This window comes from Salvelinus sp. IW2-2015, linkage group LG9 (genome assembly GCF_002910315.2).
Source record: "Salvelinus sp. IW2-2015 linkage group LG9, ASM291031v2, whole genome shotgun sequence".
Classification (NCBI taxonomy): Eukaryota; Metazoa; Chordata; class Actinopteri; order Salmoniformes; family Salmonidae; genus Salvelinus; species Salvelinus sp. IW2-2015.
The window spans coordinates 17,784,243-17,852,492 of record NC_036849.1 but is presented as its reverse complement, the minus strand read 5'-3'; the positions used below and the strand labels follow the sequence as shown (position 1 = coordinate 17,852,492).

Below are 68,250 nucleotides of genomic sequence, written 5' to 3'. Positions count from 1 at the left end.
TCCTGGATGACAGCACCTCTCTGCAACTGGATCTGATTCGAGGTGCCCCAGGTGGTGAGGGTAAGTAGTAAACAGTGCCAAGCTGATTCCTCAATGCTGGAGCCCAGGGGTCATGCTTCAGCTCCCCTCTGTACTCCTGTTCACACGAGAACTGCATTGCAGCGACGAGTCCAATACCATCACTTACGTTGCAGCACGAACAAAGAGTGGTGGCTGTATCACTTGAATGACGAGACAGCACACTCTCTGTTTATCATATATGCATAGTCACTTTAACCATATCTACATGTACATACTACCTCAGTTGGCCCGACTAACCGGTGCCTGTATGTGGCCTCACTACTGTTATAGCCTCGCTACTGTATATAGCCTCGCTACTGTTAATTTTCACTGTCTTTTTACTGTTGTTTTATTTCTTTACTTACCTATTGTTCACCTAATACCTTTTTTGGACTGTTGGTTAGAGCCTGTAAGTAAGCATTTTACTGTAAGGTCTACACCTGTTGTATTCGGCGCACGTGACAAATAAACTTTGATTTGATTTGATTGGAAGAGCCAACTCAACACTACATAAAGAGAGACCTAAGACAAAAACATAGCAAGGCAGCAACACATGACAACACAACATGGTTGCAACACAACGTAACAACAACATGGTAGCAACACAACATGATAGCAGCACATAACATGTTACGAACATTATTGGGCACAGACAACAGCAAAAGGGCAAGAAGGTAGAGACAACAATACATCACACAAAGCTGCCACAACTGTCAGTAAGAGTATCCATGATTGAGTTAGACACCTTGAGGGCATGACCATTTATAGGCCCTGGGCTCCAACCAGGATCACAGGGTGTTACTGTCCAACCTGCCACGCAGATCCAGGAAAAAAAGAGTCCCAACAGTAGTGAGACTGCAGCTGCCATCTCTACAAAATGCTTCCATCAGCTTCTAAGTCCCTCATCATGTTCTATCTATAGTTTCCTACATAGAGAGAGAGAGAAAGAGAAAAAGGTATGTGTTATACTGTAGCAAAAATTGTGAGAAAGAGAATGATAGGTTACAAAGACAAAAAGAGAGGGAAAGGGAAAGAAAGTGACAGGCAGAGAACAAGAGAATGAGACAGAAGATATGAGGAGCGACAGCGAGCAACAAAAGAATGAGACAGAAGATAGTGAGGAAAAGACAGGCAGAGAACAAGAGAATGAGACAGAAGATAGTGAGGGAGAGACAGGCGAGAAACAAGAGAATGAACAGAAGATAGTGAGGAGACAGGCAGAAAACAGAGAATGAGACAGAAGATAGTGAGGGAGCGACAGGCAGAGACAAGAGAATGAGACAGAAGATAGTGAGGGAGACAGGCAGAACAAGAGAATGAAACAGAAAATAGTGAGGAGAGACAGGCAGAGAACAAAATGAGACAGAAGATAGTGAGGGAGCGACAGGCAGAGAACAAGAGAATGAGACAGAAGATAGTGAGGAGCGACAGGCAGAGAACAAAGAATGAGACGAAAGATATGAGAGAGACAGGCAAAACAAGAGAATGAGACAGAGGATAGTGAGGAGACGACAGGCAGAGAATGAGACAGAAGATAGTGAGGGAGAGACAGGCAGAAACAAGAGAATGAGACAGAAGATAGTGAGGGAGAGACAGGCAGAGAACAAGAGAATGAGACAGAAGATAGTGAGGGAGAGACAGGCAGAGAACAAGAGAATGAGACAGAAGATAGTGAGGGACGACAGGCAGAGAACAGAGAATGAGACAGAAGATATGGAGACGACAGCAGATACAAGAGAAAGAAACAGAAGATAGTGAGGAGAAGACAGGCAGAGAACAAGAGAATGAGACAGAGATAGTGAGGGGAGGACAGGCAGAGAACAGAATGAGACAGAAATAATGAGGAGAGACAGGCAGAGAACAAGAGAATGAGACAAAGATAGTGAGGGAGCGACAGGCAGAAACAAGAGAATGAGACAGAAGATAGTGAGGAGGACACAAATGAACAAAGATATGAGAGAACAGGCAGGACAAGAGAATGAGACAAGATAGTGAGGAGAGACAGGCAGAGAACAAGAGAATGAGACAGAAATAGTGAGGAGAGACAGCAGAGAACAAGAGAATGAGACAGAAGAAGTGAGGAGAGACAGCAGAGAACAAGAGAATGAGACAGAAATATGAGGAGAGACGCAGAGAAGAGACAGAAGATAGTGAGGAGAGACAGGCAGAAACAAGAGAATGAGACAAAAGATAGTGAGGAAGACAGCAGAGACAAATGAGACAGAAGATAGTGAGGAGAGACAGCAGAGAACAAAGAATAATAGACAGAAGGATAGGGAAAGAAGAAGAACAGGCAGAGAATGAGACAGAGATAGTAGGAGAACAGCAGAGAACAAGAGAATGAGACAGAAGATAGTGAGGAGAGACAGGCAGAGAAAGAAAGAGATAAGTGGAGGGAGAGACAGGCAGAGAACAAGAGAATGAGACAGAAGATAGATGAGGGAGAGACAGCAGAAAACAAGAGAATGAGACAGAAGATAGTGAGGAGAGACAGGCAGAGAACAAGAGAATGAGACAGAGAAGTAGAGGAGAGACAGCAGAGACAGAGGTAGCTCCACGAAGCAGGCAAGCAGGCCGGCCCCAGCCCGTAATGAGTGTTGGTTATTGATTGTATTGTCAGGGTGTTACCCAGTCCGTGTGCTATGGGCCCCAGTCCATCTGTGGACAATGCAGTCAGTTACAGCTCACTGCCCCGTCTAATAAAGAACAGGCAGATTGATGTCACGAGTATGGGTGAACTCTGCCTAACACTCACCAGCCCAGCACCCCTCAGCACATTCAGCCAACCAGGGAGGGGTGAGTGGGTGAAATCATCTTATTCCTTATCTTTACTGCTCCCCTATAGGGGCTGCTTGTCTGCGACTGAGGATCCCTCCAATCGAGGGCATTTCTATGATGATAGCAGGATTAGAAAGTGATTCTTTGTGTGTTCTATTTTATTTCCTTTATTCATGCTGGGTCAATCAATTTCATACCAATGCCATGCAACTCTGCTCACGTACTGCTTTCAGTACACATTTTAATTGACCTTTTGGGCATTGTAGCTGCATCTAAGAATTTACATTAATCTGTTTACCATTTGGACATTGTAGCTGCATCTGAGAATTTGCATGAACCTGTTTCCCAGAACAGAAAGTCACAGATGCCGAAGTAAACACACACAAACACACACACACAAGTAATGTACAACCTGTTTGTGTCAAGCACAGCCTGAAGATGCCGTCTGTCAGAGACCTCAATGTGTCCCTGAGGGAGAACTCCCCTCTATCAGTCAAGCACAAGAACAACAGACCGTCTACACCAGCTCCCAACAAGGCTCCACACGTCTATACACATATCTATCTCTAAAGATGCCTGTCATAAAAAATATATAAATACAGTACACAAAGATGCTGGTCCTGTTGACTGCAATGCTTCCCACAGTAGTGTCAAGTTGGCTGGATGTCCTTTGGGTGGTGGACCATTCTTGATACACACAGGAAACTGTTGAGCATGAAAAACCTAGCAGCATTGCAGTTCTTGTCACAAACCGGTGCGCCTGGCACCTACTAACATATCCCGTTCAAAGGCACTTAAGTATTTTGCCTTGCCCATTCACCCTCTGAATGGCACACATACATAATCCATGTCTCAATTGTCTCAAGGATTAAAAATCATTCTTTAACATGTCTCTTCCCCTTCATATATTCTGATTGAGATTGAAGTAGATTTAACAAGTGACATCAAGAAGGGATCATAGCTTTCACCTGGTCAGTCTATGTCATAGATAGAGCATGTGTCCTTAATGTTTTATACACTCAGTGTATGTTTTATTGTCTCATACACTGAATAGGGGCAGTGAAATGTGTTGTTTTACAGGGTCAGCCATAGTAGTACAGTGACCATGGAGCAAATTAGGGTTATATGCCTTGCTCAAGGGCACATTGACAGATTTGCACCTTGTCGGTTCAGGTATTTGAACCAGCGACCTTCAGTTACCTGCCCAACACTAACCGCCCTACAACATTACCCTATTAGTGAAGGTGTTGTATTGTGGTCAGTAGGACAAGGCTAAATGGGCTAAAGTCAGTATGAGATGGGGATGACTACAGTCATATTGCGTTATCATGGTTTAAGTATCTCACTTTGGGTGGAAGTCTCAGTCCAGGGTCCCACCTTACGATTGGCTGTACCCCAGCCCCGGGCCGGCCGGTAGCTCCAGTGGCAGCAACAGCCCAAACGATTACTCCGGCGCAGCCAGCCAAAACACACAAATCAATAAACAATCTCAACGTTTCTGAGGGCCTTTCGTCTGACCTAATAAATGTCTCAATTCACTGTTATGACTTCATTTCACTTTAACGTCTTCTTCATGTGCATCTTTTGCCGATCAATTAGAGAATGGAGTGCCCCCTGTCACGACACCTGCCCTCGCTCTGCTACCAACACACACACACACACACACACACACACACAGACAATATTCCACTCTTGTGAGCACATTAAACATATATTTATATATATATATAACATATATATATAAGATACTATTGGCAATCTTTTCTCCAAAATGACACAAGATAGAAGCTGTTTATATGAAAAAATAAATACTCTGAATGACATTCTATACATTTTCCTTTTTTGGAAATGTTTTTGAGAAATGATTGCCAATGTGATTTTAGAGTAGACAGTAGAGCTAGTAAATGCTTGTAAATCAAGCATTTGTTTCGTGCTTGATTCTTGCCTCGTAAGAAGACGTGTAAGTGTACCGGATATGCTCGATTTCTATGCTGTCAGTGACAATGGCAAGTACACAGCCTCTCTTCAGCCCCGTCCCCCTGTCACAGGCCCTAATCCGTGGAGGTGCAGGTATGACAGGTGAGCCGTGCCAGAGCCCCTGGTCTGTGACTGGGAGCTCGGGGAGAATCTCATACATGGGCCCCTCTCTTGTCTCCACTCGATTCTGCCAGTTCCCATTATTGTCAATCAGAGCAGCGGTGTCTCCACAGGCAGAGAGGAGAGCAGCAGCAGGCAGGGAGGGAGGCATGCGGGCAGGCAGGCAAGCAGGTAAGCAGCAGGGCAGTGGGGTGCGGAGGAGTGGAGGCCAGGGGGAGAGACGATGCTCCACCCCTGCCAGGCACCACAGCGCCATGGGGCCACCAGGGGCCTCACTCTAGGGGCCACACTGGGCAGGATGCCACCACTAAGACGGGACCTTTTGCTCCACAACACACAACACACACTCGTAGAAGTCAGCGGGGTGAAACCTCTGGAGCTGACTTTATGCTTTCCACCGTGGCAATAAGAGCAGCTGAGACTGTGCTGCAAACATAGTTTCACAGGGGCTGTCAGCAGGAAAACATTACTGCTCTCTCAGACGTGACTAGCTTGTTAGAAAAATGACATAATAACAATGACAGGAGTGATGGAACAGAAGTGAGCCGCTGTTGTGCAGGATGGAGTGGGGTGGGAGGTGTGCCCTCTGGGTCCAGGTCCATCAGAGGAGCCCAGATGGGTCCTGAGTGGGCCGCTCCCCTGGCGCCCCCTGACCCTGTGTGGGCCGGTAGTGTGCACAGCGAGCCGGTGTTCTAGTTGGGTAATGCAACCATGCAGCGGCCATAAACCCTGGAGATTGATGGGAGAGGCGCTCTCCCGCCCTGCGCTGTAAAAGATTATCCGCTCACCCGGTGGAAACAAAGCTGTGATGGAAATTCGTCTCGCATCATCAGCAACAAAATATCTACACGCCGAAGCGGTAGTCTTTCATTTTTCATGGGCAATATATTAAATAAAAAAGGGCATTAAAGAAAAAGAGAAGGGGGTGGCCTGAGTGATAGCGCTAGTTAGTGTTTTTTTTTTTAAATGGCCCACTTGAATCGGGGAGATTATAAGGTTTTTACTGGCTGTCAGGAAACACAACTTTCTGCGTACTTCACCCGCTGGAGCTCGTAATGCTCTGATTAGAATGCCAGGAGAAATGAAAAGCAATGGTGCTGTTGTAAGGCAGCAGAGAGGGAGGCACACGGAGCCAGCAGATGTGCTGGGATCTGCTCAGATACACACAGCCATAGCACAACAGGAATGAATGGCCCAGTCACTGTCTGGAGGCACAGGATAAATAAAAGGAGGTTCAAAATAACTCTGCTCTGGAAGCACAGGAGGCAGGATGCGTTTACATTTTAAGAGACTGAACCCTAGTAATGCTAAGAGAGATACAGTGACAAGTATCAGTTCAAATACTATCTCTGTAAGCAAACATATGGTCAATTTACAGGAATCTTCCATTATGGGAACCCCAAAGTGAAAAATGCCACTGATGTTTATTTTACACAACCACTGTGTAGAAAGCTCCCCTGTTCCAGAGGTAAAGGAGTATTGATACGGATGGACTGATGGAAGCTACAGCTGCTGTGTGGGTGGCTATTCTAGTGCAGGAAAACTGACTGCTGTTAGCCGAAGGGTCACCTCAGAGGTGATGCCATGACTGTTTGCCAACCCTCTAAATCAACCTTTACCAGCCTCCTACACACCTTGCTCCCTGGGGCATACCACTCATGACCCACCATCATTACAGGGATACTCATCAAACAAATTGGAGTGAGAGAGAAAATGCAAGATAAAAATGGGTAATTAGAGAGAATGGCGAGAATCTACTTAGTTCCTGTCAGTGTGTTCAAACACTACTTTCACGCCGAGAGCCGGGAGGAGAAAGCAGCAGGTTAGGGAAAACTCTGGAGCAGTGCACATCAAACTCCTAAACATGACAGAGCTGGTTCTTTCTGATGAGCAAACCATTGATTTTTCCTCCATTTGGCCATCAATCTGCTGGAGAAGAGGTGGTTGTGGGTGCTCAGACAGCTGATGATGTGATTTGTAACGCTGGACCACTGGTGAGCAGTAGAGAGAATTGTTCGACTCTCAACAGATGGAAAAGTGACTGCTGCTGACTCCTTCACCATCCAGACACAATAATAACAGTGGGGGGCATATTTCTAAGCTCCACAACATTCCTACAGAGCATTTCCTCTGTCACAGCAATCTAGGAGGCACTTGTTCAATTAACAGTGACTCGAGCAATGGGCAGACTGAAGGTTTCACAAATAGTTACTGCTTCCTGTTGTGACAAATATGTCAGAGATCAATTATAAGGACAGAAACGTGTGTAAAGATGTTCTCAGAACCAACCCATACCGGATTTAAAAATATATATATATTTAACTTCACGTAAAATGTATTTCAAATACAGTTACAGACATTTGCATCTTTGCTAAAATGCATGTAATGCCTGATAATTCCAGAAATGCATGGCTATGACCACTAGTCTACAAGGTAGACAAAGCGGTTCCTAATTCGACATATGACATACAGTAGTTTGGCCTTTCAGAGGATTCTTAAATGACTCTTTACATATTGATCAATAGAGATATTTTTTGGGCCATCAAGTAAACTTTGGCAAAATAATTTAATAGTATTATGAGTACAACAAAAAACTTTTAACATTCTTTCATAAATGTTGATTCATGTTCAACTTTATAAAAAACAAGTTTCCATTCTCAAGAGGTATTTTTTTCATGATTATTAATGTAGTAAGTTCCTCTCTTCAGCTTAATTAAATAAATAAAACATCTAGTGCCCGAGAAGTGAAAGACATGGAGTAACTACATGACCGATAACGCATAATGTTTGTAGTCATTTCATTGCATTTAAATGCATTTGAGTGCTTTTGGTATGACTTTGGTATGTGTCAAGTAGAGGTCTTCAGGGTACCCGAACCTGTACCCGAATACCCGAGACCCAGATCCAGAATTCGAAATAATGTCACGGGTCAGATCTGATATGATTGTCGGGGGTTTGGGGAATGCATAATTTTAACTGACTTGTCCAGCAGGGCCTGTACAGATCTGAACACCAGAAATGATATAATTTATGCTGCTGCCCTTGCTTTTTATGAGAGTGATGCATTGCGCGTGTAGCTTGTTGTTGGCCAATCATAAGTCATCAAAGCGACAATAGGCTACAGTCATAAAGCCTCTGTGTGTGGCAAAAGTTAGGAGATATCTAATCAATGGAAGATGGAATTTAAAGTTAAAGTTGAAGCTCGCATCCGCTACAAGACCATGGTGCTTGCCTACGGAGCTGTGAGGGGAACGGCACCTCCGTACCTTCAGGCTCTGATCAGGCCCTACACCCAAACAAGGGCACTGCGTTCATCCACCTCTGGCCTGCTCGCCTCCCTACCTCTGAGGAAGTACAGTTCCCGCTCAGCCCAGTCAAAACTGTTCGCTGCTCTGGCACCCCAATGGTGGAACAAACTCCCTCACGACGCCAGGTCAGCGGAGTCAATCACCACCTTCCGGAGACACCTGAAACCCCACCTCTTTAAGGAATACCTAGGATAGGATAAAGTAATCCTTCTAACCCCCCCCCCCCCCCCCTTAAAAGAGTTAGATGCACTATTGTAAAGTGGTTGTTCCACTGGATATCATAAGGTGAATGCACCAATTTGTAAGTCGCTCTGGATAAGAGCGTCTGCTAAATGACTTAAATGTAAATGTAAAGGAAAAGGCTACAACAACCAAGAGCCAACAGTTAGGCTACTACTTAATATTTTATTAAGTTTTATTTGTTTTATTTGTAACTGTAGGATGAGAAAGCACCCAACTAGCATTAGCTAGCTTAACTAGCTTCTCCGGTTTGATGCAGTCAAGACAGGTACTACAATACACAATCACATTTGATGATAAATAACCTAGCTATGGCAGCTTTTAGTCTACGATAGCACGAGTCGGCTCGGTTGGTTGCTGTCTCTCATCTCTCCCTCCCTCCTCCATGCTCCCTGTGCCACTCGCTCACAGAAAGGTCCCTCCCCCACCTGCTAGAGCCACCTCTCACTCTTTATCAGCTCCGGTTAAAAAAGTAGCTTAAAAAATGACTTTTCTACTGCTTCCCTCACTCGGATGATCGGATTGGACCGGGTCTGGATCCAACCAGGTCTATACAGAACGGGTCTAATTGTCTTTGGGTCTGTTCGAAAAGGGTCTCTATATTTAAAAAAGGTATTTATGCATATTGGGACTGGGTGGGAAAGCCCTAGGTGTCAAGTACAATAAAAATACATTGTGACCAAATATATTGTAGCTGCCGCAGCCTATTAAAGGATCTGGAGGTGTAGCTTGTTGGAGGCGTTGCCTTGGGTTAGCTCTATTTAGGCCACCCATGGGATAAAGTATCATGCCAGTTCATGAGTTATAGGTGGTGGGCCATAGCAAGCAACTGGCTTTCGTTTTTGAGATGATAAATCTCTGTCGAGGGAGGAGCTTGTTTTTACATATGTATTTATTCTGAACACAATTCCGTTTGTAAGCAATGTCAATTCTTGACTTTTTTTGCGAAATACTTTCTTTCATGTTCGCTAGCTGTACAGCTAAATGCCACCAAGTACTAAACTGTAAACCAATCAACACTTGTGTACTATCCATGGCACTATCTCAGCTGATCACTTCTGCCAATCACGTTATCCGTATCTAAGGTAGTGGACAGCGTTGTCTGACGAACTGCTATCAGGTATAGTATTTTAATTTTTTTTGTAATTTGTAACTATTTAGCTATGGAAACATGATACCATCAATGCAAGCTGTAAATTACTCACAACTTTAAACACAGCAACCTTAGTAAAGCTAGCTTGCTAGTAACAATAATTACATCTGTTACCAGCCAGTAGGAGCAGATATCTTTAACACTAGCTACAATGTAATCAGAAAGTTTTCATACCCCTTCACTTATTCCACATGTTGTTGTGTTACAGTCTGATTTCAAAATGGATTAAAAAAAATCTCACTCATCTACACACAATACCCAATAATGACAAAGTAAAAACATGTTTTTAGACAGTTTTGCAAATGTATTACAAATGAAATACAGAAATATCTAAGTTACATACACTACCGTTCAAAAGTTCACTTAGAAATGTCCTTGTTTTTGAAAGAAAATCACATTTTTTGTCCATTTAAAATAACATCAAATTGATCAGAAATACAGTGTAGACATTGTTAATGTTCTAGCTGGAAACGGCAGATTTTTTATGGAATATCTACATAGGCGTACAGAGGCCCATTATCAGCAACCATCACTCCTGTGTTCCAATGGCACGTTGTGTTAGCTAATCCAAGTTTTTCATTTTAAAAGGCTAATTGATCATTGGAAAACCCTTTTGCAATTATGTTAGCACAGCTGAAAACTGTTGTGCTGATTTAAAGAAGCAATAAAACGGTCCTTCTTTAGACTAGTTGAGTATCTGGGACATCAGCATTTGTGGGTTTGATTACAGGCTCAAAAAGGCCAGAAACAAAGATCTTTCTTCTGAAACTCGTCAGTCTATTCTTGTTCTGAGAAATGAAGGCTATTCCATGTGAGAAATTGCCAAGAAACTGAAGATCTTGTACAACTGTTTACCACTCCCTTCACAGTACAGTGCAAACTGGCTCTAACCAGAATAGAAAGAGGAATGGGAGGCCCCAGTGCACAACTGAGGACAAGTACATTAGTGTCTAGTTTGAGAAACAGACGCCTCACAAGTCCTCAACTGGCAGCTTCATTAAATAGTACCCGCAAAACACCAGTCTCAACGTCAACAGTGAAGAGGCGCATCCGGGATGCTGGCCTTCTAGGCAGAGTTGCAAAGAGAAAGTCATATCTCAGACTGGCCAATAAAAATAAAAGATTAAGATGGGCAAAATAACACAGACCCTGGACAGAGGAACTCTGCCTGGGAGGCCAGCATCCCGGAGTCGCCTCTTCACTGTTGACGTTGAGACTGGTGTTTTGCGGCGGGTAATATTTAATGAAGCTGCCAGTTGAGGACTTGTGAGGTGTCTGTTTCTCAAACTAGACACTCTAATGTACTTGTGTTCTTGCTCAGTTGTGCCTCACTAATGCTTTTGTGGCTGAATGGAGTCCTCGTTGCAATGTTTCAACAGCTAGTGGAAAGCCTTCCAAGAAGAGTGGAGGCTGTTATAGCAGGAAGGGGGAACCAACTCCATATGAATACCCATGATTTTGGAATGAGATGTTCGATGAGCAGGTGTCCACATACTTTTGTATGTAGTGTATGTCTGTATCAGCTTTGCACATCTGGATTTGGGGATTTTACCATTTTTCTTTGATGATTTTCTCTAGCTCTATAAAGTTAGATGGGAAGTGGGGGTGAACAGCAATCTTCAAGTATTTCCACAGATGGGAAATGGGATTCAAGTCTGGGCTTTCGTTGGGCCACTCAAGGACTTTCACATTCTTGTTCTGAAGCCATTACAGCATTGCTTTTGCTTTATGCTTGGGGTCATTGTCCTGTTGGTACATACATCTTTGCCCCAGTCTAAGGTCGTTTGCACTCTGAAGCAGGTTCTCGTCAAGGATGTGCCTGTATTTGGCTCCATTCATTGTTCCCTCTATACTTACCAGTCATCCAGTCCCTGCCGCTGAAAAGCAACCCCATAGCATGATGCTGCCACCACCATGCTTCATAGTAGGGATGGTGGTAGACGGGTGATAAGCTGTGCCTGGTTTTCTCCAGACTTATCAAATAAAATGTTATTTGTCACATACACATGGTTAGCAGATGTTCATGTGAGTGTAGTGAAATGCTTGTGCTTCTAGATCCGACAGTGCAGTAATATCTAACATGTAATCTAACAATTCCCCAACAACTACCTAATACACACAAATCTAAAGGGGCGAATGAGAATATGTACATGTAAGTATATGGATGAGCGATGGCCGAGCGGAAGAGGCAAGGTGCAATAGATGGTATAAAATACAGTGTATACATATGATATGAGTAATGTAAGATATGTAAACATTATTAAGTGGCATTATTTAGAGTGCATTGAATAAAGTGACAAGTGATCCATGTATTAAAGTGGCCAGTGATTGGGTCTCAATGTAGGCAGCAGTAGCAGCCTCTCTGAGTTAGTGATTGCTGTTTAGCAGTCTAATGGCGTTGAGATAGAAGCTGTTTTTCAGTCTCTCGGTCCCAGCTTTGATGCACCTGTACTGACCTCGCCTTCTGGATGGCAGCAGTTTGAACAGGCAGTGGCTCGGGTGGTTGATGTCCTTGATGACCTTGTTGGCCTTTCTGTGACATCGGGTCCTGTAGGTGTCATTTAGGGCAGGTAGTTTGCCCCCAGTGATGCGTCGTGCAGACGCATCACCCTCTGCAGAACCTTGCGGTTGAGGGCGGTGCAGTTACTTTGTGGTTGAGGGCGGTGCAGTACTGTATCACAGTACCAGACTGTGATACAGCCCGACAGGATGCTCTCGATTGTGCATCTGTAAAAGTTTGTTAGGGTTTTGGGTGACCAAATTTCTTCAGCCTCCTGAGGTTGACGAGGCGCTGTTGCGCCTTCTTCACCACACTGTCTGTGTGAGTGGACCATTTCAGTTTGTCTGTGATGTGTATGCCAAGGAATTTAAAACTTTCCACCTTCTGTCCCTCGATGTGGATAGGGGGGTGCACCCTCTGCTGTTTCCTGTAGTCCACGATCATCTCCTTTGTTTTGTTGACGTTGAGTGAGAGGTTGTTTTCCTGACACCACACTCCGAGTGCCCTCACCTCCTCCCTGTAGGCTGTCTCGTCATTGTTGGTAATCAAGCCCACTACAGTTGTGTCGTCTGCGAACTTGATGATTGAGTTGGAGACATGCATGGCCACGCAGTCATCGGTGAACAGGGAGTACAGGAGGGGGCTGAGCATGCACCCTTGTGGGGCCTCAGTGTTGAGGGTCAGCAACATGGAGATGTTGTTGCCTACCTTCACCACCTGGGGGCGGCCCGTCAGAAAGTCCAGGACCCAATTGCACAGGGTTGGGGTTGAGACCCAGGGCCTCCAGCTTGATGATGAGCTTGGAGGGTACTATGGTGTTGAATGCTGAGCTGTAGTCAATGAACAGCATTCTTAAATAGGTAATCCTTTAGTCCAGATTGGATAGGGCAGTGTGCAGTGTGATGGCGATTGCGTCGTCTGTGGACCTGTTGGGGCTGTATGCAAACTGAAGTGGGTCTAGGGTGGCCGGTAAGGTGGAGGTGATATGATCCTTGACTAGTCTTTCAAAGCACTTAATGATGACAGAAGTGAGTGCTATGGGGCGGTAGTCATTCAGTTCAGTTATCTTTGCCTTCTTGGGTACAGGAACAATGGTAGCCATCATGAAGCATATGGGGACAACAGACTGGGATAGGGAGCGATTGAATATGTCTGTAAACACACCAGCCAGTTGGTCTACGCAAGCATTGAGGACACGGCTAGGGAGGCCGTCTGGGCCAGCAGCCTTGTGAGGGTTAACACGTTTAAATGTTTTACTCACGTCAGCCACGGAGAAGGAGGGGGGGGGGCAGTCCTTGTTAGCGGGCCGTGACGGTGGCACTGTATTATCCTCAAAGTGGGCAAAGAAGGTGTTTAGTTTGTCTGGAAGCGTGACGTCGGTGTCCGTGACGAGGCTGGATTTCTTTTTGTAGTCCGTGATTTCCTGTAGACCGTGCCACATACGTCTCGTGTCTGAGTCGTTGAATTGCGACTCCACCTTGTCCCTGTACTAGCATTTCACTTGTTTGACTGCCTTGCGGAGGGAATAGCTACACTGTTAATATTCAGACATATTCCCAGACCTTTTTCCATCTTTAAAATCGGTGGATAGTGCTTTCAGTTTGCGCGAATGCCGCCATCCATCCACGGTTTTTGGTTAGGGCAGGTTTTAATAGTCACAGTGGATACAACATCTCCAATGCACTTCTTTATAAACACACTCACCAAGTCAGCGTTTAGGTCGATGTTGTTCTCTGAGGCTGATCGGAACATATTCCAGTCCGAAGCATGGCTTCCGATTGGTCGGACCAGCGTTGAATGGTTCTCATCACTGGTACATCCTGTTTGAGTTTCTGCCTATAAGACGGAAGGAGCAAGATAGCGTCGTGGTCGGATTTGCCGAAGGGAGGGCGGGGGAGGGCTTTGTTTGCATCGCGGAAGTTAGAGTAGCAGTGGTCGAGGGTATTGCGCATCCACATGGCGCAATCAATATGCTGTAAGAATTTAGGTAGACTTTGCATTGTTAAAATCCACAGCTACAATAAATGCAGCCTCAGGATGCATGGTTTCCAGTTTGCATATAGTCCAGTGAAGTTCCTTGATTGCCGTCTTGGTGTCTCCTTGAGGGGGAATGTACACCGCTGTGACTATAACTGATGAGAATTCTCTTAGTGCTTTACATTCATACCAAAGAGTTTTTGCAAACTCCAGGCGTGCTGTCATGTGCCTTTTTTGTGGCATCCGTCTGGTCTTGCATAAAACCCAGATTGGTGAAGAGTTGTAGAGACTGTTGTCCTTCTGGAATGTTCTCCCATCTCAGCCAAGGAACTCTGTAGTTCTGTCAGAGCGGTCATTGGGTCCTTCTTGCCAGTTATCTTTATAATTTGTGCTCACTCAGCTATGCCTCACAAGTAACACATCATCTGATCTATTACCGGTGTGATCATATAGCCTACATCAAATTTTTAAATATATATTTTATGCTGATAATGCTTGATAATGTCCGAACAACATTGAGTGGTAGATCTCGGCTTGCATTTTGACTCAGAAAGTGGTCTTGATTCAAAAAGGTTGGCAACCACTGCTCTAGGCTAGCATAGTCTAGCATAGTCCCTCAAGTGAAATAGAACAAAGGTCACTCACGTTACCACGGTTCTATGAGCTAGGGACTATGCTAATCTAACTGTCAGTTCCCTTGTAGCCTTGGGAAGAGTCTCGAGGAAGTGATACTATGCGCCCAGGTATTTATAGGGGGTGGGGGGCACACGCATCACACCTGTGGCATGGAATTACTCTGAAATTAATATCTCGACTCATCCCTGCCGCAAGGCAGAAGGATATCCCATTGAGTGACTAGCATAGTTCCTAGCTCCTAAAACCGTGGTTACAAGAGTAACCTTAGTTTATTTAAGCCTGCAGCTAGTTACTTGAAATAAGACATATGATCATGACAAAACATGATTCAACAATTTAATTCACTGACAGAGAGATGGCTAATGAAACACAGATTGACATTTACAGTAGCTGGCTAGGCTAGTCTGTAACATTGGCTAGCTTTCAATATATTGGCTAAATGTTTAGCGGAGTTCATATGATCAAGACAATTTGTATTGCATGCTGCATATTTCAAGTGCACTCGAAAACAGATATTTCTCTTATTTCAGTCTGGGAGCTAGCTAACTAGCTAACTTCCTCTTCATCAGACAGCAGCTCGCGTTTTCACAAAAGGCTGTGTTTACATTGTAGATAGAAGCAGGCCATTGGCTGCCGTCATCACGAGGTGTATGTACTTGAGTTCTGATTGGTTCCAAGTTCAGTAGTTCGGAAAATTTGCCTGAGCGGCCGAGTGTTGAAATGTTCTTTTTTTATGAGAAAATGTGCAAGAATTGAAGGTTTTCAACAAATGTTATAGTCAAGTCATCAACACAATCTTTTACTGCCATATAGAAAAAATCTGCTCCTTCCTCGACGGGGATCGATCAACTTCATGTTTAAAGGCTTCAGCCCAGCACCTATTATGTTGTACTCTGTTATTAAAGGTTGAGCTTGTACACTGCCAGTTCTGCAGTCTTAATGAGACTGACATAAGTGTATGTGACACTAAGAGCTCCATTGTTAAGACAGTCACCATTGCAATATGATTGGCCAATTTTTTATATTTGCCATACATTTTAAATACATTTGATGTATTTCTTACAAAAACAATCAAATCTAATATTTTTCACAAGACATTTACAAATACATTTGAAAATATATTTATCAAATATATTGATAAATACATGTGAAAATATTTTGAAATACATGAAATACATTTTCCGATGCATTTAACATATATTGTGTTATACATTCTACATACATTTATATAAACATTATAAATACATTCCGTAATATGTGTTGGAATGTATTAAAAATACATTATTTGGCCAATTTTTTATATTTCACATGTATCATAAGAAATGTTTGTTTTTTTTCGTATGGGAAGTGAGTCAATTTGTTTCTTGTGAACATTAATTCCAGATCACAAACATTAAAATGCATTTATTAAACACAAACTAAGTTAATGCATGGACATTGAGTACTGAAGACACACATGATAACAATATACTTGGATATATGAGTATACATGGTTTTATAATATTATTAATGTGTTTAAGATTCCTAATGTTAATTGAACATTAAATTAATCATGGTATGGAAAGTTGGGCATAAATACAGTATACTCCCGAGTGGCGTAGCGGTCTAAGGCACTGCATATCAGTGCTAGAGGCTTCACTACAGACCCTTGTTCGGTTCCAGGCTGTATCACAACCGCCCGTGATTGGGAGTCCAATAGGGCAGCGCACAGAATTGGAACAGCGCCATCTGGGGTTAGGGTTTGCCTGGGTAGGCTGTCATTGTAAATACGAATTTGTTCATAACTGACTTGCCTAGTTACAGTGGCAAGAAAAACTATGTGAACCCTTTGGAATTACCTAAATTTGACATAAAATTTGATCTAATCTTCATCTAAGTCACAACAATAGACAAATGCAGTGTGCTGAAATTAATTACACACAAATTATTGTATTTTTCTTATCTATATTGAATACATAATTTAAACATTCAGTGTAGGTTGGAAATGTGAACCCCTAGGTTAATGACTTTTCCAAAAGCTAATTGGAGCCAGGAGTCAACTACCCTGGAGTCGAATCAATGAGACGAGAATGGAGATTTTGGTTCGAGCTGCCCTGCCCCATAAAAACAAAATTTGAGCTTGCTATTCACAAGAAGCATTACCTGATGTGAACCATGCCTCGAACAAAAGAGATCTCAGAAGACCTAAGATTGAGAATTGTTGCCTTGCATGAAGCTGGAAAGGATTACAAAAGTATCTCTAAAAGTCAGTCCATGGTAAGACAAATTGTCTGTAAATGGAGAAATTTCAGCACTGTAGCTACTCTCCCTAGGAGTGGCCGTCCTACAAAGATGACTGCAAGAGCACAGTGCAGAATGCTCAATGAGGTTAAGAAGAATCCTAGAGAGTCAGCTAAAGACTTACAGAAATCTCTGGAACATGCTAAAATCTCTGTTGACGAGTCTATGATACGTAAAACACTAAAGAAGAATTTTTATTTATTTATTTTTATTTAACCTTTATTTAACCAGGTAGGCAAATTGAGAACACGTTCTCATTTACAATTGCGACCTGGCCAAGATAAAGCAAAGCAGTTCGACACATACAACAACACATAGTTACACATGGAGTAAAACAAACATATAGTCAATAATACAGTGAAAAAAAAAATAAGTCTATATACAATGTGAGCAAGTGAGGTGAGATAAGGGAGGTGAAGGCAAACAAATATATGTATAAATAAATAAAATAAATTAAAAATATAAAAGGCCATGGAGGTGAAGTGAATAAACACAGCAAGTAAAATAAAACTAAAAAAAAACCTGGAATGGTTGGTTTGCAGCGGAAGAAAGTGCAAAGTAGAGACAGAAAAAAATGGGGTGCAAAGGAGCAAAATAAATTAATAAAATAAATACAGTAGGTAAAGAGGTAGTTGTGTGGCTAAATTGTAGATGGGTTATGTACAGGTGCACAGTAATCTATGGACTGCTCTGACAGCTGGTGCTTAAAGCTAGTAGGGAGATAGTGTTGTCCAATTTCAGAGATTTTTGTAGTTCGTTCCAGTCATTGGCAGCAGAGAACTGAAGGAGAGGCGTCCAAAGGAAAGAATTGGTTTTGGGGGTGACTAGAGAGATATACCTGCTGGACGCGTGCTACAGATAGGTGCTGCTATGGTGACCAGCGAGCAGAGATAAGGGGGGACTTTACCTAGCAGGGTCTTGTAGATGACCTGGAACCAGTGGGTTTGGCGACGAGTATATGAAGCGAGGCCAGCCAACGAGAGTGTACAGGTCGCATGGTGGGTATATATGGGCTTTGTGACAAAACATGGCACTGTGATAGACTGCATCCAATTTATGTAGTAGGGTTTTGGAGGCTATTTTGTAAATACATCACCGAAGTCGAGGATTGGTAGGATGGTCAGTTTTACAAGGTATGTTTGGCAGCATGAGTAAAGGATGCTTTGTTGCGGAATAGGAAACCAATTCTAGATTTGACTTTGGATTGGAGATGTTTGATGTGAGTCTGGAAGGAGAGTTTACAGTCTAACCAGACACCTAGGTATTTGTAGTTGTCCACATATTCTAAGTCAGAACCGTCCAAAGTAGTGATGTTGGACAGGCGGGCAGGGGCAGGCAGCGATCGGTTGAAAGAGCAGCATTTGGTTTTACTTGTATTTAAGAGCAGTTGGAGGCCACGAAGAAGAGTATGGCATTGAAGCTCGCCTGGAGAGTGTTAACACAGTGTCAAAAGAAGGGCCAGAAGTATACAGAATAGTGTCGTCTGCGTAGATGTGATCAGAGAATCACCAGCAGCAAGAGCGACATCATTGATGATACAGAGAAGAGAGATCGGTCCAAGAATTGAACCCTGTGCACCCCCATAGAGACTGCCAGAGGCCCGGACAACAGACCCTCCGATTTGACACACTGAACTCGATCAGAGAAGTAGTTGGTGAACCAGGCGAGGCAATCATTAGAGAAACCAAGCTGTCGAGTCTGCCAATGAAGGTGGTGATTGACAGAGTCAAAAGCCTTGGCCAGGTCAATGAATACGGCTGCACAGTATTGTTTCCTATCGATGGCGGTTACGATGTCGTTTATGACCTTGAGCGTGGCTGAGTCACCCATGACCAGCTCTGAAACCAGATTGCATAGCGGAGAAGGTTGTGGGGATTCGAAATGGTCGGTAATCTGTTTGTGACTTGGCTTTCGAAGCCTTAGAAAGCAGGGTAGGATAGATATAGGTCTGTACATGAGGGTCAAGTTGGCCCCCCTTTGAAGAGGGGGATAACCGCAGCTGCTTTCCAATCTTGGGGATCTCGGACGACACGAAAAGAGAGGTTTAAGAGGCTAGTAATAGGGGTGGCAACAATTTCAGCAGATAGTTTTAGAAAAAGGTCCAGATTATCTAGCCCGGCTGAATTGTAAGGGTCCAGATTTTGCAGCTCATTTAGGACATCAGCTGACTGTATTTGGGAGAAAGAGAAATGGGGGAAGCGGGCGAGTAGCAGAGGGGAGGGCAGTGCTGTTGTCCGGGGTAGGGGCAGCCAGATGGAAAGCATGGCCAGCCGTGGAAAAATGCTTATTGAAATTCTCAATTATAGTGGATTTGTCGGTGGTGACAGTGTTTCCTATCTTCAGAGCGGTTGGAAGCTGGGAGGAGGTGTTCTTATTCTCCATGGACTTTACGGTGTCCCAGAACTTTTTTGAATTTGTGTTGCAGGAAGCAAATTTCTGCTTGAAAGCTAGCCTTGGCTGTTCTAACTGCCTGTGTATATTGGTTTCTGGCTTCCCTGAAAAGTTGCATATCACGGGGGCTGTTCGATGCTAATGCAGAACGCCATAGGATGTTTTTCTGTTGGTTAAGGGCAGTCAGGTCAGGAGAGAACCAAGGGCTATATCTGTTCCTGGTTCTAAATTTCTTGAATGGGGCATGCTTATTCAAGATGGTGAGGAAGGCATTTTTAAAAAATGACCAGGCATCCTCACTGACGGGATGAGATCGATATCCTTCCAGGATACCCCGGCCAGGTCGATTAGAAAGGCCTGCTCGCTGAAGTGTTTCAGGGAGCGTTTGACAGTGATGAGTGGAGAGTCGTTTGACCGCTGACCCATTACGGATACAGGCAATGAGGCATGTATCGCTGAGATCTTGGTTGAAAACAGCAGAGGTGTATTTGGAGGGCAAGTTTGTTAGGATGATATCTATGAGGGTACCCGAGTTTACGGAATTGGGGTGGTACCTGGTAGGTTCATTGATAATTTGTGTGAGATTGAGGGCATCAAGCTTAGATTGTAGGGTGGCTGGGGTTTTGAGCATTGCAAATTTAGGTCGCCTAGCAGCACGAACTCTGAAGATAGATGGGGGGCAATCAGTTCACATATAGTGTCCAGAGCACAGCTGGGGGCAGAGGGTGTCTATAGCAGGCCCAACGGTGAGAGACTTGTTTTTAGAGAGGTGGATTTTTAAAAGTAGAAGTCAAATTGTTTGGGAACAGACCTGGATAGTAAGACAGAACTCTGCAGGCAGTTCTTTGCAGTAGATTGCAACACCGCCCCCTTTGGCCGTTCTATCTTGTCTGAAAATCTTGTAATTGGGGATGAAAATATCTGAATTTTTGGTGGTCTTTCTAAGCCAGGATCAGACACGGCTAAAACATCCGGGTTGGCAGAGTGTGCTAAAGCAGTGAACAAAACAAACTTAGGGAGGAGGCTTCTAATGTTAACATGCATGAAGCCAAGGCTATTACGGTTACAGAAGTCATCAAAAGAGAGCGCCTGGGGAATAGGAGTGGAGCCAGGTACTGCAGGGCCTGGATTCACCTCTACATCACCAGAGGAACGAGGAGGAGTAGGATAAGGGTACGGCTAAAAGCTATGAGAATTGGTCGCCTAGAGCTACTGGAGCAGAGAGTAAGAGGAGGTTTCTGGGGGCGATAAATAGTTAAAGGAATAAGTACAGACAAAGGTATGGTAGGATGTGAATACAGTGGAGGTAGACCTAGGTATTGAGTGATGATGAGAGAGATATTGTCTCTAGAAACATCATTGAAACCAGTTGATTCATCGCATATGTGGGTGGTGGAACTGAGAGGTTGGATATGGTATAGTGAACAGGGCTAGAATCTCTACAGTGAAATAAGCCAATAAACATTAACCAGAACAGCAATGGACAAGGCATATTTACATTAAGGAGAGGCATGCTTAATCGGGTGATCAATAAGGGTCCAGTGAGTAGAGGTTGGTTGGGGTCGTGGCGATCCAGACAGCTGGCCGGGTATGTGGCTGTCGGTAGCAGCATGGGATGGAGGTCTGTTTGTAGATACCTCGTGCGTTTCCGTCGGTAAGTTAGTGGTATTCATGGGAGGTCACCACGGAAGAAGCCACTGCTGTCTAAAAAAAACATTGCTGCACGTCTGAGGTTCGCAAAAGAGCACCTGGATGTTCCACAGCACTACTGGCAAAATATTCTGTGGACAGAGGAAACTAAAATTGTGTTGTTTGGAAGGATATCACAACACTGTGTGGAGAAAAAAAGGCATAGCACACCAACATCAAAACCTCATCCCAACTGTAAAGTATGGTGAAGGAAGCATCATGGTTTGGGGCTGCTTTGCTGCCTCGAGGCCTGGGCAGCTTGATATCATCGATGGAAAAGTGAATTCCCAAGTTTATCAATGTAACGATCGTCTAATTCCTCCTCCTCGGATGAGGAGGAGGAGTAAGGGTCGGACCAAAATGCAGCATGAAATGTTGACATAACGATATTTATTAAAGTAAAGACGTAACACGAAAACACTTTAACAAACTACAAAACAAATAAACGATGTAGACAGACCTGGACTTGAGAACTTACAATAAACAAAGAACGCACGAACAGGAACAGACTACATACACGAACGACAAACGAAACAGTCCCGTGTGGTAAACATACAGACACGGAAGACAACCACCCACAACAAACAATGTGAAACAACCTACCTATATATGGTTCTCAATCAGAGGAAACGTCAAACACCTGCCTCTGATTGAGAACCATACAAGGTCAATTAACAATGACACTTAACATAGAACAAACAACACAGACTGCCCACCCAGCTCACGTCCTGACCCACTAAACACAACTATACTAAAGGAAAACAAGGTCAGGAACGTGACAATCAAGACATTTTGCAGGAGAATGTAAGGCTATCTGTCCTCAAATTGAAGTTCAAAAGAAGTTAGGCGATGCAACAGGACAACAACCCAAAAGACAGAGGTAAATCAACAACAGAATGGCTTGAACAGAAGAAAATACGCCTTCTGGAGTGGCCCAGTCAGTCCTGACCTCAATCCGATTGAGATGCTGTGGCATGACCTCAAGAGAGCGGTTCACACCAGACATCCCAAGAATATTGTGGAACTGAAACAGTTTTGTAAAGAGGAATGGTCCAAAATTCCTCCTGACCGTTGTGCAGGTCTGATTTGCAACTACTGAAAACGTTTGTTTGAAGTTATTGCGGCCAAAGGAGGGTCAAACTGTTATTAAATCCAAGGGTTCACATATTTTTTCCAACCTGCACTGTGAATGTTTACACGGTGTGTTCAATAGACATGACAAATTATAATTGCTTGTGTGTTATTAGTTTAAGCAGACGGTGTTTGTCTATTGTTGTGACTTAGATGAAGATCAGATAACACTTTATGACCAATTTATGTAGAAATCCAGGTAATTCTAAAGGGTACACATACTTTTTCTTCCCACTGTAAATAAATGCTAAATATATATATTTTAATACTATATAGGGTATCTAGCAACTACATAACTACTGTAATGTGTATCTAACATCAACAGACAGACACACAGTGCAGGCTTTCGAAGGATGGAATAATAATCCTCCTCAGGTCATTTGCAAAGCAGTTGAGCATGCATAGAAATATAAAGACAACAGCTTAGAAGATAAGATGCTGCTAGTGCTGTTTGTCATGTGGAAAAACGTTTATGGTTTATGGTATATGGCCGATATACCAGGCACTCCTCGTTCCTTCGTACATAAGAACTGCCCTTAGCCGTGGTATGTTGGCCATATGCAGTACCACACCCCATTGTGCCTTATTGCTTAAATATACCATGATCTATCTATGGATGAACCTTTCATATTTCATACCATACTATATGAGTGCAATGTAATCAACACTATATTTATGTTTAAGGTTTCATGGAGATCAACATTCTGACAATCCATGCAAAAATATAAATATTTTCAAGCTGCCAAGAAACACAGAATGGATAATGTACAATAATATTGATCCTTGATAGTGCAGTGGCGTAATCACTGACTCAGGACATCCTGTGACCAGAGTGATTGGATCCTATGGATAAAATATCACCTCTGAATATTACACTTCTTAATGACTGGATCATTGATGTCATTGACAGAGGCTATTTCACCAGAGCTAACCACTGTGACTCACAAAATCTACATTTGTTAACAGGGACTGATCTGTTAGCTATCAACACATGCAATGATCTGTGTTTCAGACATCAATGAATACAATATGTAACAAAAATAGAATTGATAAAAAAGCGTTCACAAGACCTCTGACCTACAGAGATGGAGGAATGAGCCTGCCCTGCTTGTTCAGAGAGCAGGTTCATGCAGAGTTTGACTACATTATCTCTCCTCTCCTCATCCCCCCCATCCCATTCCCTGTTCAGTGGACACTGCACGGAAGCCCCCCACTGGAGGAGACAGACTGGGCATCACTCATTCACTCGCCTCCTAGGTGTGTTTGTCAGGTGATTGCTGCCGGAAAAAGGCAAACAGATCAATACATCTCCCATGGGCCTGACAGGTAATCTTTACCCAGGATGAAATATGAGTGGTACCAGCCCGCTGGATTCCTTAACTGTAACAGGGCAATTGACGGGCTGCACATAACCCTCTCTCGCCCCACTTCCTGACTGCCTGGCCATTGGAAATTCATTTTGGAGGCTGGCTGATACATCGCCATGATGACCACTAATTACTATAGAGGTATGCAGGTAAGGAATTCTCCCTGCGATTGACAAGACTTGATCTGAACATTCCTTCTTATCTGTCAATTCCTTTGGTATCAAAACACAGAGTGACGGATAAAGCATTAGGGACAGGGACCTCTCCAGGAAAGACCAAGTAATATTCTTATCCAACAATGATGGGGTTCCCTGAGAAGCTGAGTAGCCTCTGTGTTCAGGGACCCACTGTTGTGTTCACTCCAGGATGGAGCTGGCGGCCTGGGGGCGGGGTTATGTCGGTCGGTCTATCGGCAGACTTTGACTGATTCCTGTGGTAGGATGACTTGTGAGAGACATCCATTTAGATGAGTGTGCACACAGCATTTATAAATATCAGCTAGCACCGACATGATCACATAAAGCCTTCTCAAAAGGATGATTGGAGATCTATATCTCACACTAATTTATGAAACTGTGACTATTTCACACACATTGTATTCAGAAAGTATTCAGACCGTTCATCTTTTTCCACCTTTTGTTACGTTACAGCCTTATTCTAAAATTGCTTAAATTGTTTTTTTCCCTCATCAATCAACACATAATAACCCATACTGACAAAGCAAAAAAAAAAAAAGCTAATTTATTACAAATAAAACACTGAAATATCACATTTACATAAGTACTCAGACCATTTACTCAGTAAGTTGTTCGAAGCAACTTTGGCAGCGATTACAGCTTCGAGTCTTCTTGGGTATGACGCTACAAGCTTGGCACACCTGTCTTTGGGGAGTTTATCCCATTATTCTCTGCAGATCCTCTCAAGCTCTGTCAGGTTGGATGGGGAGCGTTGCTGCACAGCTATTTTCAGGTCTCTCCAAAGATGTTCGATCGTGTTCAAGTCCGGGCTCTGGTTGGGCAATTCAAGGACATTCAGAGACTTATCCTGAAGCCGCTCCTGCATTGTCTTGGCTGTGTGCTTGTTGGAAGGGGAACCTTCGCCCAAGTCTGAGGTCCTGAGCACTCTGGAGCAGGTTTTTATCAAGGATCTCTCTCTACTTGCTTCTCTCTACTTTGCTCCGTTCATCTTTCCCTCGATCCTGACTAGTCTCCCAGTCGTTGATGCTGCCACCACCATGCTTCACCTTAGGGATGTTGCCAGGTTTCCTCCAGACGTGACGCTTAGCATTCAGGCCAAAGAGTTCAATCTTGGTTTCATCAGACCAGATAATCTTGTTTCTCATGGTCTGAGAGTCCTTTAGGTGCCTTTAGGCAAACTGCAAGTGGGCTTTCATGTGTCTTACTGAGGAGTGGTTCCATCTGGCCACTCTACCATAAAGGCCTGATTGGTAGAGTGCTGGTTGTCCTTCTGGAAGGTCTCCCATCTCCACGAGGAACTCTGGAGCTTTGTCAGAGTGACAATTGGGTTCTTGGTCAACTCCCTGACCAAGGCCCCTTTCTCCCGATTGCTCAGTTTGGCTAGGAAGAGGAAGTGTCTTTACAATTACATTTACATTTAAGTCATTAGCAGACGCTCTTATCCAGAGCGACTTACAAATTGGTGCATTCACCTTATGACATCCAGTGGACAGCCACTTTTACAATAGTGCATCTAAATCTTTTAAGGGGGGGGGGGGGTCAGAAGGATTACTTTATCCTATCCTAGGTATTCCTTAAAGAGGTGGGTTTCAGGTGTCTCCGGAAGGTGGTGATTGACTCCGCTTGCCTGGCGTCGTGAGGGAGTTTGTTCCACCATTGGGGGCCAGAGCAGCGAACAGTTTTGACTGGGCTGCGCGGGAACTGTACTTCCTCAGTGGTAGGGAGGCGAGCAGGCCAGAGGTGGATGAACGCAGTGCCCTAGTTGGGTGTAGGGCCTGATCAGAGCCTGAAGGTACTGAGGTGCCGTTCCCCTCACAGCTCCGTAGGCAAGCACCATGGTCTTGTAGCGGATGCGAGCTTCAACTGGAAGCCAGTGGAGGAGCGGAGGGCGGTGACGTGAGAGAACTTGGGAAGGTTGAACACCAGACGGGCTGCGGCGTTCTGGATGAGTTGTAGGGTTAATGGCACAGGCAGGGAGCCCAGCCAACAGCGAGTTGCAGTAATCCAGACGGGAGATGACAAGTGCCTGGATTAGGACCTGCGCCGCTTCCTGTGTGAGGCAGGGTCGTACTCTGCGGATGTTGAGTAGCATGAGCCTACAGGAACGGGCCACCGCCTTGATGTTAGTTGAGAACGACAGGTGTTGTCCAGGATCACGCCAAGGTTCTTAGCGCTCTGGGAGGAGGACACAATGGAGTTGTCGACCGTGATGGCGAGATCATGGAACGGGCAGTCCTTCCCCGGAGGAAGAGCAGCTCCGTCTTGCCGAGGGTCAGCTTGAAGTGGTGATCCGTCATCCACACTGATATGTCTGCCAGACATGCAGAGATGCGATTCGCCACCTGGTCATCAGAAGGGGAAAGGAGAAGATTAATTGTGTGTCGTCTGCATAGCAATGATAGGAGAGACCATGTGAGTTATGACAGAGCCAAGTGACTTGGTGTATAGCGAGAACAGGAGAGGGCCCAGAACAGAGCCCTGGGGGACACCAGTGGTGAGAACGCGTGGTGAGGAGACAGATTCTCGCCACGCCACCTGGTAGGAGCGACCTGTCAGGTAGGACGCAATCCAAGCGTGGGCCGCGCCGGAGATGCCCAACTCGAGAGGGTGGAGAGGAGGATCTGATGGTCACAGTATCGAAGGCAGCCGATAGGTCTAGAAGGATGAGAGCAGAGGAGAGAGAGTTAGCTTTAGCAGTGCGGACGCCTCCGTGATACAGAGAAGAGCAGTCTCAGTTGAATGACTAGTCTTGAAACCTGACTGATTTGGATCAAGAAGGTCATTCTGAGAGAGATAGCAGGAGAGCTGGCCAAGGACGCACGTTCAAGAGTTTTGGAGAGAAAAGAAAGAAGGGATACTGGTCTGTAGTTGTTGACATCGGAGATCGAGTGTAGGTTTCTTCAGAAGGGGTGCAACTCTCGCTCTCTTGAAGACGGAAGGGACGTAGCCAGAGTCAGGGATGAGTTGATGAGCGAGGTGAGGTAAGGGAGAAGGTCTCCGGAAATAGTCTGGAGAAGAGGAGGGGATAGGGTCAAGCGGGCAGTTGTTGGGCGGCCGGCCGTCACAAGACGCGAGATTTCATCTGGAGAGAGAGAGGGAGAAAGAGGTCAGAGCACAGGGTAGGGCAGTGTGAGCAGAACCAGCGGTGTCGTTTGACTTAGCAACGAGGATCGGATGTCGTCGACCTTCTTTTCAAAATGGTTGACGAAGTCATCTGCAGAGAAGGAGGAGGGGGGGGAGGGGAGGAGGATTCAGGAGGGAGGGAAGGTGGCAAAGAGCTTCCTAGGGTTAGAGGCAGATGCTTGGAATTTAGAGTGGTAGAAAGTGGCTTTGGCAGCAGAGACAGAGGAGGAAAATGTAGAGAGAGGGAGTGAAAGGATGCCAGTCCGCAGGGACGAGTTTTCCTCCATTTCCGCTCGGCTGCCCGGAGCCCTGTTCTGTGAGCTCGCAATGGTCGTCGAGCCACGGAGCGGGAGGGGAGGACCGAGCCGGCCTGGAGGATAGGACATAGAGAGTCAAAGGATGCAGAAAGGAGGAGAGGAGGTTGAGGAGGCAGAGTCAGGAGATAGGTTGTAGAGTTTGAGCAGAGGGAAGAGATGATAGGATGGAAGAGGAGAGAGTAGCGGGGGAGAGAGAGCGYAGGTTGGGACGGCGCGATACCATCCGAGTAGGGGCAGTGTGGGAAGTGTTGGATGAGAGCGAGAGGGAAAAGGATACAAGGTAGTGGTCGGAGACTCTCTCCTCTTAAGCTTGAAAGGGCTGGTAACTGTGACAGCATGGAATTCAAAGGAGGCGATAGACAGATGGGTAAGGGGAGAAAGAGAGAATGACCACTTGGGAGAGATGAGGATCCCGGTGCCACCACCACGCTGACCAGAAGCTCTCGGGGTGTGGGAGAACACGTGGGCGGACGAAGAGAGAGCAGTAGGAGTAGCAGTGTTATCTGTGGTGATCCATGTTTCCGTCAGTGCCAAGAAGTCGAGGGACTGGAGGGAAGCGTAGGCTGAGATGAACTCTGCCTTGTTGGCCYCAGATCGGCAGTTCCAGAGGCTACCGGAGACCAGGAACTCCACGTGGGTCGTGCGCGCTGGGACCACCAGGCTGGGGTGGCCACGGCCACGCGGTGTGAAGCGGTTGTATGGTCTGTGCAGAGAGGAGAGAACAGGGATAGACAAACACATAGTTGACAGGCTGTCTTGGTGGTTCCAAGCTTCTTCCATTTAAGAATGATGGAGGCCACTGTGTTCTTGGGGACTTTCAATGCTGTAGACATTTTTTGGTACACTTCCCCAGATCTGTGCCTCAACACAATCCTGTTTCGGAGCTCTACGAACAATTCCTTCGACTTCATGGCTTGGTTTTTGCTCTGACATGCACTGTCAACTGTGGGGCCTTATATAGACAGGTGTGTGCCATTCCAAATCATGTCCAATCAATTGAATTTACCACAGGTAGAAACATCTCAAGGATGATCAATGGAAACAGGAAGCACCTGAGCTCAATTTCGTGTCTCATAGCAAAAGGTCTGAATACTTACTTAAATATATTTATTTTTTTTGTTGCAAAAATGTCTAAAAAAACTGTTTTCGCTTTGGCATTATGGGGTATTGTGTAGATTGATGAGGATTTAAAAAAAACTATTTTAGAATAAGGCTGTAACTTAACAAAATGTGGTAAAAAGTCAAGGGGTCTGAATACTTTCCCGAATGCACTGTAAGTGTTATCTGCACCTAATCTTTATCAAATATTGTTTATATATTATTGAAAAATGTATATGTATTAACTGGGCACCATGGCCAGTAAAAAAGATCCCATATTATAATTATACTGCATTAGTAACATAGTTATCTAGCCCAATATAGTTCATAAAGAGTGGGTCTTCTATGATGAAACAGCCCTCAGTTTCCCAAATCATACCACTGATAAATCAATGTATCATTTGATTCATTTGCATAAAAATCCAGATTGGTCCACATAACTACCGTGTTTGATCTACTGTATGAAGAGCTCTCACAACGTTGGATAGAGTGAGTGTGAGTGGGCTCATATGACTGGGCTGTGTGATATAAAACCACTGACAGAGCGTCAGCAAGGAAAGCGGTCCTCTCACATTCTCATTCTCTCACAGCTATTCATTATCAGTGGTCCTGTTGTTTCCAGGAGTGAACCCTCTGCTCTCTAATGCAGGGACTTCTGATCCCTGTTCTGGATGGTGAGTGGATACCAGGGCAGCCACATATCACGCTGATCTCTCTGTGCCCCTGGAATGCCAGGGCAGCCAGTCACAGATCAGCGTCACAGCTAGCTCGAGCCACCAGGGCTCCCCTCTGTGTGCCACTTCAAACACTGGTGAGATTACTGTTAATTACCCTCTTCTCTCCTCCACTGTCTCCACCCCATCTACCTCACTCTGAACACACTCTCTACTCTCAACATTAGCCCAGTCAGTCACAAAACAATGGCTTTTCCACTAAAAAACAGGGTTTTGAAAACGGATTGTGCGGCTTGCCTTGACCTTGAATGTGTTGTGAAGGTTGTGAAGGTGAGCTGAAGAGAACAGAGGCCCCTCCAAGGAACGTGACCACAGCCCCTCTTTGCAGCCAGTGTAGGAACCAATCAACCCTCCCTGACCATCATTTCAGTGTCCCTGCTGAAAAATGTTGGGCAACTCAAAGATGACATCATTGTTAGGCCTGAGTAAAGGGCAGGTGGCCTAGAGACTGTGTAGTGTAGAGACAGGAGGAGCTGCCTGGCTGGTGCTGCAGTCTGAAGTAGCAAGACCAGGAGGCTCTTCAAACTGCCTTCCTCTTCAAGGAAATTGCTGGCTGGCTACGGAGTGATTAACAGCGCTTGATTGCATTAACATTTTTCATCCTTAAATGCTAGATGGAAAGACTTGATCCAGCAGCACAATACTGATTCAGAGAGCAATGACGAGTTTCTGTTCCTCACAAAGTAATTTCAGCAGGAGGAGTTAAAGCCCCTTCTCTTGCTCTCTCTCTCACACACACACCACTCTGTGCTGCTACTGTAGGCCTCCCATACTATGCTGCCTCTCTCCAGCTAGGCAGAGCGTGTGGGAGCACCCCAGTCCTCCTCCTGCTCCCTCTGGGGGCTAGGTCTAAATAAAGTCCCAGGCTTGATGAAGTCATGCTTGTCAGATGTGGAGGACCCAGGGCCAGCAGACTCAATGCTCAGAGAGGTGGAGGTGTCCTTGCTGGATCCTTCTGCCTCTCCCCAGTCATCCTTATGGAAGGGGATGCATGCTGTAGAGTAGAAGGACACACAAATAAATGCGATTTTAACTTGTCTTTTGATTTTCCCTTGTAACATTTTAGAACTGTTTCTTCATTTTATGATGGTTCTTCATTTTTTCTACATGAGTGCATACTCATTATAAATCATATGCCCTAATAGAATAAGTATTAATTATGTTATGGTCAAGTGATCTCAATCCAATTTGGTACTATATGCCTAGTGTCCACGGTTGTTAGAAGGGAAATCTGATGCTCCTAGGCTAAAACTCCCCTTTTGAATATTATCTAGCTCAGTGATACCTTGTGTGGCTGATATTCTACAGTACCTACATCACTAGTATATAGTACCATCTTACTGAAAACTTAAACTGAAAACATCTTCATTTTCACTATATTCATCCTCCTCACTTTTTAAGCCATTTTGTCTCAATATAAGAGTTGGAAGGGAAATATCTGAAACACTTCCTGGTCCAATTTACACCGAAGAAAAAATAGCTCTAAAACAATTGCAATTTCTAATATCTCTCCTATCCTACTTTCCGTTAATAAATCAATCTGTGTTGGTCTCTCCCGAAGTTAGCGGTGGTCACACAGACGTTGTGAAAGGCAATGCAGTTGCAGAGGACACAGAAAGTAAAAGTGGCATTGTGGCTCTGGGCTGTCTCAAAGGATTAGGCATTACAGCATTCACTGGCATGTGCTTTTGCTCGTTCCCATTATATTTGCTTGTGCCTCTTTCCAGATGACTTCCTCCCCAAACTGATCCAGCAGGCTAGGTAATTGATTAATATTTCTGGAGGGAATGATGACTAACTGTTGCTGTGGTTGGGCATCTCAGGTTAAACACAGTCAAAATGATGAATACAAATTCAGGGGGGGTTATTACTTGATACTGCCTGGGGAACAGATGACAGTGAGTCCAGTGAAACACTGAGAATGCTGAATACAAGAGTATATAATTGTAACTTTTGTCAAGAGTGACTTTTCATCAATCTATATTTTAAGTGTTGTTTGTTTCACTAATCAATTTTTTAGTGACTTTCCATTAATCCATTTAAATATATACTGTGAAATATGTTACCTACTGTACCTACACCATCTAATATGACATGTTAAACTGCGATACTGTGGAGGTCAATAAAGATGATGTAAAGCAAAGATTTAGTGTCAATGGGAGAATTACGTGCATTTGATTTGCGCAATAATGGGTGGAGTGAATGAAACCATCTTAGCATCTTAACAACGTCTCTTGTGAGGCTGTTTAAAAACAATAATTTCAACACTTCCTGGAACCATCTCCTCCCCTCCCTATGTTTATTAATCAGCTAATTACACATTGACAGTAATGGGCCTGCTGATTCCCACAGTTAAATGAACAGCACTGAATGGGCCTTTAATCATTAGCCTCTGTGTGTTTCTCCCATACACTCCAGATTCCATCCATTTCACTGGACCACAGGAGGACATTCAAATCAAAACACTCAGAAGAGGGCTGGATCACTTAAACACTACTAGCACCTGACTGGTAGGGCTGTTCCACCAGCTACTCTGTAATAGTGCAGTATGGTCCTGTAATGCAGAACTGAACATAGAAGAACCAGTAAAGAGGATGACAGCTCAATGAAGAAAACAATCATCATATGATTTATAAATAAATGGGATCCATGTGAAGTATCAGAAACCTGCTTAAAAATCATGCCTCCCACCAAAATACTTTTGACCATACAGTGTGTACTCATGCATGTTCAGCCCATCTCAACAGCGACTCCAGACTAAACTTTTGGTGGAGCAGTGGTGGTAGCAGGGGCAAGTGGGTGGAGATGGGTTTTTTGAAGGACGCAAGAGGGGAGTGGAGTGGAGCGGGAGAGGGCAAAATAGTGCGGTGGGCTGCATTTCTGTCAGCAGAAGTGATGGCTGAGTGGTGGCGTTATTTGTCTTGTGCTGCCATACAGCCCTCGCACCAGCCTGGGCATTAATGAGAAAGGGCCGGACCGGCGTGCAGGAACACGCAGGGCCTCAGACGCAGGTGATCTGTCACACAACACCCCTGCTCTGACTTCACCAAGGAGGCACACAAAGATGGAGAGTCAGGGGGACAGGTGGAGGCTGTGAGCTGAACCCACCATGGGCATCCACTTGGGTCCCATGATAGAATGTAAAGCTGCTACGTTACATGCAAAGCGGTTACTTAATATCAATTGGGCGGGATATCCACAAATGAAAGTTGCCGTCCAATTATGCAATAAATGGTTTGAGTAAACCAATCATTTACTTAACCCACTGGTCCCACTCACACAGACCTTACGCCCTGACCTTTTTCTCCCCTCTCTCCAGATCAAATCCTGCGACTAGTGATGTCCGGCTGTCCAACAACCTGCCCACTAGACCCCCTCCCTTCCTCCCTTCTCCAGACCATCTCTGGAGACCTTCTCCCATTCCTCACTTTCCTGACCTGGCTGTGTCACCCCTGACTTCAAGATGGCCAGAGTTGTTCCCCTCCTCAAGAAACCAACACTCGACCCCTCTGACGTCAACAACTAGAGACCGGTATCCCTTCTTTCTTTTCTTTCCAAAACACTTGAGCGTGCTGTCTCTGACCAACTCTGTCATTGTCTCTCTCAGAACGATCTTCTTGACCTGTACCAGTCAGGCTTCAAGGCTGCTCACTCAACTGAGACCGCTCTCCTCTCTGTCACAGAGGCTCTAGGCTCTGCCAAAGCTGACTCTCTCTCTGTTCTCATCCTTCTAGATCTATCCTCTGCCTTTGACACTGTGAAGCATCAGATCCTCCTTTCCACCCTCTCAGGGTTAGGCGTCTCAGGCTATGCACACTCCTGAATTGCATCCTACCTGGCAGGTCGCTACTACCAGGTGGTGTGGAGAGGATCTGTGTCTGCACCACATGCTCTCACTACTCTTTTCACCAAGTCACTCGGCTCTGGATATATTGGAACTAGTGGATATATGGAGGCTTAAATATCCTGACCAAGTGAGATATACTGTACATGGCGGAAGCTCAGTCAAGATAGTCGTCTTGACTACTTTCTTATGTCATTCTCGTTGTCACCCAAAGCTTAAAAAGTGTTTATAGGGAAGAAAATGCGGTCGGACCATCAATTAATTGGCATATACTTTACTCTTACAGAATTTCCACGTAGGCAAGAATATTGAAAATGTAATCAAAGCATATTCAAAGCATATCTCAGCTCGCTGGTCACCATAGCAGCACCCACCTGTAGCACGCGCTCCAGCAGGTATATCTCTCTGGTCACCCCCAAAACCAATTCTTCCTTTGACCGCCTCTCCTTCCAGTTCTCTGCTGCCAATGACTGGAACGAACTACAAAAATCTCTGAAACTGGAAACACTTATCTCCCTCACTAGCTTTAAGCACCAGCTGTCAGAGCAGCTCACAGATTACTGCACCTGTACATAGCCCATCTATAATTTAGCCCAAACAACTACCTCTTTCCCTACTGTATTTATTTATTTATTTATTTAGCTCCTTTGCACCCCATTATTTCTATCTCTAGTTTGCACATTGTTCCACTGCAAATCTACCATTCCAGTGTTTTACTTGCTATATTGTATTTACTTCGCCACCATGGCCTTTTTTTGCCTTCACCTCCCTTATCTCACCTCACTTGCTCACATTGTATATAGACTTATTTTTCTACTGTATTATTGAGTGTATGTTTGTTTTACTCCATGTGTAACTCTGTGTTGTTGTATGTGTCGAACTGCTTTGCTTTATCTTGGCCAGGTCGCAATTGTAAATGAGAACTTGTTCTCAACTTGCCTACCTGGTTAAATAAAGGTGAAATAAAATAAAAATAAATAAAATATTGGATGATAACTTGTTTTTAACTAGAACAGAATCATTTATAACTGACTTTTTCCCGACATAACATAGGTACAACAGATCCCCTTATTGTATGAGACACTTTTAAAGGTGCCTTTAGAGGCCATGCAATTAAATACTCATCTCTAAAACAGAGTCCATATTAACAAAGGAAATAGAAGGACTAGCAGAACAGATAGATAGCAATAAAACTGTACCATAGAGGCACAGAATAAGTCAGAGGAAAAACAAAAAGAAATGGGGGAACTTATTCAAGAAAGATCAAGTGTAACATATTATAAAAAATAAAGCGAACTGAAAGGAATATAGGGAAAAATGCACCAAATTAAATTTGAATCTTCAACATAGAAATGCTACCAAAAATAATGTACTGAAACTTGTTACAAATGACAGTCACCCATGATTCACCAAACAATATTTTGAAAGAGAAAGCAAGGTATTTTAAGCATATGTTTTCGTTTCAGTCTCCTCCATCTCCACTAACCGAAGTTAATTATATGGATATTTTTCTATGAATAAGACAAGACAAGTACTGGAAACAATAGACCAATATGAAAAATCTGGGAAACCAGGCCTGGTATTCATAGCTGACTTTGAAAAGGCTTTTGATAAAGTACGACTGGAATTTATATATAATTGCCTGGAATATTTTAATTTTGGAGAATCTCTTACACAATGGGTTAAAGTTCTGTATAGTAATCCTAGGTGTAAAATAGTTAATAATGGCTACTTCTCAGCAAGTATTAAACTGTCAAGAGGAGTAAAACAAGGTTGTCCACTATCAGCATATCTATTTATTATGGCCATTGAAATGCTTGCTATTAAATTCAGATCCAACAATATTATCAAGGGGCTGGAAATCCAGGGCTTAAAAAACAAAGGTGTCATTATACGCTGATGATTCATGTTTTATTTTAAATCTGAAATGTGGATCCCTCCACAGCCTCCTAGAGAATCTATATACTTTTTCTAACCTTTCTGCATTACAACCAAATTATGATAAGATATTACGTATTGGATCACAAAAAAATGCCACTTTTACATTACCGTGTAGTATACCAATAAAATGGTCTGACGGTGATGTGGACATACTCGGTATTCATATCCCTAAATAAAGAAATGATCTCACTACAATACATTTTAATAGAAAATTTGCAAAAATAGATAAGATCTTGCTACCATGGAAAGGAAAATACCTGTATATGTGTGGAAAAATCACCCTGACTAACTCTTTAGTCATATCCCAGTTTACCTCTTTGCTTATGGCCTTGCCTACAACCCTAGTGACCTGTTTGATAAATTATATGAGCAAAATAGATTCCATTTTATTTGGAATGGCAAGCCAGACAAAATTAAACGGTCCTACTTATATAATGAATATGAATTAGGAGGGCAGAAATGATTAAATATTAAAGCATTAGACGTCTCGTTAAAGGCTTCAGTCATACAAAAGTTATACTTAAATACGAACTGGTTCTCTAGCAGCTTAGTAAGAATGTTTAACCCCATGTTACAGAATGGCCTTGTTTACCTTTATTCAGATTACAACCTCTCACTTTCGTTTATTTGAAAATGAAATAATATCCAAAATATCGCTATTTTTAAACTGAGCCATAGGAAGGTTGCAATTTCTGTTTCATCCACCAGAAAATGCAGAACAAATAATACAACAAATATTATGGTTAAACTCAAATATACTAATTGATAAAATATATATGTACTGTATATATCTTTGAGGGAAAAAAGGGTATAATCTTTGTAAATAATATCATAAATAGGATTGGTGGAGTTATGTCACACATGAAGCTAACAAAAATATATGGAAATGTCTGCTCTACCCAAAATTACAACCAACTAATTGCAGCATTACCGCAAAAATGAGAGTCAAGTGGAAGGGGGCAAAAGTAAGAAACGTATCTGTCAGCCCTGCATTAAAGACCAAAATTGGTTAAAGAAAATTGTGATGAATAAAAAAGTATAGCAGTTTAATTTAAGGACCCAAAAATGTACAGCTGTGTTCATATAGATTGCAAAATAGTAGGGAAGAGATTTCTATGGCACATGGTTTATGAACTGATATGTAAAACAATGCCGGATTCAAAACTTTGAATTGTTATTTTAAATTATAATACAAAATTCTTGCAACCATTAGAAGGTTATATATATACAGTATATATATATGGGGGATACAACCATCCCAGCTCTGCAGATTTTGCTGCAAAGAGACAGAATAATTAGATAATTTGTTTTGGTACTGTCCATTTGTAGCTTGTTTTTGGTTGCAGGTCTAGGAATGGCTGAAGAATTGCAACATTTACCTGGAATTAACTCTGCAAATAACACTGATGGGTGATTTGAAAAGTCATAGTCAATCGATCAATAAGATAATACTTTTAGCAAAAATGTTCATCTTTCATTTACAATCTGTAGAAACTATGAGAATAGAAAGGTTCAGAACTTTTGTGAAACATCACAGCACTGTTGAAAAATAACAAATATAAATTATAAATGGATGGTGTTAAGAGATAGATGGATGGGGTTGAGTGGAGCTGAAGGGTGGGACTAAAAACTACAAGATAACTAATGAAAAATATACTGTGTCCGTAAAATATATATGGGTTCAGAACTTTTGTGAAACAGCACAATTCAAAATATATGGCAAATAGAATAGAAACTGGATGGTCTTCAGAGATAAATGGGAGGGGTTGCTGGAGGATGGGATTAAAAACAGACAAAAGATAACTGTTGTGATGTGCACAGTGTCTGTAAAATGTATATAGTATGTATAAGTTGGAAGTAGAAGCCTAAGTGTTGTTGTCCATTTGTTACCTTCAATTAGGGGAGGGGTGGTAGGGTTAGGAGAAAATAATAAAGGAAAAATATATATTTTAAACAAGAAAAATAAAGAAAAAGAAAAGTATGGAATTAACTGGATTTCTGCATAAATTGGTCATAAAATTTAATCTGATCATCTAAATCACAACAATAGAGAAACACAGTCTGCTTAAACTAATAACACACAAACAATTATATGTTTTCATTTCTTTATTGAACACAGCGTAAACATTCACAGTGCAGGTTGGAAAAGTATGTGAACCCTTGGATTTAATAACTGGTTGACCCTCCTTTGGCAGCAATAACTTCAAACAAACGTTTTCAGTAGTTGCAAATCAGACCTGCACAACGGTCAGGAGGAATTTTGGACCATTCCTCTTTACAAAACTGTTTCAGTTCCACAATATTCTTGGGATGTCTGGTGTGAACCGCTCTCTTGAGGTCAGGCCACAGCATCTCAATCTGGTTGAGGTCAGGACTCTGACTGGGCCACTCCAGAAGGCGTATTTCTTTCTGTTCAAGCCATTCTGTTGATTTGCTTCTGTGTTTTGGGTCATTGTCCTGCTGCATCACCCAACTTCTTTTGAGCTTCAATTGACGGACAGATAGCCTTACATTCTTCTGCAAAATGTCTTGATAAACTTGTGAATTCATTTTTCAATTGATGATTGCAAGGTGTCCAGGCCCAGAGGCCCGCAAAGCAGCACCAAACCATGATGCTCCCCCCACCATACTTTACAGTTGGGATGAGGTTTTGATGTTGGTGTGCTGTGCCTTTTTTCCTCCATGCATAGTGTTGTGTGTTCCTTCCAAACAACACAACTTTAGTTTCATCTGTCCACAGAATATTTTGCCAGTAGCGCTGTGGAACATCCAGGTTCTCTTCAGCGAACCTCAGACGTGCAGCAATGTTTTTTTTTAGACAGCAGTGGCTTCTTCCGTGGTGTCCTCCCATGAATAGCATTCTTCTTAAGTGTTTTACGTATCATAGACTCGTCAACAGAGATTTTAGCATGTTCCAGAGATTTCTGTAAGTCTTTAGCTGACTCTCTAGGATTCTTCTTAACCTTATTGAGCATTCTGCACTGTGCTCTTGCAGTCATCTGCAGAGGGTAACCTGTTTGGGCTAGGGGGCAGCATTTTCACGTTTGGATGAAAAGCGTGCCCAGAGTAAACTGCCTGCTACTCAGTCCCAGTTGCTAATATATGCATATTATTAGTACATTTGGATAGAAAACACTCTGAAAACGTTTCTAAAACTGTTTGAATGATGTCTGTAAGTATAACATAACTCATATAGCAGGCGAAAACCTGAGAAAAATCCAACCAGGAATTGGGAAATCTGAGGTTTGTAGTTTTTCAACTCTTGGCCTATTGAATCCACAGTGTCTATGGGGTCATATTGCACTTCCTAAGACTTATTTTTGTGATGTCAACAGTCTTTAGAACCTTGTTTGATGCTTCTACTGTGAAGTGGGGGCGAATGAGAGGGGATTGAGTAAGGTCTCTCCCAGAGTGCCACGAGCTGACCATGCGCGTTCACGTGATAGTTAGCTTGCGTTCCATTGCATTTCGGAAGACAAAGGAATTCTCCGGTTGGAACATTATTGAAGATTTATGTTAAAAACATCCTAAAGATTGATTCTATACTTCGTTTCACATGTTTCTACAGACTGTAATGGAACTTTTTGACTTTTTGTCTGCTCCTATTGATCGCGCGTCATGAATTTGGAATACTGGGCTAAACGCACTAACAAAAAGGAGGTGTTTGGACATAAATTATGAACTTTATCGAACAAATCAAACACTTATTGTTGAACTGGGATTCCTGGGAGTGCATTCCGCTAGCGGAACCCCGGTCCTAGACAGGTTAAAGGACAGCCACTCCTAGGAAGAGAAGCAACAGTGCTGAACTTTCTCCATTTACAGACAATTTGTCTTACCGTGGACTGATGAACATCAAGGCCTTTAGAGATACCCTTTCCAGTGCTATTTGATTAAGAAGGAGAGTGATGTAGTGGTGCATCAGATGACCTGGCCTCCACAATCACCTGACCTCAAACCAATTGAGATGAGATGCTCAGCATAAGTGGGAACTCCTTCAAGACTGTTGGAAAAGCATTCCAGGTGAAGTTGGTTGAGAGAATGCCAGGAGTGTGCAAAACTGTCATCAAGGCAAAGGGTGGCTACTTTGAAGACTCTCAAACATAACATATATTTTGATTTGTTTAACACTTTTTTGGTTACTACATGATTCCATATGTGTTATTTCATAGTCTTGATGTCTTCCCTTTTATTCTACAATGTAGAAAACAGTAAAAAGTAAACAAAAACCCTTGATTGAGTAGGTGTGTCCAAACTTTTGACTGGTACTGTATATATATTTACCCAAAATATATGGGGGACTGGAAATTATGACACCCAGGTGGCGACACGCATCTCTGCGTGCCTGGCAGACGTCTAAGCTTGGATGTCGGCCCAATATCTCAAGCTCAACATCAAGAAAACGTAGCTGCTCTTCCTCCCAGAAAAGGCCTGCCCACGCCAAGACCTCTCCATCACAGTTGATAACTTCACAGTGTCCCCCTCCTAGAGTGCAAAGAATCTTGGCGTGACCCTGGACAACACCCTGTCATACTCTGCAAACATCAAAGCAGTTTCTCGCTCCTGCAGGTTCATGCCAGGTATTCCCAAACTGGCACGCCAAATACAAATGTGATTCACATTAAAAAAAAATCTAATTCAAATTAAAATATTTTCAAACAGTACATTTATATTTTCCAACGGGGCTATACATTTGGGTGAATTTGTTTACTCGTCTCAGTAGCCTTGTTTCACTGCCAGAAATACAATTTAACGATCTAGTGTTCAGCGAAATAACAACACAATGTCAAATACAGGTAGCCTAGTCAAATAATTAACATCCAATCACATTAACCGTTACTCTCTCGCGGGAAACCTTCACTCTTGCGCATTTAGAAACGAAACATGCCAATTTGAAAAATAAGCAACGAATTTAGACAACTTTCGAGTAGTAAGACATGTATAAAAGCAACAGATACCATTAATAAAAGGGGCTAGAAGCTTCTTATATGGTGAGCTTATATGGTGAGCTACCGAGTGGCTAGGACAGGCAAGCCCCATACCAATGCTAGGGGAAAAGGCAAAAAAAACTACAGACAATGCCTTCATCAAACAACACTGTTTCACGACACATCAGTGACATGGCAGGAGATGTTTTGAAACAATTACTGCTTCGCATACAAGCCAGTGAATTATATGCATTACAGCTGGATGAGTCAACAGACGTGACAGGCCTGCCACAGTTCCTGGTATATGTCCGTTACGTTTATGGGGGTCAATTCTTCTGCAAACCACTGGAAACCAGGACAACAGGAGAGGATATTTTTTCATTACTGGAGAGCTTTGTGACATCAAATGGACTTTGGTGGTCAAGATGTGTTGGTATCTGTACTGATGGAGCAAAAACCATGACAGGGAGACATAGTGGAGTGGTAACGCTCCACTTGGGTACACAGCAGCATCCACTGAGAGGCTCTTGCTGCCAAGGGAATGCCTGACAGCTTGAAAGACCTTTTGGACATGGCTGTGAAAATGGTTAACTTTGTTAAAGCAAGGCCCCTGAACTCTCGTGTGTTTTCTGCATTATGCAATGATATGGGCAGCGACCATGTAATGCTTTTAAAACATAAAGAAGTGTGCTGGTTATTAAGGGGCAAAGTATTCACACGTTTTTTTTAACTGAGAGACGAGCTTCAAGTTTTCTTTACTGACCATAATTTTAACTTGTCTGACAACTTGCATGATGACCAGTTTCTCACACAACTGGCCTATCTGGGTGATGTTTTTTCTCGCCTGAATGATCTGAATCTAGGATTACTGGGACTCTCCGCAACTAGATTCAATGCGCGGGACAAAATTGAGGCTATGTCTGCATTAACAAGGACAACACACAAGTCTTTCCATCATTGTAGGATTTTTTGTGTACAACTGAACTCAAGCTTACGGACAATGTCAAATGTGATATAGCTAAGCACCTGAGTGAGCTGGGTACACAATTACGCAGGTACTTTCCCGAAACAGACGACACAAACAACTGGATTCGTTATCCCTTTTATGCCCTGCCTCCAGTCCACTTACCGATATCTGAACAAGAGAGCCTCATAGAAATTGCAACCAGCGGTTCTGTGAAAATTGAATTTAAATCAGAAGCCACTGCCAGATTTCTGGATAGGGCTGCGCTCAGAGTATCCCGCCTTGGCAAATTGCGCTGTTAAGACACTGATGCCCTTTGCAACCACATACCTATGTGAGAGTGGATTCTCGACCCTCACTAGCATGAAAACTAAATACAGGCACAGACTGTGTGTGGAAAATGATTTAAGACTGAGACTCCAATAAAACCCAACATTGCAGAGGTATGTGCATCCTTTCAAGCACACCCTTCTCATTAACCTGTGGTGAGTTATTCAACATTTCTGATGAACAAGTAAGATTTTATATGTAAGATGGATTAAGGATCAAAATGATTTATCATTACTATATTATTATTTGTGCCCTGGTCCTATAAGAGCTCTTTGTCACTTCCCACGAGCCGGGTTGTTACAAAAACTCACACTCATTCTTATGTTTAATAAATGTATCATATAGTGTGTGTGTGACAGGCTTACAATGATGGAAAAAAGCAACATTTGAGAGTGTGCTGACCCTGGTGCTAGAGGGGTACGCAGCTGGAGGTTGAATGTTTGAAGGGGTACATGACTACAAAAAGTTTGAGAACCACTGCTCTACAACATCCGCGGAGTACGACAACCTTTCCTCACACAGGAATCAGCACAGGTCCTAATCCAGGCACTTTTCCTCTTCAGTCTAGACTACTGCAATTCTCTGTTGGCTGGGTTCCCCGCTTGTGCCATCAAACCCTTGCAACTTATCCTGCATGCTGCAGCCCGCCTGGTGTTCAACCTTCCTAAGTTCTCCCATGCCACCCCGCTCCACCGCACACTCCACTGTGCGGTGGAGCGGGGTGGCACACTCCACTGTACTCCACAAACCCTACCTCTTTGAAGAGTATCTTAAATAACTCTCACAGCGCTGATAAATAATTTGTTGAGGGAAAATGTACATGATACGATTGTGATGAGTTGTTCTCAACTAGCTATCTTAAGATGAATGCACAAATTGTATGTCGCTCTGGATAAGAGCGTTGGCTAAATGACTAAAATGTAAAAGTATAAAATGTACACAGATGCAAAATGGATAGAAAACAAAAAACTAAACCCACCCACTGATATGTCTATCACCTAAAAGAAAACTTTGACGTACCCAAGCTTCTTGAAAAAGGTTCAGTGTATGAGTGTGTAAGTTAGTGAGTTGGTGCTTATTATCATCCTCGTATTTCATATTTCAAATGAAGATGAAGGGCATTGTGCAAGACAGCGGGGGAGGGGGGAATTAGAATAATTAATTAGTCTGCATGTGAAACAAGCCGAGGGTATTAAAATCCATCAGGATCTTTACACTCACTGATTTATCCCTGCCAATGCCATACAATTAATTATCTTTTATGCTAAATGTAGATGAACCAAATGAAACATGCCCAACTTAGGTCTGTTTTTATGGAATAGTGTACAATGAAACCTTTTTTCATTTTATTTTCAACCCTTTAAAACTTCAATAAATCTCCCTCAATAATCCACTTTTTGTTAAAGAATTGTATGTTTTAAAAACGTAGAATTGAAGTCAAGATCTGAACACAGTATGCAACTTAAAGGGACAGTGTCTACATAACATGACTGGCACTTTTCTATGTTCTGAAGTCCAAAAAATAAGAATGAAAGGACCCTAAGAAAATGACTCCTGTTGATGTCGTAAGTCACACAGGAGACCGCCAACCATGGCATTTTCTGTTTTAAAGGATGTTGTTGCCTTTTTTTATTGATGGTAGTGAGAAGTGTACAGAATGGCCAATTTGAGCCTGAGAAGTGGAGTGGTCATCCAATACAAACAGATTCCTGGGTTGATAAGTTATTTCACAGCCACCTTCAACACTCAAGCTGGTATGCGCTAAAAGTATAAAGATGGAAGACACAGCAACACCTGGGTTCCGTCTCAGAAATCCCCTCAGGAATCCTGGAGACACCTCCCACTACAGGCCATTCTCAATCCTTATTACAGAGATTAAATCAACCACAATACAAAAAAATTCACATCCCAAATTCATATATTGTCTTTCAATACTCATCAGACAATCTGCACGTGTATGTCTAAAGGAATTCTCTATCTCTCAGAAATTCCCTTGCAAATTCAATCCGACAAAGTTGTTTATAAGGAAAACAACCCATTTAAATGTGAAACAACTAAAGAAAATAAATGTGTGTGAAGAATTGGTCATTCCAGCAATAATGAGAATGCCTATTATTTACTATTTCTACAAATAAACTGCAAATGCATTTAGGAGCCATTGTGCTCCTGGGTTCTGTGATATGACCAAGCAGAGGCATGGAATACTGAAGCAGGGCGCCAAAGTAAAGATGGGTGCCAAAGTAAAGATTTATACAGAGCAGTAGCAGCCGCAGAAACTGACATTGGATGACATCCCCTGCATGATAAATCCCTCTGGACAGACTCCAAAACAAGGAAAAGAACGGCTCAGAACAGTGGCATTGGGAAAGGAGGAAAATACTGTAAGCTTAAGCATTTCACTTCAAAAGGGTTGGGAATATGTTAATAACTTTAATGAGGCCTATTAAGAACGTTAAAAAGCTCCCTCTTAATAGCCGTTATTATTTATTGAGAATGTTTTATTAATTCCTCACCAAGTTGTCTGTTTGTACATTGTCTACTTATTGAGTGTGGCATATTTTTCTTTGGAACACATAAAAATGACCCAAATATAATGTTAAGGTTTAATACAATATTTACTTCAGTTCAACAAACCCAATGTGTCAGTTCCAGCAGATGTGATGGTAACTGAATGTCTCTCCTGGGGGGGATGTTGAGGGATCCACCATCCCTGCCTCTGCATGGAGAATAACATGGTGAATATCAGGGGTCTTTAAGGGCCAGGGGTGAATCTTTTTTAGTTTTATGGGAAGTGGGTGAGCGCCGGGGAGGTGAAGCACAGAGTCTCTGGCCGTTCCATCACTCAGTGCAATAAATGGATGCAGTCTGCATCCCAGTTAAGCATTGGCTGTTTTTAAATTCTACCTCTTTTATCCAAATGAATGATGGACCCCGGTACAGTGCACTGTGCAGCAATATTAATATACATCAAGGGCCAGTGCCCCTCACTAAATCAAGGAACCACCGGCATTTGTTATTTAAATGACAAACAGAGGCTGCAGAAGCGGAGCAGGGAGAGGGGACTTTGGAGAAGAGGTGGACAAACCAATTCAAATTTCAATCCGGCAAAGACGCCAGGTCCGGAGCCATCAGTCTAATGAAAAAAGGCAGCTCTATGAGCCTAAACGGACGAGGGGGCTACTGCAGGGTGCCACCTCTAATACGGCCTACTTCCAATGATTTATATACACACTAGATGACTACCCGGGTGTACTGTTTTGAAGCAACCGTGCCTCCATCTTGGCACTCCCCCACTGTTGTCATTTTTTGTGAGGGAAGCTATAAATTGCATTTATTAATAATGTCTACATTTGTTTTTTCCATGTTTATTCTATTACAGACACCTTAATGCATACTTTTAAATTATACTATGTGAGCTAAACATAAAAATACGAAACATATAAAAACATTTTCCTTAAAGTATAATTTTTGGAAAGTACTATGTTACTGTACCCATTAAAACAAAAAGAGACTTAAAAACATGTAATTTGTAGTTGAAAATGTAAATGAAATACTGTAGAAATCCATGAATTCCTATGGAGGACTGCTTTTTCTGAGTAGTGCCAATATGGCTGACCGGTGGCTTCAAAATCTCTCATTGGCCAATACATAGCATAAGCAATCCAAGGTTTATATACACATCATTGCCTGCTTCCCATCACACTTTCACCAGACTCATTCAGACCACTTCCACATGGGAGGACAGGCAGGATGCTCACAGAGCCCTTCTCTATCAATAACACAGCACACTAGTCAAGTCTGAATTTTTCCCTCCGCTAATAAAAAGTAAATAGACTCACAAATATTGGAGACACTATTTGCAATGAAATTCACGAATTCACATATATCCTATATTCCTATGTTAATGGATGTGATTCACATGTATCCTATATTTTTGGTTATAAAGGATCATCTAAAGTAGGATAAAGGATAATCTATTGCCCCATAGCACTCACTTCTGTCATCATGAAGTGCTTTGAGAGGCTAGTTAGGGATTCATTTGTATGTCGCCCCAACTGATCCACGGATTAAGCAATCGCCATCGCACTGCACACTGACCTATCCCATCTGGACAAGAGGTATATCTATGTAAGAACGATGTTCATCGACTACAGATCAGCCTTCAACACCATAGTGCCCTCCAAGCTCATCATTAAGCTCGGGGCACTGGGTCTGAACCCTGCCCTTTGCAACTGGGTCCTGGATTTCCTGACAGGCCGACCCCAGGTGGTGAAGGTAGGCAACAACACCTCCACTTTGTTGATCCTCAACACAAGGGTGCATGCTCAGCCCCCTTCTGTACTCCCTGTTCACCCATGACTGTGTGGCGATGCACGTCTCCAACTCAATCATTAAGTTAGCTGATTACTCAACAGTGGTAGGCTTGATTACCAACAATGACGAGACAGCCTACAGGGAGGAGGTGAGGGCCCTGGCGGAGTGGTGCCAGGAAAATAACCTCTCACTCAACGTCAACAAAACAAAGGAGCTGATAGTAGACTTCAGGAGACAGCAGAGATCCACATCGACGGGGCCACAATGGAGAGGGTAAAAAGCTTCAAGTTCCTCGACGTGCACATCACTGACAACCTGAAATGGTACATCCACACAGACAGTGTGGTAAAGAAGGCGCAACAGCACCTCTTCAACCTCAGGAAGCTGAAGAAATTCAGACCCTCACAAACTTCTACAGATGCACCACTGAGAGTATCCTATCGGTCTGTATCACCACCTGGTACCTGGTACGGTAATTCCACCGCCCGCAACCGCAGGGGGCCAAGGCCTGTTCACCCCGCTAGCATCTAGGCGGAGACAGTACAGGTGCAACAGAGTTGCCATCAGACTGTTAAACAGTCACCACTAGCCGGCCTCCGCCCAGTACCCTGCCCTGAACTTAGCAACTGTTACTAGCCGGCTACCACCCGGTACTTTACCCTGCACTTTAAAGACTGCTGCCCTATGTACATAGTCATGGAACACTGGTCACTTTAATGTTGACATACTGTTTTACCCACTTCATATGTATATACTGTATTCTAGCCAAGGCTCATTCTATATTCAGTGCATTTGGAAAGTATTGACCCCTTGACATTTTACACATTTTGTTACGTTATATTCTAAAATTGACATACATTTTTTTTTTACTCATCAATCTACACACAATACCTCATAATAACAAAGCAAAAGCAGGTTTTTAGAAATGTTTGCAAATGTATAAAAAAACTGATATCATACTCGTACTTGTCCTCTTATTCAGCCCCCTTTCTATTCTGGTTAGAGACAGTTTACGCTGTTCTGTGAAGGGAGTAGTACACAGCGGTGTACGAGATCTTCAGTTTCTTGGCAATTTCTCACATAGAATAGCCTTAATTTCTCAGAACAAGAATAGACTGATGAGTTTCAGAGGGAAGATCTTTGTTTCTGGCCATTTTGAGCCTGTAATCGAACCCACAAATGCTGATGCTCCAGATACTCAACTAGTCGAAAGAAGGACAGTTGTATTGCTTCTTTAATCAGAACGACAGTTTTCAGCTGTGCTAAAATAATTGCAAAAGGGTTTTCTAATGATCAATTAGCCTTTTAAAATTATAAACTTGGATTAGCTAACACAACGTGCCGTTGGAACACAGGAGTGATGGTTGCTGATAATGGGCCTCTGTACGCCTATGTAGGTATTCCATTAAAAAAATCTGCCGTTTCCAGCTCCAATAGTCATTTACAACATTAACAATGTCTACACTGTATTTCTGATCAATTTGATGTTATTTTAATGGACAAAAAAATTGCTTTTCTTTCAAAAACAAGGACATTTCTAAGTGACCCCAAACTTTTGTACAGTAGTGTATATATATGTATACACACACTACCAGTCAAAGTTTTAGAACACCTACTAATTTGTCTTTATTTTTACTATTTTCTACATTGTAGAATAATAGTGAAGACATCAAAACTATGAAATAACACATATGGAATCATGTAGTAACCAAAAAAAGTGTTACACAAATCTAAATATATTTTATATTTGAGATTCTTCAAATAGCCACCCTTTGCCTTGATGATAGCTTTGCACACTCTTGGCATTCTCTCAACAAGCTTCATGAGGTAGTCATCTGGAATGCATTTCAATTAACAGGTTAGCCTTGTTTTAAAAGTTAATTTGTGTAATTTCTTTCCTTCTTATTGGGTTTGAGCCAGTCAGTTGTGTTGTGACAAGGTAGGGGTGGTATACAGAAGATAGCCCTATTTGGTAAAAAACCAAGTCCATATTATGGCAAGAACAGCTTAAATAAGCAAAGAGAAACCACAGTCCATAATTACTTTAAGACATGAAAGTCAGTCAATACGGAAAACTTCAAGAACTTTGAAAGTTTCTTCAAGTTCAGTCGCAAAAACCATGAAGCGCTATGATGAAACTGGCTCTCATGAGGACCGCCACTGTCAATGTTCTAGGTGAATGGAATAAGGCGGAGTCAGGCGCAGGACACAGGTATGAGTAAAGCCACGATATTTACTCAAATTCAACAATAATCCAACAAGGATAAACATAAACAATCCAGAACACGTACACGGAACCACTTAACAAAAACAATCCCGCACAAAACAACAGGGGAAGCCAGAGGGTTAAATAAGGAACACTGATTATGGAATGGAAACCAGGTGAGTATAATGAAGACAAAACAAAACGAAAATGAAACATGGATCGATGGTGACTAGAAAACCGGTGACGTCGACCGCCGAACGCCGCCCGAACAAGGAGAGGGACCAACTTCGGCGGAGGTCGTGACAGCCACAGGAAAGGAAGACCCAGAGTTACCTCTGCTGCAGAGGATAAGTTCATTAGAGTTACGAGCATCAGAAATTGCAGCCCAAATGAATGATTCACAGAGTTCAAGTAACAGCCACTTCTCAACATCAACTGTTCAGATGAGACTGTGTGAATCAGGCCTTCATGGTCGAATTGCTGCAAAGAAACCACTACCAAAAGGACACCAATAAGAAGAAGAGACTTGCTTGGGCCAAGAAACACGAGTAATGGACATTAGACCATTGAGAATTTGTCCTTGGTTCTGGTGTCCAAATTTGAGATGTTTGGTTCCAACCGCCGTGTCTTTATGAGACACAGTGTAGGTGAACGGATGATCTCCGCATGTGTATTTCCAACCGTGAAGCATGGAGGAGGAGATATTATGGTGTGGGTGTGCTTTGCAGGTGACACTGTCTGTGATCTATTTAGAGTTCAAGGCACACTTAGCCAGCATTGCTACCACAGCATTCTGCAACGATACGCCATGCCATCTGGTTTGGGCTTAGTGGGACTATATTTTGTTTTTCAACAGAACAATGAACCAACACACCTCCAGACTGTGTAAGGGCTATTTGACCAAGAAAGAGAATGATGGAGTGCTGCATCAGATGACCTGGTTTGTGATAAGTTGGACCGCAGAGTAAAGGAAAAGCAGCCAACAAGTGCTCAGCATATGTGGGAACTACTTCAAGACTGTTGGAAAAGCATTCCAGGGGAAGCTGCTTGAGAGAATGCCAAGAGTGTGCAAAGTTGTCATCAAGGCAAAGGATGGCTATTTGAAGAATCTAAAAAGTAAAATATTTTTTGATTTGATTAAAACTTTTTTGGTTACTACATGATTCCATATGTGTTATTTCATAGTTCTGATGTCTTTACTATTATTCTACAATGTAGAAATAGTACAAATAAAGAAAAACCTTTGAATGAGTAGGTGTGTCCAAACTTTTGACTGGAACTGTATTTATTTAGGTGCTTTTAATCAAAGAACACAGTTTTTGTCAAAGTGGACACAGTGTTGTGAAACTAAATGTGAGATGGTGATATCATGCACTTGCACACATACGAGTGCACGCACGCACGCACGCACGCACGCACGCACGCACGCACACACACACACACACACACACACACACACAACACACACACACACACACACACACACACACACACACACACACAACACACACACAAAAAACTCAGAGTCAAACCATCACATCCATCTGCTCATGGAAACTTCAATCACTCCCCCAGCCATGGCGGGGACCTTGACCTTAAACTTACATCGCAGTAATCAGGGCTAGGAGCGGCCATGGGGCCCTTCCCGTTTGGGGGCTCCTGACAATGACACAGGAGGTCCACAGCAGGGTAATTTGTTATCTGGACCTGGCAGTGACAGAGACACACAACCCCCACACCTCCTTCTTTATCCGCTGATCTTTCTGTTATCGTTTCAACAAAACAGAACAAAACGGAACAAAATTTGTGTGATTCTCTCCAGTACACAAAAACTGTTGTAGTATTTTTAACTCCTTTGGGTCCATGGTTGGATATTCCCTTGCAGCACTTTTTTGGTTATTACATGATTCCATGTCTTATTTCATAGTTTTGATGTCTTCACTATTATTCTACAATGTAGAAAATAGTAAAAATAAAGAATAACCCTGGAATGAGTAGGTGTGTCCAACAACTTTTGACTGGTACTGTAGGTGTGTCCAAACGTTGACTGGTACTGTAGGTGTGTCCAAACTGTTGACTGGTACTGCTATGGCTGTGTCCAAACTGTGACCTGGTTACTGTAGGTGTGTCCAAACTGTTGACTGGTACTGTAGGTGTGTCCAAACTGTTGACTGGTACTGTAGGTGTGTCCAAACTGTTGACTGGTACTGTATATGTGTCCAGACTGTTGACTGGTACTGTAGGTGTGTCCAAACTGTTGACTGGTACTGTATGTGTGTCCAAACTGTTGACTGGTACTGTATATATTACACTTGTGTGTGTGTGTAAGGTAGTAGTTGTGGAATTGTTAGGTTAGATTACTGTTGGTTATTACTGCATTGTCGGAACTAGAAGCACAAGCATTTCGCTACACTCGCATTAACATCTGCTAACCATGTGTATGTGACTAATAAAATTTGATTTGATTTGATTTGATTTGATATATGTGTCCAGACTGTTGACTGGTACTGTAGGTGTGTCCTAACTGTTGACTGGTACTGTATATGTGTAAAAAAAGGAATGTCTGTAGTGCAAAACAACAAAGGAGGACCATAATACAGCAGACCCGTTAACGGCGGTGTCTCATCCTGAGCGGACAGCTATATAAACCTCACTGGCCAAACGTGTGCTAAGATAGGATAGGGGCCTGTCACGGCAGCCTTTTAACAGCCTGCGTGTTCCATCCATGACCTCAACACCCATCAATCACATGATGGCGCAGCAGCAGGGTTGTGCAGAGTGCTATGTGGGGAACGCTTTGAGCCAAGTCTCTATGTTGTATAATCAATAGGTATAAAAATAAATGGCTTGACTGTTATTCTCTCCCTGCTACCCCTCTCTAATAAAATCCTAGTAATGCATATTTCATTTACTTTTATACTTATTGATTACCTGTACTCCAGTTAGTAAATCACGCGGCTATCGATCCCTCAATCGTACCTCTGTCGGATAGAACATAACCAGCCATTTGCGCCCCTTATAAAAAGCTCAGACATTAAACTCTCCACAGTAAATCTTTGCAAACTAAGTTTTTAATTCAAAAATCGATCCGCTCTTCAACGTCACATTATGTCTTGAGGCACACCCGCAGTATTAAAAGTAATACCCTGATGCATTATGGTCTTAATGCATGGAGGTCCATCCTTCCATCTCTACCCTCATTACAAGGAGCCCTGATCGGGCAGGCGCTCTGGGGCCTAGACTGAAGCCTGGAGGGAGAGATCATGTGGAGGGTGGCTGCCTGCCTGGCCCCTCCCCTGCTGTTGCTCCAGGATCCAGGCTCCAGGCTGAGGAGCAGGGAACACTCAGGGGCCACAGGGAGCCCACAGAGACACCGAGCCACATGCTAATCAAACAGTAGAATACCATCAGCTGGCTCATTAGGCTAAATGTAACAACTCGTTTAAAAAATGGAACCAAAAGGCCTCTGGCAACAGGCTTGTTATGCATGCTTTGTAGCTGTTTCAGTAACTCGCTGCTGGATAACACAGCTAAAATTGAACTTAAAGGTGTAATAATTTGGAAATTGGTTTGCAATAGAGTTGGCCTTAAGATGTGTTCAAGAGAAGCAGTTAACAGATACAATATACAATACATGAGATTAATCTTCTTGAAGATTTACATGGCAACATTACAAAATAAGTGGCAAAAAATGCAGGTGAAAAGTTGTTTCCTTGCACATGGGAACATTTAACATTTGAATGTAATGTAATGGTGAACTAGAAAGAAAGGAACGTCATAGAATTGGGGATTGAAAATGTATCTTCAGTTAAGAATAGCAGAGCTGTATTAAGCAATGGAAAAATAACCAAATATCCAATAAAGCAGATGAACTACCTCTTCCCAAAGACATGTCGAGGACATTCAAGAAAATGTCTGAGCAGTAGATTTTACAGGTCATATGAGTCATACAAAGACAGTCCTAAATGCAGCGTGGTCCCTTAGGCAGGGAATAAAACAACAGTGACACAGGGTCAATTGTAATTCAGGCGCACACATTCAAAAGCAGATCTATCAATGAAAAATAATACATCAGAAGAAGCCAGAGGAGCAGCAGTAACAAAATGTCCATTTACATTAGGCTACATGGCGCTTCAGGTGTGAGCAGGATCACAAGATGAATAGAGGTATTCAAATGAATCAGAAAGGATTAGGGTCTCCTGGGAAGCCGATCAATAGCCCCAAATCAATAATCAATAGGCCACTCACACCAATATACTAACTGCTGACACCGAGATCTCACAATTAAAATGAAAACTGGGAGAGGAATGGCGTAAGACTATGATTTATCTTGCGGCGCAAATGTCATTTAGAAATAAATAAGTCAATATATATAACCTGAGTGTGGCCGGCACAGGTGGGAGGCAGTTATGCATTTTAACATGGCCAACATCCCAGAATCTTAGAGCTAAATTCCACTGTGCATAGTGCCCATTCACACGACCACACAGTACAAGGACAAATAACACGGAACCACATAGAGCCTTTTAGCACTTCATATCAAATCCCTGATTGTTGCCATCAACTCTCCCAAAACAAGAGATGACAGGTTTTATTAATCCAGTATCATTTCAACCTCTGCAAGGTACAAGATTAATGTTTATACTTTCCTTACAGACCAAAACACTTTTCTTTCAAGGGTATTTTGAAACAAAGAAAATGTATAGACACATGAGAGCTCATTGATAAAAATGGATCATTCAAAAATCAAAATAAACATACTGAAGGCAATTCAGGTAAGTATAAAATTTGCAATGAGCAAGGTGTTATATAATACAGTTACTGACATTGAGTATCGATGCTCTCTGCTGGAGAGACACAGCACTATATATCTCCACCCTTTTAGTACCAATGCTGATGCACTATATAAGAATATTGATGACGTTTATGTAAGTGAATGTGTGTGTGCCTGCGTGCATCTGCATTGGTAAGCGTGTGTAATGTATGTGTTGGGTGACTTGGTTAGGGGTGCGGAGAGGGGGTAAGTCTGGACAGTTTGGGGGCCGGAGAGCAGTAGGACAGAGACGCCATCTCACTGGAGGATGGATTTGAGCAGCTTGGGGAGATGGATTCAGGCTTGTGCCATCCGACGGGACACATCAGAAGCTCCACTCGTCAATCCCCCTCTCTCCCTCGTTCATTTGGGAGTATGATTTATACTTTTTGAAGTGAAGGGTCTTCAATCCCTCTATAAAGGAATTAAGAGGGTTCCCCTGAGACTGCATTTAAATGAGAGCATGCCAGGGATATGAGGGCTTTTTAATAGATAGAAATTAGTATTCACAATGCCTCAAACTGGAATCTGAAGGAACCTTTCAGGTGGAGAAGAAAGGGCCAGTTAAGAAAAGAAAGCTCTAAGAAGTTTAGCCTTTTCATAGCAGTCGTGTTTTTGCCCCTCATCAAGGAATGGTGGAGGGCTTTCTGAAATAGCCCAGGAGAGAGAGAGAGAGAGAGAGAGAGAGGCTTGAAACAGAATTAAAAATGCTCTGTAAATAGGCACTGTGGAACTGGAAACAATGCAAGGAAGAGTCCCAGGCTGAGGGCTGTTCAGCTCCTCAACAATCCCCATGCAGATCCAACCGTACAGCAACTGACTTGGAGGCTTTGAGAAAAACTCTTTAGAAAAACTTCTGCATTTATTTATATTTTTTGCATTTTCAGAAACACTTGAATTCAAAGATTCTACATGAATATATTCTATGTTTGAGAAAGACAACCTTGAAAAATACAGCAGTTATTATTCATTGGAGTCATATATCCCACTGCAGAGTTGTCTGTAGTATAAAGCACAGGTCAAGCTTGCCCCATATACCTGACTGTGCTAGCTAGTCTTTCACAGGAGGCTGTGATGGGGACGTGGCTAATATCACAAAAGTCAGATAAGCGTTTCTACAGCCTTACCCATGTCCTCATCCTAACATGACCTTCTCTGTGGGACCATTCCCTCTCATACACTAAAGACCAGGAGAGCCCACACCAACAGCAACAAAGCAGAACGCACAACTTTACGCTGTTTGATGTGATGTCATCTACATGAACACCCAAGTCTGGAGGTCACAAGGTCTCGCTTTGAGATCCTGTCTCTGAGAAGTTGGTCAATGTTCTAAACCTCACAGACATTGAACACACGTCTCTGAGGTACAAACTTTGATGTAGTATGCATTGGTTATAACACGACCTGTGTTTAGTGACTGGTTCATTTAGGAGAGTTAACCATGTCTGTCAATATATTGAGCTTCAGAAGGGAATGGGCTCAATGGCTCCAATTGGCCCAGGAGAGGCGGAGTCTAACCATGCCGCCAATAATGAGTGCTGTGTGGTGCTCCTAACTGGTTTTGCAGATGGAAGAGAAGCATCTCCGATGGGAGCTGTCTGGCTGTCACGAACCTCGTAAGAACGTTCGGACCAAAGCGCAGAGTGATATGGGTTCCACATATTTATTGAAGAGAAACGCACAAAACAATAAAGAACAAACGAAACGTGATGTCAAAGAAGTGCTCACAGGCAACTACATATAAACAAGATCCCACAAAACACAGTGGGGAAATGGCTGCCTAAATATGATCCCCAATCAGAGACAACGACAAACAGCTGCCTCTGATTGGGAACCATACCAGGCCAACATAGAAATAAACAACCTAGATTACCCACCCTAGTCACACCCCGACCTAACCAAAATAGAGAATAAAAATGCTCTCTATGGTCAGGGCGTGACACTGGCACCATGTCAATGGGATAAACAGGTAACGGTCACAGAGGGCTGAACTGGAACACATTTAGAAGGTGTTCATCCAGACCTACCAAAATAGGGCTAGATAGCCGAAATGTCTTATTCAATAGTCAACACAAATATACCTGGCTCCGGTCTCGTTTTCCAATGGAGGGCAGCCAGTGGTAGAGGTCCTGAGAGAAATACTTAATTCTCTCCTGCAACACACCATTTTTTTTGTATAACATACACGGAGTGTACAAAACATTAGGAACACCTTCCTAATATTGAGCTGCACCCGCTTTTGCACTCAGAACAGCCTCTACAAGGTGTTGAAAGCGTTCCAAAGGGATGCTGGGGCATGTTGACTCCAATGCTTCCCACAGTTGTGTCAAGTTGGCTTGATGTCCTTTGGGTGGTGGACCATTCTTGATACACAGCAGCGTTGCAGTTCTTGACACACTCAAACCGGTGCGCCTGGCACCTACTACCGTACCCCGTTCAAAGATACTTCAATCTTTTTTCTTGCCCATTCACCCTCTGAATGGCACACATACACAATCCAACGCTTAAAAATCCTTCTTTAACCTGTCTCCTCACCTTCATATACACTGATTAAAGTTGATTTAACATATGACATCAGTAAGGGATCATAGCTTTCACCTGGTCAGCATATGTCATGGAAAGATGTTTTGTACACACAGTGTATGTATAACATAACTTGTTAGATACCAGCATTGAAAGCCTGGTAGCCAATCATGTGGGAAAGGATTGTGTCGATAGTGTGCCACTCTGCCATCACCTTGCTGGGCAGCTTCCTCCGGCCTTTCCTGATGCAGCGGGCAGACGGTTCCACCAATCAGAACAGGAGAGCCTGGAGAGATACATTTACAGTGGAAGTGCATAGTATTTTGTATTAGTTATCAAAAGCAAGACCATTACATCTCTGAGTGGGCTGTGCAGGCTGTAGGAAGTAGGGTGGAGCTGAGTCTGGTACCTCTAGGACAGGAGGTGTGTCTGGGTCCCAGCTGGGCAGCAGGCTGGGAACGCCCATCCCCCTTCTCCACACTCCCCCTCAAAGAACCAGTCACTCTGCTCATCATCACCTACAGCACAGGCAGGAAATACAACACTGTTAGTCACAATGTATACATTGGGCAATTCCATAACAATTTAATAGGATTCTGTATTACACATTTTGTTTGATTGTTCAAAAAAGTATTCACGGATGGCCTGCACCAATTTATAATTTGGTGATGTACAATTAGCCATGGAATGAAGTACTGTCTGCATGAGGGCCTATTTCCTAATTGTCCTCCATCAATCCTCTCTCTATTTGTTGACAGACTCTCCACCAACACCACACCACACACACAGCAGACAGACAGACAGACAGAAGACCACCCTGGTCCCCAGACACTGCTCTCTCCACAGACCTGTCAGTCAGCGGGGCGCACGCAGGGGGCATGCCTCTCACAGTCAAGGTGTAGTGACAACTGTTAAATCAGGGGCTACCTCGCCCCACCACGGCTAATGAGATTAGCAGAGGCTTCAGCGCTCATTAACACGACATGACAACGCCTTATTAGAGCCGCCTGGGTGCCCGGCAACCAGCCTATTGTATCGGAACCTCCTTCTGTCTAGTCGCAGGATTATGTTACACGTACAAAGAGCAAAGGCATATCTCCATCCTTTTAACCAACTGGTAATGCTAGAATTAAAAGGCTTATTACATGCTTTTTGTTTGCATTTTACTACATTACTATAGTTGTATTTTATTTAATTTGCACATACATACCTGTTATGTACACTGAGAGTATAAAACATTAAGAACACCTGCTCTTTCCATGACATAGACTGACCAGGTGAAAGCTATGATCCTTATTGATGTCACTTGTTAAATCCACTTCAAGTCAGTGTAGATGAAGGGGAGGAGACAGGTTAAATAAGGAATTTTAAGCCTTGAGACAAAAGATTTAAGTTCCTTTGAACGGGGTACGGTAGTAGGTGCCAGGCACACCAGTTTATGTCAAGAACTGCAACAGTTTCCCGTGTGTATCAAGAATGGTCCACCAACCAAAGGACATCCAGCCAACTTCACACAACTGTGGGAAGCATTGGAGTCAACATGGGCCAGCATCCCTGTGGAATGCTTTCAACACCTTGTAGAGTCCATGCCCTGACAAATTGAGGCTGGTCTAAGGGAAAAGGGGGTATACTCCATGTAAATGCCACAGAATAATAATATTACATAAATACCTTGTCTTCCCTCATCATTAGTGAATAGGCCAGAATCATTACAAAAGAGGAAGAATAATATCATTGCCCGTATGCATTTCATGTTGAAATTAGAAAGCAGTCTTTATGTAGCGACAATACTCATGTGTAACAAGAAAAATGAATTAAGTTGTGATGAATCATTTCAAAATTAACATTCAATAAAATAATTCCCTAGCTAGGTTCGACATAAATATAAAATGACAAAAAAGACAAGGGGAGCTCTACCCACTGGGCACTCCCCACAAGGCATGGGGAAGGACTCTGATCCAAACCACTGAGTGACATGCACAATCTAATTGAATATCCTCCGCTGTCAGCTCCAATCTAATCTGTGCTGCGTTCTGGAGGATGACATGAGCGTGGCAGATTCCCCTGCATTCCCCTCCGTCTGTGAGCAGGACCTGCGGACAACAACTGGCCAGCATTTGCTGTGAAGGCTGCTCCAGCCCAGGCTACTCCATGGCTGGCCCTCTCCATGCCCCCTGGCGGCCCCCGTGTCATCCCTCCACCCCCCTCTGCCACGGGCCCCTACCCCGGGTCTCTATGCCTCTGTCACACCTCTGCCACCTTGGGCTGAGAGATAGAGCCATCAAGGTCACACATGACTAAAAGCTCCATAGACCTATTTGTTTTACACCAATTGTTTTTACAATGATCGTCTTAATGAAGTGGACATTGATGCAGTTCATGTAGAACTGTGTTCTGTTTGACAAAAGGTGAATTTTAAGAATTAATATCTCTGTATTGTGCTAAAATTACATATTTCGTTTTTTAGATCCTTAGATTTAAACTGCCATGGATGGAATAAAGTCACTGATTTTGAAATGTCTTAAATTATCTCACAGCATGCCAAGTGGCAATTGTAACACAAACGTCCAAGCTCTGTCCTTTGAGGCTTTTTGTCCATTGGGTCAGAGGAAGTCTGACGGTCTTGTTTGCGTTGCATTTTGCTTTGTGGTGATCAGCGTTGACCTTGGTGATGAGGGAGAGAGACCGGCGGGGTCAGATACACGCTGGTATGGTTCTTTGCCATATTGCACAGGCGTGGGGGTGACTGCAGGCTCAGACTAGGCTGCTGCCAGATGGTCCAGCACCATCTCCCCACACACCCAAGAAGCAGATGTGAGAGGGACCAGGCCTCTCCAGGGAATGTGGAAGTCATTTGGCCTAACCAAGCATTCCTGGACCATCCCTCCCTACCTCCCCACCACCTTCCCCAGACCCTGGTTCCCCAGGCCTCTCCTCAGCTGTCCTCAACCTCTGGACACACGGCTGAGCATCTGGAGCACACTGCTTTCTGTTCAACAGCAGTAGAGGGCATATCTCCTCACCATGCGTCCTCCTCGCTATATGCAGCAGCCCCTATAATAAGCACTATTGGCCCTTTCAGGACTATTGCTACTTGACCCACAGCTTTTCTATTCTCTCTCTCTCTGGCTCTTTATTGTCTGTCCAGGATTTCCCTCAGATTTTCTTTATATGTGCGGGTTAAAATGACACATGCCTGATTTTTGTAATAATATTACGATGATTTGACTGTTTAATGCTTAAATAGTGCAGTGATTGGTGACATTTACGGAGAATTGTTGATTTGGATCACAGAATCATGGAGGGACTGTCTAATATATACATATTCTGGTCTTAAGGAGAATATTCTGAGTACAGTTTACATATGTATAATAGGGCCAGGAATTGCCAGGGACCTCACGATAAGATAGTATCACGATACGTAGGTGCCGATACAATATATTTTGTGATTCTCACGATTGGGATTCGATGTTCCAAACACAATGCTCACCGTATGTCTGCTGCAGAGGAACAAGAGAGCCATGAGAAAACAAGTTTTGATCAGTCATGAAAATAAAAGTGCTGAAAACAAATTGGCTCAATATTTAAAAAGAAGATGGAGAACAGGCTATAGTAATACTTTAGTATTAGTGCAGCTACAACTGACTACCCCTTGGGTTGTGCCGTGGCGGAGATCTTTGTGGGCTATCCTCGGCCTTGTCTCAGGATAGTAAGTTGGTGGTTGAAGATATCCCTCTAGTGGTGTGAGGGCTGTGCTTTGGCAAAGTGGGTGGGGTTATATCCTGCCTGTTGGCCCTGTCCGGGGGTATCGTCGGATGGGGCCACAGTGTCTCACGACCCCTCCTGTCTCAGCCTCAAGTATTTATGCTGCAGTAGTTTATGTGTCGGGGGGCTAGGGTCAGTCTGATATATCTGTAGTATTTCTCCTGTCTTATCCGGTGTCCTGTGTGAATTTAAGTATGCTCTCTCTAATTCTCTCTATTTTTCTCTCTTTCTTTCTCTCTCTCGGAGGACCTGAGTCCTAGGACCATGCCTCAGGACTACCTGGCCTGATGACTCCTTGCTGTCCCCAGTCCACCTGGCCGTGCTGCTGCTCCAGTTTCAACTGTTCTGCCTGCGGCTATGAACCCTGACCTGTTCACCGGACGTGCTACCTTATCCCAGACCTGCTGTTTTCAACTCTCTAGAGACAGCAGGAGCGGTAGAGATACTCTGAATGATCGGCTATGAAAAGCCAACTGACATTTACTCCTGAGGTGCTGACCTGTTGCACCCTCGACAACCACTGTGATTATTATTATTTGACCCTGCTGGTCATCTATGAACATTTGAACATCTTGGCCATGTTCTGTTATAATCTAGCCTGGTTCCTCTCTAGGTTTCTTCCTAGGTCCTGGCTTTCTAGGGAGTTTTTCCTCGCCACTGTGATTCTACACCTGCATTGCTTGCTGTTTGGGGTTTTAGGCTGGGTTTCTGTACAGCACTTTGTGACATCAGCTGATGTAAGAAGTGCTTTATAAATACATTTGATTGATCGAAATTTGATTGACTAGCGTAAAAATATTGCAATATTGTAAACAACAATATAACGTTATATCGTTCAAAATAATATCTCGATATGTAACTGTGTCGATATTTCCCCCATCACTGATGTACAGTATACTCTTAATCTGGCTCCCAATACTCTTTCTCCTTAAACCTTTACACTCATGGGAATGGCCTATATGGATAGAGCTACATTTAAATGATTCATACAGAATATGAAATGCATTCCAATGCATTTACATAAGCAGAGTACCAATTGAAAGGGAAAAGTTTGGAGATTATAGGAAAATTATTAGACCAATATTGAGGACACAACAGTTTACCTGACATGACTGAATCCAAACATTAAGCTGTCGATTTTATGCGCATTTTAATTTTACTATACTTTTTGCCGCATTTGTGGATAACGAAATCTGAAAATACTCTGGATACATTCAGTAACATGATACAAATATTCTTGGAAAATGTGGGGTAGGTGCAGCATAAAACAAAGAAATGACAAGTGTTTGCGTGAGATGACTAACTGGTGTCTCTAAGTGGCCACACACCTCTCCAGTGTGCACAACTAGTTGTTTTGTTTGGAACACAGCCCTGCATCCCTGCAATCACACAATTACTGTTGTTGTTTAGGCAATCAAAAAACACTCCATTTTAAATCACAATCTGGGTCAGGTGGGCATCATTTGAAAGTGCGTTCTATTGTCAACATGACTAGCTAAATGAGAAAATACGATCTTACAGTGTTAAGCTTTCACAGGTCAGTTCAGCGAAACGGATTGTAGGTGCACACACAAAAGAGTCATGCGTCCATCAGGTGCGTGTTCAGTGGCAAATCTTCTTCATGATAGACAACCATAGGCTCATTCTGTTCAGAACAACCCAGGTTGGGATGCCATGTCATCTTGTAACTGTACATCAACTGTACCTTTATTTATGTGTAACTCTGTGTTGTTGTTTTTGTCGCACTGCTTTGCTTTATCTTGGCCAGGTCGCAGTTGTAAATGAGAACTTGTTCTGAACTGGCCTACCTGGTTAAATAAAGGTGAAATAAAATAACTAAAAATCAAACATAGTGATCATAAATGTTGACACTGTATATGACAAGAGTTTTATGATATGGAAATGTGAAGTGCACATTTGGACTCTTGGCTTGCTTGTAAGACTTCAAAGCAGTATTTATTATAATCATCAACATCTCATCTTTAAAACTACTTTGAGTCTTCTTAATTTACAGCATTTCCCTCAATCAGAAAACAAAACATTTACAAAAGTTGCCCAATTAGCAGGAGGGTTTAGGGCAACTTCTCAGAACGGCTGTCGTCAGTCAAAACCCATACAGCACCGTGAAGGGAAGAGTCTGAGCTCTGACATCATTTATAGCATGTTATTGTACCTCCGTTCCAATTTAGGCGCTTATCAGTGCCCAAATATGCAATTTTCAACATGTATACGGGTAGGAGTGTAACGTGTTAATAGCAGAACATGTAGAAAAGTGCTCCACCACAAAGAAGGTATGGCTCACAGATGGCAGCGATACAACAGCTTCTTCCATTTCTGAGTTGAAAATGTGTTTGCTTCCTATAGGGGGATTTGGTGCAAAGTTTGAAAAAGATCACAGGTATAAACAATGAATTAGAGCCACACATTAAGTATTTATCCATATTAAAGGTCTAACGTGATGTCGCTGGGAGCAGCCCTGAGCCAATGTGAAACCATTTCCATTAAGTGCTATCTATTTAATGACCATGAATAATTGAGGCTGCCATTTTTCTTGAGACCAGTTGGGAAACACCTCTCTCTTTCATCTCCCATGACCTTTGTCAGGAAAAGTTAACTAACATTTTAGTCAAACTTAGTCTGTTTTACATGCACTTACGAGAAAAGGGATCATCCCTGTGTTAGTATCAACTACAGGTAACGTTCATCAAAAACACTCACCTTCCATTTCTTCATCCCAGAGAAGTACCATCACATACTTTGCATCAGGCATCATGTCACTAAATAAGTCTTCACACTGATGTTCCCTACAACCATGGTGGCACTCAATTAATACAAGGACAGTTACATGTTATAAGATATGAAAACTGCATTCCAGTGTGGAACAAAAGCTCCCTTCTTTTCCATGAAGCAAAAACACACTATCCAATAGGATATAATCCCTGACTCCTGGGAGAAGCAGGCTAGTTTGCTCAGAGATTACGAGTCGGCCGCCATTTATTGAGCCTGGGCCCATTCAGCAGCGGAATAAAGAGACAGAGACAGAGGGGGGCAAAGCGCTGATAACAATGGATCTGTAGGCTCTTCAAACAAGCCGCCCCAGCCCAAATCCATGCCCTCTTCCATAGGCGTCTGATTATAAGGTTATCCCACCCTCCCTGAGCTCCTGTAATTGGATTAGTCTCAGAGATTTCTGAAAATGAACTTCAGCAAATGGAATACAGCTCTAAACCAAATCTCCTCGTAGAGTTTTGAAAAAAATCCAAATTACAAAATGATGGAGTGGAGCGTGACAAATGCACGCCAATGGCTTGTGTTTTTCCGGTGACAAGGTTGTCCACCAACAGTACCACCACCACAGCTGGAGACAGTGGCTGTGTCTCTGTGTGCCTCCACCTACAGGTGAGGCCTGCTCTCTGGGCCAGACTGGGCACCAGGTGGCCATCCTGCCAGTAGGCCAATGCTACTCTAATCAAGGATGTGGAGCCCAGCTGGAGCTGCCAACATCTGCTACCCATGCACTTGGTTGGCTAAAAGCAGGCTCTGGTCTGGGCACATACTGCATGAGCTGTGACCTTGAGGCAAGGGAAGTTTCTGAGATCAAACACAGAATATGAAGAGGTTAATGGAACGAACAGAGAGAGACCACTGAAACCTAAAAGGTTAAAAGACACTTTAAGACACTCTAAAGTGTCTTTAACTCTAAAACATCAGATGTATCTTAGGATGTCCTGATGTCTAAATATGGCTGATGTACCACTGTCAACCCTCCATTACTTGATACCATTTTTCCATCTCTTTGGGCTTCAGTAGGACTTAACCCAGAGATTGTTCAGTCCTCAGTACAGAGCGGCAGTCTACTGAGCAGCAATCAGCAGCGTGCTGTTGTCTAAGTGAGAAATGATTGACAGTGTGCCACGGTGTTCCCATTTATTTCTTCTTCGGAGCTGTTTTCTGTCAGAACGGTTATTGATTTTTCCATAAAGTAAGAAAACAAGTACCATTGAGAGGTCAGCACAAATTAAACCAGAAGATGTAAAGCCCTCTGTATCCCTATTATTGGTTACCACAGACGTCTTCTCCCTATTTTTTATAGCCAACAGATAATGAGATCATCAAGGGGAATACCCAGTGGAGGCAGGTGTCTAGCAGTGGGTCGGACATGGGAGGAAAGAGACCAACCAGATTTACACACAGGCAGCACCATGCACTTATATGGGACTAGCCTATTGCGCCATGGTCCAACTTTCTATTTTTGTACTAGTGTAGTATACTGACACTGATGATCTCCTCTCTGTTGAGGGTATCAGAGGTCAGGCTTGATCATTTATGTAAAAATGTTGACCTCTGCCTCAGGCCTACAGTGGCCAGGCAGGACTGTATAAGCCTATTTAGTAAACCCATTATTATAATTAATATGACAGCATGGTAATTGATTGGTTCCAATGTCACTTATAGAAAGTTGTATATCTCATTTTGAACAAATAAATGCATTGGAATGCAGTCAGTTGAACTCAGGGCAACTATAACTTCAATTATCAAGAATAAGATAGAAATGAATTTTGAAACCAATCAATACCTCACCAAGTGGCATTCATTTGTGACAATATTTCTCCCAACAAAGTAATGAGCTAAGTGATGCCTTGTAGCCAAAGAATCAGTGACCCCTCCCGACTGATCACCCCAGAGAGAGAGGAGATGAGCATGAGAGGGGAATGTCATTCATTTTTAATGTCAATTGAATACTTAAAGGTGCAGAGGTATCAACGTGATACACTTTTTGTTTTAGATGGGGCCACATTGAATATTGACAACTAGATGAAGACAGGCACTATAGATCATTTTAAATGTCGGCGTGTTTAATTGCCTCTGTCAGATAGTAGTTATGCCCATGACTTTTATATTACGGGCCAAACTGCCTCAGTAACTTCACCACATAAAGGGTAAATGGAGCATGTGATATTTAGGGGTAATTTGCAGTTTGACTTGGTCTGTGTCAACAAAGGCTAACAATAACATATTTTACAATGGATATGTTGTAAATATTGCAAAGGTTGTAAACATGATGTAATATTTAGGAAATGCTAAATGAAACCTCTTCATGTAAAAGGTAAGACCATTTCAGTATCCTAAAATATTCTATCCTATAGGATGTTATATTATTGTTTTGCCCAAATAGATATTTTCTCACACACAAATAAAATGAAAGTGATGTTTAGGTATATGCATAATGTTTAGGACATTTTCCTTCAGACATGTTCTCATCACAAGCCTCTCATTGCTCCTTGGACTCTCGGACCAGTGGGATCTTATCCGTCCAGCACTCCTCTACCCTGAGACCCACTGCATCAGCCTCCCTGTCCCCTCCCACTCCCACCCAGCCTCCAGACCCTTCTTCAGCCTGGACAGACATTTCTTTTTGGACGACCTGTGGTTCCCACCCCACTCGCTATCCACTCCTGACACCGTCAATTTCTGCTGCAGGCTGACCGTCAGATCTGAGGTCATGCGTTTGACCATCCACCTCCTCCTAAAATGGCCGTTCCGGGGTGTTCTCTGTGAAGGAGTCCTACTCAGGCCATGAGTGCTGCTTGGTTTTGATGGCCTCAGCCTCACTGAGGCAGCAGCCATGCTCCATGGGGTGGAGGGAGTCACAGCGGTGTTTCCATCCCCGACGTCGCAGGATCTACCTGCGCTGCTACAGAAGGGCTGTGAGGCTTGGAGCTTGGTCTGCTCTGAGGTCTGCTCTGAGGTCTGCTCTGAGGTCTGCTCTGAGGTCTGCTCTGAGGTCTGCTCTGAGGTCTGCTCTGAGGTCTGCTCTGAGGTCTGCTCTGAGGTCTGCTCTGAGGTCTGCTCCAGGGCTGACACCAGGTCATGCACCAGCTCATCCATCATGCTGCTTGGGGAGAGGGGGAGAGGAATACAGGTAAGCTGGTGGATTACAGCTCCAGTATTTATGTGAATAGCACATGAATATGATGAGTATGGTGTAAGTTGATACTAGCTTATGGTGCGTCTAGGATAGGAGGACAGTGTAAGCTGCTGGTGTCAACTACAACAATCAGCATCCTCAGATGTTAAAGCAAAATGCAGATGACTATGAAGATGTTTTGTTCAACTAATATAACAATGATTTGGGCCCATTTTAAATGCACAACAATTGTGTTAGTCTTAATATATCTTTCATAGACCCTTCATAAGGCCAAGGTGGTTGCTTCACATCTTATATAGCATGGACTATCGCATGGACTACAGGAAAAGGAGGACTGAGCACACCCCCATTCTCATCGACGGGACTGTAGTGGAGCAGGTTGAGAGCTTCAAGATCCTTGGTGTCCACATCACCAACACACTATCATGGTCCAAACACACCAAGACAGTCGTGAAGAGAGTACAACTTAGCCTATTCCCCCCTCAGGAAACTGAAAAGATTTGGCATGGGTCCTCAGATCGTCAAAAAGTTCTACAGCTGCACCATCGAGAGCATCCTGACTGGTTGCATCACTGCCTGGTATGGCAACTGCTCGGCCTCCAACCGCAAGGCAGTACAGATGGTAGTGCGAACGGCCCAGTACATAACTGGGGCCAATCATCCTGCCATCCAGGACCTCTATACCAGGCGGCGACAGAGGAAGGCCCTAAAATTGTCAAAGACTCCAGCCACCCTTGTCATAGACTGTTCTCTCTGCTACTGCACGGCAAGCTGTACCGGAGCGCCAAGTCTAGGTCCAAAAGCCTTCTAAACAGTTTCTACCCCCAAGCCATAAGATTCCTGAACAGCTAATCAAATGGCTACCCAGACTATTTGCACAACCCCCTGACGCTGCTGATACTCTCTGGTTATTACTTATGCATAGTTACATTAACTCTACCTGCATGTACATAAACTCAGCAAAAAAATAAACGTCAGGTCCCTTTTTCAGGACCCTGTCTTTCAAAGATAATTCGTAAAAATCCAAATAACTTCACAGATCTTCATTGTAAAGGGTTTAAACACTGTTTCCATTGCTTGTTCAATGAACCATAACAATTAATGAACATGCATCTGTGGAATGGTCGTTAAGACACTAACAGCTTACAGACGGTAGGCAATTAAGGTCACAGTTATGAAAACTTAGGACACTAAAGAGGCCTTTCGATTGACTCTGAAAACACCAAAAGAAAGATGCCTAGGGTCCCTGCTCATCTGCGTGAACGTGCCTTAGGCATGCTGCAAGGAGGCATGAGGATTGCAGATGTGGCCAGGGCAATAAATTGCAATGTCCGTACTGCGAGACACCAAGACAGCACTGGAAGGAGACAGGACGGTCAGCTGATCGTACTCGCAGTGGCAGACCACGTGTAACAACACCTGCACAGGATAGTAATCCGAACATCACACCTGCGGGACAGGTACAGGATGGCAACAACAACTGCCCGAGTTACACCAGGAACGCACAATCCCTCCATCAGTGCTCAGACTGTCCGCAACAGGCTGAGAGAGGCTGGACTGAGGATTTGTAGGCCTGTTGTAAGGCAGGTCCTCAGCAGACATCACCGGCAACAACGTCGCCTCTGGGCACAAACCCACAGTCGCTGTACCAGACAGGACTGGCATAAAGTGCTCTTCACTGATGAGTTGCGGTTTTGTCTCACCAGGGGTGATGGTTGGATTCTCGTTTATCATCGAAGGAATGAACGTTACATCGAGGCCTGTACTCTGGAGCGGCATCGATTTGGAGGTGGAGGGTCCGTCATGGACTGAGGCGGTGTGTCACAGCATCATCGGACTGAGCTTGTTGTCATTGCAGACAATCTCAACGATGTGCGTTACAGGGAAGACATCCTTCTCCCTCATGTGGTACCCTTCCTGCAGGCTCATCCTGACATGACCCTCCAGCATGACAATGCCACCAGCCGTATTGCTCGTTCTGTGCTTGATTTCCTGCAAGACAGGAATGTCAGTGTTCTGCCATGGCCAGCGAAGTGCCCGGATCTCAATCCCATTGAGCATGTCTGGGACCTGTTGGACCGGAGGGTGAGGGCTAGGGCCATTCCCCCCAGAAACGTCTGGGAACTTGTAGATGCCTTGGTCGAAAAGTGGGGTAACATCTCACAGCAAGAACTGGCAAGTCTGATGCAGTCCATGAGGAGGAGATGCACTGCAGTACTTAATGCAGCTGGTGGCCACACCAGACCAACAAGCAACACACCAACAAGCTCAATTTATTGCCCTGTATCACATTTATTCAGGGACACATTATTCCATTTCTGTTTGTCACATGTCTGTGGAACTTGTTCAGTTTATGTCTCAGTTGTTGAATCTTGTTATGTTCATACAAATATTTACACATGTTAAGTTTGCTGAAAATAAACGCAGTCGACAGCGAGAGGACGTTTCTTTTTTAGCTGAGTTTATTACCTCAATTCCCTTGACTAACCTGTGCCCCCGCACATTAACTCTGTACCGGTACCCCCTGTATATAGCCTCGTTACTATTATTTGTTATTTTTATTTCTTACTTATCTATTTTTTACCTAACACTTGTTTTTCTTAAAACTGCATTGTTGGTTAAGGGCTTGTAAGTAAGCATTTCACTGTACTACACCTGTTGTCTTCGGGGCATGTGACAAATAAAATTTGATTTGATACTACAAAAAACAAATGTTCAGGCCATCTGGCACTATAGTAACACAGCACTGACACAACAAAGGCTACAGAATTAATCTATTCACGACTCATACCCTATTACAGCACAACTACGGCTGAAACACGTTTGAATCGATCATGAAGACAGAGAATTTAACCATTATATAGAATATAATCAGGAAGACTATATGTGACAAATAAGACTAGTGAAAAACAGGGGAAGAAAACTATTATGTAATATCAATTGTGTATAGACTTCACCACTTCGGCAGACTCGAAAGATCATAATCGTTCTTCAATGTTGATTTGATTCTATTATTCTGAAGATGGCCACGATAATTAGTTAATATCCTGGGGAGCGAATAAATGTGCTGAGAAAAGAACAAACCAAAACATTACTGTTATGAAACCTTACTACAGTATCACTTAAAACAGTATTGTGACACAATTGTTGTTACTCCATTTAAAATGAGAAAGATGTCTGAAATAACACGCTCCGTTTCTTAAAGAAATGATATCATTATGTTATGATGCTGTTGTTTCCACTCACCATTCTGCAGTTCCTGCTTGTTTTGTTTTCACAGCTGTCAACATGATACCCACTTCCGCCCAGCTGCCAGAAAAATGAAGTCATTTCCACCACCCAGAAAAATGTTAAAAAGCTAACTCCGTTGTGGTCTCTGCACATAGGCTACCAGTCCTCTGGCTGTTCTGTTTTTTTGTGTGTTTAGCATGTTACTGTTGTTTAATAAAAAACAATAAGAAAAACAATAAATAAGTAAATAAAAATAAGGAATAAAATAACAAAAAATATAGGCTACCAGTAACAGAAAAATAGTTATAAATATCATACAACAAGAAAACAGATTAGAATAACTGTATTGTTTTCTTTAAAAAGTGAACTTCCCAGAGGGTAATATA

The 68,250-nt window shown here is 43.1% G+C and overlaps 1 pseudogene; it reads right to left on the bottom strand.

Moving 5' to 3' along the window:
• Positions 1 to 29,867: 29,867 nt before the first annotated feature.
• Positions 29,868 to 64,593, bottom strand: LOC139028265 (G patch domain-containing protein 2-like; annotated as a pseudogene).
• Between the last annotated feature and the right edge of the window lie 3,657 nt (positions 64,594 to 68,250).